Below are 72,089 nucleotides of genomic sequence, written 5' to 3'. Positions count from 1 at the left end.
TGATATTCATCCAAGGAGGTCGCCAGAAGGGACCTCATTTTTCAACATTGGTTACAAGGAATCGCCTGATGGGATTCTAAGATCTTTTGTTAAAGGAGATTGCCAGAAGGGATCTCGTATTTCGATATTGGTTAAAGGAGGTCGCCAGACGGGACCTTATTTTTCATGTTGGTTAAATGGAATCGCTAGATGGGATTCCAAGTTGAGATTGCTATAAAAGACAAGTATCAGATCAATCAAGCTTCAACCAGATCAGTTCCGGGAGTTTTATTTTGGGTTTATCTTTATAAAACTTACTGCGCAAAACCCCTGCTCCGTAAGCATTATAAAGAGGGGGCATCTGTTGTAACCCTTTTTTGGGTCCCCCACAAAATATATATATAAAAAATATATATATAGCCAAGGGAGGTTAGAAAAAAATAACAGGAGGCAAAAGCGCTCAGAAAATGGTTGGAAAATTGGTCAATGAGGTTAAAAATACAAAGATTGGATTTTTGACAGTATATTCTTGAAGGAGGAGAGAGCCCTGTTGAGAAGGAAAATTTGAAATTTGAGGAGAAAAGCCCAAATTTGGATGTTTATGGACTTAATTGGATTTTTAAATGAATTTATAGGGGATTTGATTGCAAGAAAAATTGATTTTTAAGTCAATTTGGGCTTTAATTAGAAGAAATTTAAGTTCTGGGCCAAAATATATTTTTTTGGAATTTATTAGGTCAAATCAGGGGCTTAATTGCATAAATATTGAAGTTTAAGGGCCAATTAGGGACTTAATTGAAGAAATCCAAAACCAGGGACCAAATTTGAAGAGGCGCGTAAATGGAGGGGCTGCAATTAATAGATTCAGGGACCTAATTGAAGAAATTGGAAGTTTATTGATCAATTAAGGGCTCAATTGCATAAATCAGAGGCCAAGGACTAAAGTGAAAAACGCGGCCAACAAGAGGGGCAGAGACCGAAATTGGCAGGGATGCAATTGAAGAAAAAAAAATGATTAAGGGCTGTTTCGAAACTTGGCGCGTTTTGGCGCCACTTTTAAATGAAAAGGCGCGTTTTATCCAAAACGACGCCGTTTCATATTTTTAAAAAAAAAAGAAGAAGAAGGGGAGGAACCAGGCGACGCGTCGCCCGGTACTGTTCATTTTCTTCCCCACCAAGCTGCCCGAGTGGCCGACTTTCAGGCGTATTTTCTGCCTCGTTTGGCCCCCAAATCCGACAAAGCATGCACCAACATGTCCACCTGGAACCCCTTTATCCCGGGGAGTGGTCCGGTCGGGTCAAAAAGGTTTGGAACGGCTCCGTTTATCTGGCCAAATCGTTCACCTCGGGCAGTCTGCAAATTTGGCAATTCGAGGTGCACACTTTGAATCAACGGTTTGGATTACTCGAGTCGAATCAAGGGCTGAGACATTTTCCCCATTGAAGACAAGATTACCCTCTTTCCAGCCCTATAAATAGGAGAAATTTTCATGGTCAAATGGTTGGTGGAGGGGAGCTTGAAATCGGCACAAAATAAGCTTTTCTTGCCCGGTTTTCCTGCAACCAGCCTTCTCTTTCTCTTTCTTTTCTCTCCGCCGTGGCCTCCAGCCGCCACCACTGATCTCGCCACCATCCTTCCCACGAAACACCACATCCCTTCCTCAGTCACACCAACAGCTCCAGCCGAGAGTTTTCCTTCTCCTCTGCAGGAATCCGCTCCTTCTTCCAGCCGGAACCAGCCTCCACCGCAGCACCACCAGCCTCCCAGCAACGCACCGCCTCCTCCACGCCAGGTCACTCTTCGGCCCCCCCTTTTTCCGGTGTTAAAATTTTGTTTTCAGAAGAAAACATAGGGGCAAGACCTTAAACATCACTAAATATTAAATCAAGTGAGGCAGTAGTTTTGTGACCCGTAAGTCGCAACGATAGACACAACAACTTGCCTAAAGGACAAGCTTGGCACTGAGCAAAAGAACGTTTAGAAGTACATATGATTTTATTGCTGGAAACTAGTAAATCTAAAATGCGAGGGGTTGGATGACCCAAACGACGATGCCACATGTCGGCAGTCACGAAGATGCAAGGAGACCAAATAGCTTGAGGAACTGACGTGGCAAAAGACTCTGAGAGGACATAAAGACCATCATTACTCTGACTGGAAAGGAGAACTTCCTTGGTGATGATATCCTTGACATAAAATAGAGAATCATAAAATTCAAAATAAACATGATTATCACGGCAGAATTTCTGAACAGATAACAGTGGTTTGGTGATATAAGGCACATGAAGAACATTAGATAATGTAAAGATGCGTTTTGGGGAATGTAACATTGTATTTTCAATATGTGATATGTTAAGGCCTTACCGTCACTAACATGCAAATGATCATTATCAAGATAGGTTGTAGAATCGATCAGAGTTGCAAGACCAGGTGTTACGTGTTGATTCATGCCGGTGTTGGGGAACCAAGTTGCAGCAGAGACATTCCCAATAGAAATGTGAGTAGAAGGTTGTTGAGAACTGCTGCGAAACTGGGGACAATATGAAGCTATATGATCGAAGTTGGAGCATAGTTGGCAGCGGACATGTTGCGATCTCTTGTATCGTGATTGTATCCAATATATCATAAAACATGATTTTTTGCTTGATTCATAGAGATAGGACCACATTTTGAAAGCTAAATCTTTCATCAAAATCAAAAGGATGGCTGCTGGTATTGGGAGGAGGTTAATTGAGTGAGCATGTTTGACACGAAATCTATAGCGAATTCTAAGAGTTAAAGCCTGATTTCTCTTTTATTCAGACCTCAATTATAACTTAAAAATTTTCAAACGTATTTTTGCTTGTGATATTTAAATATTGGTCCAATTGCAACCATAGCTACATCGATTTATATATGTTTTCATGTTTTTAATATTTCTTGAACACAAAAATTAAATAAAAATAACAAAACAGATAAATTTATTGATTAATATATTTTTTACACTTGTGAATAGCTTGTGAATTTTATTCTTTTATATTTTTATTAATCATCATAATCATTTCAATTATTATTATTATTATTATTATTATTATCTCGTTAAAAGATTGCTTGAAAATCTCATTAATTTGATGATGTTATCGAGGGATTAATATATTTCAGCATTCAGTTACATAATTTATTTCTTTCGGTCAATGTCTATAGAGATATTAAGCATGGTCCGTGCACAAGGTGTGGGTCACCGGGAAATTGAATTCTAAACCAATGCCAAGTATTTATGAAAAAATATATTAAATGAGTTGTGATCCCACGCTACATTTGCCCACGACATAGAAATTGAAAATTTCACGTGTATATATTGTTTTTATAGTTATGGTTTGAAAATATAATTTTTTTAAAAAATATAACTATATTATAGTTTTTTTATTAATTAAATTTATAAGAGAATTTTCAGTATGATTTATGTAAAATTATAGTATTTATTGATTAATTAAACACTTTAAAAATTATAATTGAAACAAAATACAGTTTTTAAATCTAGCAAAATAACTGATCAAAGACTCCCATACGCAGCGTTAATGCCCAAACACCTCATGAAATGCTGACAAAGAGGCCAAGAAATTGAGCTAGCTAGGAACGGCAACGCTTCAAGTAATATTGTGCCTGGGATATATTGCTGCACAATTTTTGACCTATATTTTTAATAAATTTTCAGAAAAAATTAAAAAAGGCAAAAAATAATGAAAACCCTAAAATTTATATTTTTGATATATTTGCATCATTTTTAGCATTTTCAACATCATCTCAGAAAAATTTAAATTTTCAAAGGTATTTGGAACGCATTTAACTTTTAACGCGATAATTTTACAATTACTGATTTTTCTTGTTGAGTCAACGTTGATATTGCTCGTTTTAAAAAAATATAAAAAAATATATCAAAATTGAAATTTACAAAAAAAAGAAAGAAAAGGAAAGAAAAAAAAATTGAAGGATTAGTTTGAAAATACGGCAACATTTTGCCTATAAATATTAGTCTACAGTAACATATTCGGGGGGAGAAAAATTTATTCAGGGGGGGGCGGGGAAAATTAACGGGGCCACCAGCTAAACATAAAAAACCCTAAAACCCAAGGTCTTCATATTTTTTCAGAGGGGGCCGCCGTTCCCCTGGTCTCCTGGTTCTCTCCCAAACCAAAGGGAGCCTTCCTTTTTTTGCCCTGCTGGAGCCGCTGCAAACCCTCCCCTTTGGCCTGTGATTTTGGCTGCTGAAACAGCCCTCTTTGCCTTGACAAAGCAAGGCAGGCAGCCGCCCCTTTCCCCCCATCTTCCTCCCTACTGAACCGAAAGCCCTCACTCTGGCCGTTGCTCTCCCCTCAGCCCCGGCCAGCAGACCTCGCTCACAGCATCTCCTTCATTTCTGGCCGCCACCCTGCCATTGGGATTTTTGGCTCCCAAAACCAGAAGCCACACAGGGGTCAATTCCAGTTCAACAGCACAGGATGTTGTGAAGATTGCTGAAAGAATTGAACAAGCTATGAATAAGGGAAATATTGAAGTTTCTGTCATGGATTCCAGAACAATGATGAGAGATGAGTCAAGAGATGACTTTGAAGGTGGGAAACCATAGTTATGTTGCCTAGTCAAGTCTCGTTGTAGCATCAACTACTCAAGTGTCTTTGCCAAGATTGACATCCTTCTACCACCTAAGTTGGCCTTCCAGCATTTGTCAAATTCCAAAGTTTTTGCCTGACTCCGACAAATCCCATGCAACCACCATTTTTTAGGTGGTATAATCCAGACCAGATGTGAATATCATGGTGGGTTCCTAGGCCATTTTAGTTGAACAGATGCAAGAGTTTCAAGAATCGAGCTAAGTTTGTGAAAGATGATGTCATCGATCATGTTGTCGCCAGAACATCCTCAGAATGACGAGTGATCGGAATTGCTTGGCGGAACACAGATATGGCCAGAGTAGCTGATCCAAGAATTGTGCTAAATTGTCAATCATTTTGTTATGGATTTTTTTGCCATTTTTGCATTTTGTTTTGGGATCACATCTCATCCTTCAACGAAACATTTCTTTTCTTTGTCTTTTTGTTGTTTTGAAAGCATGAGATGTTTCTTTCAAAAGTTTATTTTGACAAAATATGTTGATCAAGCTCCAACATGCAATTAAGGTTAATCAATCCTGAAGATTAAAAGTATTTTGATTGTAGAAATAACTCGATGCTTGAAAATGACATGAGGTGACCAAACAATTTTGAGCTCACACATGAAATTGAACCACACATCATATAGCTAAGTTTTAACAGTATGCATAATGACATGTAGTGGATTCAGTAGTTATGGACTCGTAAATCATGTCTCTTACAAGTCCAAATCATTACACTAGACGAGGTCAAAATTTATCGGTTCTAATCGACCTTGCTTGAAATGAGAAAAGACCATCTTTGTTATCCTGTCACATTTCTTGAAATATTATCCCTTGCAGTCCCATTTTGAGCCTGGTAAAATATTTTCTTTTAAAAAGAAACCCTGACTAGGATCACACCCTACACTGGGGGCAAATGAGAGATATTTTGAAGACACTAATAGGATTAATGGATAAAAGAAAGGCTTGGAACAAAAGTCCAATGATTAAGAAAGGGCTAGAAGAAAAAAAGCCATAGATTGAGGGTCATCCAAGAAATCTTTGAGATAGGCAATGTAAAACCAAAAAAAAAAGAAAAAGAAGAAGAAAAAAGAAAAAGAGTGGAATGGAAGGAGAATGCCTATCAATTCTAAGAGGGGCAAAAAGATGTTTCAATTGAAGAAAGACACAGCAAATGCCAAAAGTCAACACCAAAAAAATCAAGTTTCATGTCTTTTGGTGTGTCTAAGATAAAGCCTTTAGTGTCTTAAAAAATTTATTGATTATTCATCAAAGAAAAAGTTGGGTTTGCATTATAACCTATGTTAAGAGAATTCTGATCTCTAAAATTAACAAGGTTGTATGTCACTTTCTCTATAAAGACAACAAGAGAAAGAAAGTTGATGAATAGTTGATATTGATCCTAGGTCTTTGAAACCCTCAAACACCTTTTGAGCCTGTGAATTTCCTTTTTTTCATAAGCTATGAACCATAGCCTGCATTACATGCTTTTAAAAGCCCTTTTTGATCAAGTAAGCAATTTGAACCGATAAATGGCGCTCTCAAAACTTGAAGAGCCTTTCCATAAGAGTAGTGGCTTCATGGATTAAGCTACTGATCATTATGCATGCTGATAAAATTGGTGCTAAAAAAAGAAAACAATCTTTCTTGATGAATCCTCAAGTTTTGACTTGAGCCTTTTGTTTCTTGTAATTCACAGAAGGTCACCTCATCGTAGACCATCGAAAGATATACCCAAGATCAAAGATTAAAACTGACACAAAAAACCATGAAAAAGTCATTTTAATTTTATAACAGGTCATTTCTGTTTTCAAAATACAAGGCAATCAAAGGACTACATTAAATAGTGTGTGTTGGATCTTTGATCGAAGAAGCTTGGTTTTCAAAAGATCTTTTCCAAAACTAACATCTCTCTGATTTCATTTCAACAATTAGACTTGAATAGACATGATCTTTGAAAGATGAGATTTGATTCCAGAACATTGACCGAATTTGCAAAATCCCTGATAGAAATGACATCAACTCTTCTCGACACTCCTTGAAAAGTTGACCATCTGGGGGCAATACAGTGGACCCTGAAAAGGAAGACAAACAACATTCAAATCAGCTAGGGGGCAGTTGAAGATGATTAAATGATGAATAAGTGAGTTGAGGGCAATGGAGTTCAAAGAAAGATAATCAATGAATGAGCACATTTAGATCATACTGGGGGCAATATTGTTCAAAGACAATCCATGGTTTAGTGAACTTCAGCAGCAATCGATGAGCAACGCTGCACTTGAAGGATATTTTCATATCTTCATCTTGGTTTATCATCTCCAACATAGCTATGACTTTTGAACGATGTATTCGCATAATTGCATTTGAATGAATGTTGGAAGGACGCACCCACCAAGACTGACTGTGGGACCATCTGTTTTGAAGCTCAAATGCACACTTCACCGCATGAATATGGGTGATGAACATCATTGATGATGCCAAATCATTTCTTTTTATAAGCTGATTTGACAAGCCAAGAGGAATCCATTGAGAAGAGCATCGGGAATGCAACAAAGAGCCTATTACGGCAAGTTATGAGAGGCATGTCTGGATGACTTAGCAGTTCCTTGAAGGCTGATGATAACATACTTGAAGGGTATGTTTCAACTGGAGGCAAGTCCATGACTGATTGACAATCTTGATGGGTGTTGGCATGATGCACACAACCAATCAGAGGATAATTCTCAGAAGAATCCAGGAGAGAAAATCCTTCATGATGAATCAAGCAACACCACAGTTGGGGGCATAGTCAAGCTTGACGAACAACGAGAGCAGTAATCGTCGAAGACACCCTAAGATAGGCACTGCACTTACATCTGAGTGATGGCTATTGTTGTAACCCATTTTTAGGTCCCCACAAATATAATAATAATAATAAAAAAAACTGAACAGTGTCGTTTTGACACTGTTCCTCTTCCCGCCTGCTGCTCCCAAAACTTAGAGCCCCACGCCCCTTTAAATAAGAAATAATGACTGCATGCTGCTCCCAAAACTTAAAGCCCCGCGCCCACTAGCCGACCAACCGCCGCGTGCCCTGCTCCCCATGCGCAATGATGCCTTCCCCGCTCCCCCTTCGCCTATAAATACTGCTCTTAGCAGCTGTATTAAGGGGGGGATTTTTTGGATGGGAGAGGGCTCTTTTGAAACTGAAAAGGGGGGAAGGGAGAAAGACACAGGGGGAGAGATTTTTTTAAACTGATAGAGGAAGAAGTTTGAAACGAGGAGAGTGACGGTGAGAGGTTAAGAAGAGAGGAAACGAAGCAGCAAAACACTGCTCGCCACCGAGGACAACTCACCATCTTCTTCCCACCCGCAGCAACACCACCAGGAACAGAGCACTTCATCATCACCACCAGCTGCCACTGTCTTCCCCGCCGGCAACACCACCGTGAGAAACAGAAGGAAGAAAGGGAAGCAGGGGAGAACAGAGCTGAAGAAAAGACACATAGGAGAAAAGGAAAAAAAGGCCGCCACCACCAGTGCCTCCACGAAGCAGCAGCAGAGAGGGAAGAACATCGCTGGCAGTAGAGAACCCCCGAGAATCAACAAAGAAGGAGCTGACAGAAGCAAATAGGGAAGCAAACCAGAGGCTGGCGCCTCTGCACGGGGAAGAAGAAGAGAAAATAGCTGTTGTCACCGGGCTCCACAGCCACTGACCACCATCCAGCCATCTCTGATTAGCCGCCACCAGCATAACCATCGCCTTCTTTTTTCAAGAACACAGGAAATAACAGAGGAAGCCACCATCACCATCAGCTTCACCTTCTTCAGAACCAGGGAACCAGCAGAGAAAGTCAGCAGCACCATAGACTTTTCCTTCTCCAGAATCAGCTCCCCAGACCGCCACCTCCTGCACCTCCATGAAGCTGCTGTAAAGAGGGAAGAACAACGTTGACAGAGGGAACAAAGGAAACCAAGAGAAGGAGCAACGCCTCTGCAGAGGGGAAGAGAAAACAACTGCTTTCCCCGGCTTCCACAGCCATCGACCACCATCCAAGCCACCCCTGGTCGGCCACCATCAGCACCACCGCGAGTGTACGCCATTGCCATCGTCTTCAATCACCGTTTCCGCCACCAGGTTTGCTCCCCACGTCCCTGTGCATGCACCATTTCCTTGCATTTCACTGTTCAAGTGAAATATAATTCACTTGAACAGTGAAATGCTATTTCACTGTTCGTGAAATATAATTCACTAGTTACTGTGTATATGCACAGTAACCAGTCTATGTTTGTTTTGGGCTGGAACCCCAGCCCTGCCCATGCTGCTGGGCTGAGTCCAGCCCTGTAGAAGCCAGGCCCCAATTTATTTTGGGCTGATTTCGGCCCAGTTTTCTTTTGGGCCGGGTCTGGCCTGTTCGAACAAAAATTCTTCAAAAATTATTTCAAAAAATATGTGATTTTCTGTAATTTTATTACTGTATTTTGACCAATATTGGTTTGTATTTTTATACTGTAAAGATACAAATCCGGTATTAAAATACCCGGTTTTTGTCAAGTTTTCAAAAAAAAATGTTTTGTTTTCATGCATACAACCTAGTCTCTCCAATATATATATATAAATATTATAACATCATATTTTCACACAACAAAGGAAATTTCAAAACAATATATTTATTAGCATGCATTTTGGCTTTAATAACCAGTTTATTCAAGCCATGAGAACTAGGCCAATATTTCAAAAATTCTAAAAAAAAAATCTTTTTGTCTTCTTTTAATATCTGGGATTACGAATTTATACGTAAAACGTATTCTTGATATTAAAAATACGGTTTTTATATAGACGTTAGAGCGGTTAGGTTTTTTACCAGATAAGATAAGGACCTCCTTATTGAGGAGGACTTTTCTTGAGCTATACCAACAACTAGGAAACACAGCGAGACCTTGGATTTTATCAGACAAATAAACAATGCAGCTTACCTTAGGTAGGGCGTATTTGGGGTGCTAATACATTTTCTTTACGCAACCAGTCCCTGTGCCCGATCTCTAAGACCAGTTAGGGTTCCTAGTGACCAAAATACTAGGTGACGACTCCCATTCCATTTTCCACCAACAAAAGACAATATTTTCTTGTCTCCCCATATTTGCCAGATAGATACCATACACACCTCCTAGATTTAAAGTGGAATACTTCGCCGCGACGCCGCGCACCCGCGACAGCTATCACATGAATGAGCCAATGCATTGAATGAACAAAGAAAGCTTTGGAATGCAAACAAAGGCACCCTAGGACGATGAATCATCAAAGAGGGGGGGACCTATATTTCAAATCAGGTAAGGATACATGCATATCAATCATAATGCATTGCTTTTATCATTGTCAGATCGGTGATACATATCACTTCTCAGGTAGTGTGTTTTCCAACCCTACCTCATTCCGAGTGCGCCTTTGAGCCACCATTCTCTTAGGTAGTGCGTTTTCTAGCCCTACCTCATTTTGAGTGCGCCTTTGAGCCCTCACTTCTCAAGTAGCGCGTTTTCTAACCCTACCTCATTTCGAGTGCGCCTTTGAGCCACCATCCTTAGGTAGTGCGTTTTCTAACCCTACCTAATATCAAGTGCATCTTTGAGCCACCATCTTCCATTTGGGTAGGTCACCCACAACAATGAGACCAATTCATATTTTGATCATCCTTTTCTGGGTAGGTCACCCATTACAATGAGACCATTCTCCATGTTTTCGTTTGGGTAGGTCGCCCATTATAATGAGACCACTTTTCATCTTTCATCTAGGGTAGGTCACCCATTATAATGAGACCGCTTTTTGTTTTTCATCTGGGTAAGTCACCCATCATAATGAGACCATCATTTTTTTTTCTGGGTAGGTCACCCATCATAATGAGACCACCATCTTTCATCTGGGTAGGTCACCCATTACAATGAGACCATCATGTTTTTTCTGGGTAGGTCACCCATTACAATGAGACCGCTTTTCATCTTTCATTTGGGTAGGTCGCCCATTATAATGAGACCACCTTTCATCATTCTCCTGGGTAGGTCACCCATAACAATGAGACCACTTTTCTTTTCATTTGGGTAGGTCACCTATAACAATGAGACCACTTCACATTTTTACCATCACCTTCTATCTGGGTAGGTCACCCATCATAATGAGACCATCATCTTTCGTTTGGTTAGGTCACCCATTACAATGAGACCGCTTTTCATCTTTCATTTGGGTAGGTCACCCATTATAATGAGACCGCCTTTTGTCTTGCATCTGGGTAGGTCACCTATCACAATGAGACCATCATGTTTCCTGGATAGGTCACCCATCATAATGAGACCATCATTTTTCTTCCATCTGGGTAGGTCACCCATCATAATGAGACCATCATCTTGCATTTGGGTAGGTCACCCATCACAATGAGACCATCATTTTTTCTAGGTAGGTCACCCATAACAATGAGACCACTTTCATCTTCCATTTGGGTAGGTCACCCATCATAATGAGACCATCATCTTTCATCTGGGTCGGTCACCCGTTATAATGAGACCACACACACATCTTTGTATTGGTTATGGTTAAAGGAGATCGTTAGATGGGATCTCAGGTTAGCTCAACCACACACAGGGTTTAGCTTTGGTTAAAGGGAATCGCCAGATGGGATTTCAGGTTGACTGAGCTATACACCAACTTTTGGTTCTGGTTAAAGGAGATCGCCAGATGGGATCTCAGGTTAACCCAATCAAAAGGGTAGGTCACCCGTGAAAATAGACCAGCGTGAGTGTATGTGGGTAGGTCGCCCTTGAAAATAGACCACAATGAGTATGTGTGGGCAGGTCGCCCGTGAAAATAGACCAGTGTGAGTGTGTGGGCAGGTTGCCCTTGAAAATAGACCACTTTTCTTCAAAATGGGCAGGTCACCCAAGATAATGAGACCACTTTCTTTTGAAAAGCAAAGTCCTTGGCTGAGTAGATCACTCAGTAAGCCAGGAAGACCTTTTGTTTTCTTTACAAGCTTACTATGCAAAACATTGAGGAATTTTTGCATTGTAAAGAGGGGGCATCTGTTGCTACCCAATTTTGACCCATATTTTTGATAAATTTTTAGAAAAAATCAAAAAAAGGTAAAAAATAATGAAAATCCCAAAATTTGCATTTTTGATATATTTGCATCATTTTTAGCATTTTCAACATCATCTCAGAAGAATTTAAATTTTCAAAGGTATTTGGAACGCGTTCAACTTTTAACGCGATAATTTTACAGTCACTGATTTTTCTTGTTGAGTCAACGTTGATATTGCTCGATTCAAAAAAATACAAAAAAATATATCAAAATTGAAATTTACAAAAAAAAAGAAAGAAAAGGAAAGAAAAAGAAAAATTTAAGGATTAGTTTGAAAATACGGCAACATTTTGCCTATAAATACTAGTCTATAGTAACATATTCAGGGGGAGAAAAATTTATTCAGGGGGGGCGGAGAAAATTAACAGGGCCACCAGCTAAACACAAAAAACCCTAAAACCCAAGGTCTTCATCTTTTTTCAGAGGGGGCCGCCGTTCCCCTGGTCTCCTGGTTCTCTCCCAAACCAAAGGGAGCCTTCCTTTTTTGCCCTGCTGGAGCCGCCGCAAACCCTCCTCTTTGGCCTGTGATTTTGGCTCCTGAAACAGCCCTCTTTGCCTTGACGAAGCAAGCCAGGCAGCCGCCCCTTTCCCCCCATCTTCCTCCCTACTGAACCGAAAGCCCTCACTCTGGCCGTTGCTCTCCCCCTCAGCCCCGGCCAGCAGACCCCACTCACAGCATCTCCTTCATTTCTGGCCGCCACCCTGCCATTGGGATTTTTGGCTCCCAAAACCAGAAGCCACACAGGGGTCCCTTGTTCCCTGTTGAAGCCGCCTCCCTTCCCTTGGCAAAGAAACCAGAGACCCTCTCTCGGCCACCCACACAGCCGACAGACCCAGCTGTCTCTCCTTCAACCGACTACAAGCAGCACCACAGAACTACCTCATCTCCCCCGACCAGAGAACGGGCAGAGCCGTTCCCCATCTCCTCAGACCCATGGCTCCCGCTTCAGCCAGCGGGTCTTTCCTTCCTCAGCGGCCTAACAGCCTCCAGCGGCCTAACAGCCTCTAGCGGCAGCAACAACCTAGCAGCGCCCACAGACCGGCAGTCCTTGGTCATGCCACCAGCCACCTGAAACAGAAGAAGAGGAAACAAAAAACTTGCAGAGATGCAGCAGATATGAGAAGGAGAAGGGGGAGAAGCAGATCCGAAAAACAAATGAAAGAAAAATCAACTGTTGTTGCGTTTGTGGTTGTTTTTGCAGGTCGCCACCGGAAGGAAGGTGAAGAGGGGAGGAAGCCATTACGGATCTTCCCATGTAGTCTGGATTTCGCGGCGGCGCGTGGAGGAGACGCGCCGCCAGTGCTCCACAGTTCCTGAGGGCCTCCTCTACAGTTCCTGAGGGCCTCCTCTACAGTTCCTGGACTCTTTAGGGACCTTTTTGTAATTTTCACATGTTTGAATATGTATTTAAATTTCTGTTAAATGTTTTTAGTTTATGTTATGTTGTAAAAATTGTAACAGAAAAACATAGTAAAAAAGTGATGTGGAAGTGTGTGTTTGTATTTTTATTTATTTATGTTATTGAATTATAAAAATAAAAAAGGCAAAAAAGAATTAAGTATTTAATTTGAATATGGTTAAATATCTAAGGACAAATAAAATCATGTTATATTTTCCATGAAAATGTAAGAACATGTTTCTGTATATATTCTGGGATTTAATAACTGATTTATTAAAACCTTAGAATTTAATTAATATTTTAAATTTTTAAATCACATCAAATCGTAAAGCAGCTTACCTTAGGTAGGGTGTGTTAGGGGTGCTAATACCTTCCCTAGCCACAACCAGTCCCTTGCTTTTGAATCTCTGACAATGACCAGTAAATTAGGGTTTCCTAGTAACCCTCAATGAAATATTAGGTGGCGACTTCAAAGAACCAATCCAGCAAAACTTAACGAAAAATCACCGAATCGCCGCGCGGGTGACGTGCGACAGGATAAAGTGATCATTCTTTATCTTAATTAATGTGAGGAATCTCCCAAATGAGGAGTAAATTTTAATTTATCATGAATATTATGCTCTTAGTTTAAATAATAAGAATAGTAAAGACGTAGAGAGACTCAACGTCTGAAATTTTATTTAAAAGTAATAATGGATTTCAAAATCTCATAAAAGTAGTTTAAATCATTCGTCATAGCCAAATAAAGAAAAGATAATTAAGAAATCTATTTTTTTTTTAACTATGAGCAAAAGTAAATACTCAAATGTTCAAAACATATAAATAATAATAATAATATAAATAACCTAAAAGTAAATATTCAAAGTGAACTATAATAATAATAATAATAATAATAATAATATAAATAATTTACTGCTACCATGTCTGTAGCATTGCACTCCTCTTCCAACCCTATATAATCCCAACGTTTTCATCAGGCTGTGTTACCATTGATTCCTTTGTTCTCCTCGCAGTTTTCAAACTCCATTGCTTCAAATACTTCTCAACAGCTCCCACCTTAATTTCCTGCAAATTGATTAGAAATGGCAGACAAGATCAAAGTATGGTGCTTCCTACTTTTCCTATTGAAGCTGGTGTCGAATTTGCAAAATTGTGCTCATGCCGCTCCACAGGTGCCTTGTTTTTTCATATTTGGAGACTCCTTGGCGGATAGTGGAATTGACTTATGTTTTTTCTTTATCACAGATAATTTTTCTTTATAATAGAAAAAAACATTAGCAAAATTAAAAAAAAAAATTTACATCAAGTTTTTTGTATAAAACCCACAGCATAACACGAGTCCATTATCTGAGTAATTTCCCAAAGAATCTGAAGGGGTAGAAATATAAAATTCATCAATGGGATTCATCCATTTGATGGAAACAAATGTTCCAAAAAGAGAATTTTCTGTTAAATTAGAGCATGGTCTCGAGCTAGAAAGATAATCAGCAACTTCAGAAATTGTTGAGCATGAAAGTGAAATCCTTTCCTAATCGTAATACAGACTATTTTATTACATGGGGGGTATTGTTTTAATGGCATTTCCATTCCATGGTAAGGCATCAAAGTACAAGAAGGCCAAGGGAGATTCTTTTCCAGATTAAATAAACATCAGTTACGGCTGCTAAGGCCAATTACCGCCCATATGGAATTGACTTCCCTAATGGAACCACCGGAAGGTTTACTAATGGCCAAACCATAGTGGCTATGATTGGTGATCCCTTCTCATCTCCTTGCACGTTACGATCCTTCTGTGCTCGGTAAGTCATCCAACTTGTTGGTGGAGGATGTTACAATTTATTAATACGAGGAATTGCTCAGTATATAAGGAGTATGATTCACAGTATACCTAATAATTTCTTGTTTTAATGATTACTATTTGGCTCTAAGCAATGGAAATTGTCTGTTATGTGCATAACAGGGTTTAGGGTTGTAAACGTTGGATGTTGTCCAGCACGTAGTGATGTCAATGCATTCAAGACTCAACCCCATGCCAAAATAGGACTGAATATGTGTTTTGGGATGCAATTCATCCTACCGAAGCTTTGAACCAATTCACTGCAAGAAGATCGTACAATGCCTTTCTTCCATCTGATGCTTATCCAAACGATATCAGTCATTTAATCAGTTAACATGCAGATCTAAGTCAAGGAAGATAATATTCCATAAATAATTTATAGAAATAATGTGGTCTTGGTCACTTTGTTACGATGATAAAATTATGTAAAACACCAGTCTAATAATATGATTTCTTGACATATCTCAAAGATCATTTATTTTAGTATCACATAAAGCAACCATCACAGAAAATTCTAGCTGATAAAGTTAAGTCCAAGATTTTCAGTTTGATACACATACACTCAAGCATTAAGAAGCAAAATAAAATTGGAAATTCAAAAACTTTACATAGAAATTATAAAAAGATATCAGTGTACAAAAATGTTTGAACCAGCTGGTTCTGCAGATCGATTTCTCCTAGACTAAACTGGAATTTGTAAAGAAAAAGACTACACAATTGCCTTGGCAACGTATGTTGCTATTGAAGTAATCTTGCCTTCCTCTTGCTTTCCTCTTGCTTTCCTTGAATGTGTTTCTACCCCTTACTCTCTGCCTGTCTCTCTTTCTTAGATCCTTTTTTTTTCTCTCACTAGTGTCACCCTTTTCATGAGTTTTTTTTTTGTCCTCTCCTCCTTGTCATTTTTTCTGCCATTTTATAGGTGAGTGAAAGGAAACAATCACCGATTTTCATCCCAAATCAAATCCTCGAACATCATCCTATAATTATTGTCACATATAATATCACGACAATATTAAAAAATTCAATATTAAAGAATTGATTCTGACATCTTATTCTTTGATATGAAAAGATCTGGCTTAAAGAGTCGTTACCTAGTATTATAGTAATTAAAAACCCTAACTGGTCAAGAGAAATTCTATGATACGCGACTGGTTACGTAAAAGAAAAGATATTATCACCACTTAAACGTCCTGTCTGAGATAGGCTACATTGGTAATTTTTATCTTAAATTGCTAATTTTTTTTTTATTTATGTATGATGGTTTGCTTGTAATATTCCTGACTTTGACGTTAGTGTATATTCAACAACGAATACTTTCAACGTTGATGTTGGTAAATATTACGTAGTAAAAAAAACATATAGTATTCACTACCAGAAAACCGGAGAAAACCAACGGAATTACCGATGGAATTTTTCCGTCGGTAATATATATCGACGGAAATAATTCCATCTCAAAATCTGTAGATATATACTGACGGAATAAATCCGTCGGTAATTCCATTGGTATATACCGATGGAATATTTCTGTCGGTATATACCGATGGTTTCGCCGACAGGGTATACAGCTCGTCTGGAAATATGCAACGGCGTAGTGACGTTAGGCGATTTTACCGACGGACATTACCGAGGGATTCAAACTGAGATAGCCGTACAGTGACCTGTCACTTTTTCCGACGGAATCACCGACGGAAGTAATCCGTCGGTGATTCCGTCGGAAAAAACCATTATATGCCCACTCGACCGACACTCTCTTCCTCTGTTTCTCCTTCTTCTTCTTTCCCATCCCACCTCTCCCCTCCCAAACTGCAGCCAAACACCCATCCCAAACTCTCCACTATTCTCAACATGAACACTCAAGTTTCTTATATCTTGTACGTGGTCACAATATCCGTTTCTTGTAGATTTTATCGTTTTTTTGTAAGTAAATCTATCCTTTTTAGTTTTAATATTTAATTGTGAATTTTATTATTTTAGTATATGTATTTTGTTAACGTTTGTACTTGTTTAATTGTTATTTGTCAAAGAAACTTGTAGTATGAATGTATAATTTTGTAGTTGTTATAGTTTGTTTTAGATTTTGTCAAATTATATTTGTTTGTAAATTGTTGAAATTTTGTTTGAATTACACCGAATTAAATGTTTTGTGATGAAATAAATAATTAATAGCTTTAGCTTGTTTAACGGGTCTGTTTTAATTGTTATCAATTCTATTATGAAGTTGTGATTTCCGTAAATTTGTATATGTATAAATTTGTTTGTATGAACGTTGATAGTTGATAATTGATAATGAATATTTAACATAGGTGTTGTTTTAGTTTGTTGGATAATGTCGGGGAAAACCAATATTTTTGTTATGTTTTATAGAGGTTCAATAAAGGTCATGGATGATCGTTCATGGATGTATCGGGACTCACCCCAAGGATTGCGGAGGATGGATTATTGTAACGGTGTCCAAGGTTTTATTAATTTCGCAACATCTATTCCGAGGAATTTTACTGATGGCGGTATTAGGTGTCCATGCAGGAAATGTAAAAATTTAAAGTTTCTGCATCAAGATGTTGTAACGATGCATCTTCTAACCAAAGGGTTCATGGAAGATTACCTGTGTTGGTATGCTCACAGAGAACTATTTGTTCCTGATGAGAGCATGGAAGAACAGGTGGTTGGGTCAACTTCTAGTGCTAGCAACATGCATGAAGTTGGAAATGAGAACAGTAATCCTTACAGGAATATGGTTATGGATGCAATGAGAATGAGTGAAGGTAATGTCAGGGAATGTCCAATCGTAGAAGAAGAACCTAATGCAGATGCAGCAAGGTTTTTTGATCTGTTGAGAGATTCTGACGAACCATTATGGGATGGCTGCACGAACCACATTAAATTATCAGCCGTAGCATAGGTGTTCACCATCAAGTCAGATCACGGGTTGAGTGAGGTCGGTTATGACAAGATTATTGAATGGGCGAGAAGCATTTTACCTGAAGGGAACAAGCTAAAAGAGAACTTCTATGCTGCCAAGTCCATGATGAAACCCTTCGGTTTAGGATACCAGAAAATTGATATATGCCCTAACTTCTGCATGTTATACTACCTTGAAAATGCTGAGATGACCGAGTGCATGACATGCGGGCATTCCCGTTACAAACCTAGAACTGGTAGAGGGAAGACTCTCGTGGCATATAAAAAACTTAGATACTTCCCAATCACACCTAGACTGCAGAGGTTATTCATGTCACCAAGGACTGCTGAGCACATGACATGGCACCAATCACACCATGCGGTTGATGGAGTGATGGTTCATCCTTCTGACGGTGAAGCCTGGAAACACTGTAATAGTATGCATCCTCACTTTTCAGCTGAATCAAGGAACGTGCGTCTTGGGTTGTATACAGACGGATTCAACCCATTCGGGTCATTTGCTGCTCCTTATTCTTGTTGGCCGGTCATACTGACGGTTTATAACTTGCCATCGGGGATGTGTATGAGGCCGAAGTTCATGTTTTTATCTATGGTCATACCAGGTCCGAGCAGTCCGGGGCGGAATATAGATGTTTTTCTTCGTCCGTTAATTGATGAGTTAACGTAGTTGTGGTCCTCTGGAGCTTTGACTTATGACATCTCGAGGAAACAAAATTTTGTTATGAGAGCGGCTTTGATGTGGACTATCAATGATTTCCAAGCTTATGGAATGGTTTCTGGTTGGAGCACGCATGGAAAGCTAGCATGTCCATACTGTATGGAGAACAACAAGGCATTCACGCTAACAAACGGGGGTAAAGCTTCTTTTTTTGACTGTCACTGTCGTTTCTTGCCACCTAACCACATGTACAGAAAGAACAGAAAGGATTTCTTTGTTGGCAGAGTTGAAAATGATGTTGCACCCCCCCGTCTTTCCGGTGAAGAATTGTTTAATGTTGTGTCAGAGTACGGTGAAATTGTGTTTGGTCTCCAATCAGGTAAGCAGAAGTTCCCTGGTTTTGGTTTGACCCATAATTGGGTGAAGCGAAGTATATTTTGGGAGCTTCCTTATTGGAAGACCAATCTTCTCCGCCATAACCTTGACGTCATGCACATTGAAAAGAACGTGTTTGAGAACATTTTCAACACCGTCATGGATGTGAAGGGGAAGACAAAGGACAACATCAAGGCTAGATTGGATGTAGCGCTGTTCTGTAACCGTAAAAATATGGAGTTGGTTTGTGATGGGTCACGGGTCGCAAAACCAAGAGCAAGCTTCGTGCTAGAGAAAAACGCACAACTACTAGTCTACAAATGGCTTAAGAGTCTGCGTTTTCCCGATGGAAATGCCTTGAACATATCAAGGCTGGTTAATACGGAGGAATGCAGATTATATGGAATGAAGAGTCATGACTGCCATGTGTTTATGCAAACACTCATCCCATTAGCTTTTCGTGATTTGTTGCCAAAGGGGATATGGGATGCACTAACGGAGATTAGTCATTTCTTCAGAGATATATGCTCCAGCAAGTTGAATGTTGATCACATTGAAAGGCTTGAAAACAATATCGTCGAGACAATATGCAAACTTGAGATGATATTCCCTCCATCATTTTTTGACTCAATGGAGCATCTACCTGTACATTTATCGTTTGAGGTAAAAGTTGGAGGACCGGTCCAGTACAGATGGATGTATCCATTCGAGAGGTTAGATATTACAGTTGCTATGACATTTATAATTAAATGTTTTTATTTTTATTTTAATGTTTTTAATTGATAATGTTTTATTAATATATATATATATATATATATATATATATATATATGCAGGTACTTGTTCAATCTTAAAAAAAAGGTTAAGAACAAGACGCATGTTGAGGCGTCAATATGTGAGGCGTATATTGTTGAGGAGATCTTAACATTTATCTCATACTATTTCGAACCTCATTTGAGAACGAGGATAAACCGTGTTCCACGGCATGATGATGGTGGTGAAGTGCATTCAAGTGGGAACTTGTCAATATTCTCCAATCCTGGACGACCCACACCTAAAAATGTCATGAGGGGAAGATATTTGTCTGAAATAGAGTTAAGACAAGCACACAATTATACACTATTTAACTGTGATGAGCTGAGACCTTTTATTAAGTAAGTAGATGTTCGACTTAAACTTTGTCAAGAGTGTACTATTTATGTTTTGTAATACCATACACTCATATAATTTGGAACAACCTTGCAGGCAACATCGACGATACTTACTGTCCAATAACTCACAGCTGACCGAATCCCAGATCTTTCAATTACAAGATGAACAATTTGCCACATGGTTTAGAACACATGTAAGTCCTATCACAAACTCATTATCTCTTGCAATGTAATTAATTGTAGTCAATGTTACATAATATCTGTTTATTGATTATTGTTGTATTTAATTTACAAGCTAGGTTTATCAAATGGGAGGTAGTGCTGCTATTTCACTGTCTTTACTATGTCTGGGCCCTGAAAGAAAAGTCAAGTGCTATAATGGATATTTTGTCAATGGATATGTCTTTCATACTGAAGAATACGGGCATGGAAGAAAGACATACAACAGTGGTGTTTGTATTAAGGGATCGACTTCTAGTGAGTTTGAAGTTGACTACTACGGTAGATTGGAAGAGGTCATCGAACTGCAATATCACAGCGAGCAAAATAGAGTGTTTTTATTCAAATGCTAATGGTATGACACAACTGACAGAGGAATCAGAGTAGATCCTCACTATGGTCTCGTTGAAATCAACTCAAAAGCTAGACACCACAACGTAAACGACGTCTTTGTTTTCGCAAAGCAATGCCAACAAGTTTATTACACATACACCCCTTCCTTTAGAAAGGACCGATCAAGAGTTGATTGGTTATCCGTTTTAAAAACAAAACCCAAGGGTCGTGTCGAGGTTGTTCAGGATGACAACGAAGACACAAGTGTGATAGATGAAGTGTTTCAAGCTAGTGAGTTGGTTGAACCATACCGAGTTGCTCCGTCGATTGACTTAGAAGAAAATTCGAATTTTCGTGTTTTCAACGATAGTCTTGTTGATGTTGACGCAGAGGAGTTGAATGTTGTTCTGAGCTCTACTAGTGGAAACAAGAATGTTGTTGAAGAAGATGATAACGAAATTGAAGAGTGCGATGAAGCTGATGATAACAATTCAATAAAGGACGAAGATGAAAATTCCGACTAACTAAACATGTTATAAAGCCTTATTTTTATAATGTAATAATTTGAAACAGGAAATATTTATTCTTCTTTAAGGGTTAGCCTTTGTTTTTGTGTTGTGTGTGCTGTAAGATTGCATTTCAAGATTTTTTGACAGGGTTACATAAAAAAAATAAGAAAAATTTAGCTTTTCACCGACGGAATATAACCCGTCGGTATTTCACAGAGAGTTGCAAAAAAATTTATGGGATTTTGCCACATTCACCGACGGATTTCCGACGGCTTTTCCGACATCCAATACTGACGGCATCACCGACGGATCCGTCGCACGCATGTCTGACACGTGTCCATCTGCACGAATACCGACGGCATTGCCGATGTCCAATACCGACGACATCACCAACGGCTAACGCATGTCTGACACGTGTCCGTCTGCACCATTACCGACAGAATTTCCGACGTAAAATGCTAACAGCATCACCGACGGATCACGCATGGCTGACACGTGTCTGTCTGCACGATTACCGACGGTGTTGCCGACGGATTTGCTGATGGATCGAAAAGTTTGGCGGGATTTTTGAACTTTTTTGGTGCGCATTTCAATTAATTTCAGACGGAATTACCAACGGAATTTAATTCCACCGACAACAATTAATTTTCGTCGGTAATTCCGTGGGAAAAATTGCTTTATATACCGCTCCCCCCCCCCACTTTGTTCATTTTTCTCCTCTTCTCCCTTTCTCTTCTCCTCTTCTCCTCTTCTCCCTTTCTCTTCTCCCTTTCTCTTCTTCTCTCATTTATATTTAGCTTTTACAAGGATTTTATTGTTTTGGTGGTAGTTTTAAAAGGTATGTATTTTTTTTTCTTTATCTTTGTATTTTTTTTATTTTAATTATGATTATTGTTTTTGGTGTTCTTTGTTTTGTGTATTGTTTGTAGATAAAATCTTAAATTCAACACATTATTAAGGTAAGCATTTTTTATTCCCAAATTTATTTTGAATTGATATAATGTTTTTTAGTTTTGTGTATTGTTTGTTTTGTGTTTATGTTGTGTGTTGTGTAGTGTTTTTAAGTTTATTAATTTTAGGATATTATTGTTTGTATTGCTATAATTGTTATTGTTGAATTTATATATATAATTGTTATTGTTGATTTATTTATATATATAATTGTTATTGTTGATTTATTTTAAAAATGTTAATTTATATATATAGAATTGCATTTAATTAGTTTATCTTAATTTAGGATATTATTGTTTGTATTGCTATAATTGTTATTGTTGAATTTATGTTAAAAATGTTAATTTATATATATAGAATTGCATTTAATTAGTTTATCTTAATTTAGGATATTATTGTTTGTATTGCTATAATTGTTATTGTTGAATTTATGTTAAAAATGTTAATTTTTATATATAATTGTTATTGTTGATTTATTTTAAAAATGTTAATTTATATATATAGAATTGCATTTAATTAGTTTATCTTAATTTAGGATATTATTGTTTGTATTGCTATAATTGTTATTGTTGAATTTATGTTAAAAATGTTAATTTTTATATATAATTGTTATTGTTGATTTATTTTAAAAATGTTAATTTATATATATAGAATTGCATTTAATTAGTTTATCTTAATTTAGGATATTATTGTTTGTATTGCTATAATTGTTATTGTTGAATTTATGTTAAAAATGTAATATTAATCCGTAAATTTGAATGTATGACTTTAATCTAATGTTTGTAACTCTAAGTACCAATTTAACAATGAATGTTCATAGTTGTAATTCTATATGATGTTATTGAATAAAATGTTGTGTTGATGATGATGAGTTGGGTTGAGATCCAGGATGATTGGATCGGGATGTGAAATAAAATTGGAAGTGTAATATGATTTTGTCGACAACTTGGGACCCCCCAGTACAGGGGAGACTCTGTCGATTTTTTTTTAAATAATCGAAGTTAATTATGTAATTATTCGTATACATTTGTGTAGATGCATAGAATGAAATCTACAACACGTCATCAAAAGACGGTCGCAGCTAGTTCTTCTAGCAGCGAGGAGGACGTATCTTTAGGTGCTGATCACGGCGAGGAATCTACGCCAACTTGTGATGCTGCCTCTTATAGCACGGTTTCACAGCGCAGAAGCGATGTGCCTTCACAGCGGGGTCAATTCACCCGCAAGTACCAGGCACAATGGAAGGATGACCTCTAAATGTAAGTTTGTTTAGATTTTAGTTTTTTTTTATATACTTATAACATAATTTATGAACAACTAATTAATATTACTACTTTTATTTAATTTTAGGTTCACAAACATTGAGGCTGCAAGGACTATAACATTGGCGTTTAAATCGTCGATGGAGATTCCATTATTTCAATGGAGCCAGGTTTCCAAACATCCTGAGTGGAAACCTAATATTGATGCATGGTTTAAGCGATTTCAGGTCGGTGTTAATTTTTAATTTCCAGTTTATTTTTTATAAATGATTTTTATAATTTTATATCTTGTACTATTTTTATTTTATATGAATTATTTATATACACAGAACAAATTTGAGTGGGATAGGGCGGACAACAATGTTGTGAGGAGGGTATGGGAGAATCACGCGGCAACTAGGTAACATCGAAAATAATATTTATTTTTGTTTTATAATTTTATGTTTTAAATTCTAATTTGTTACTATGGAAGTAGGTTGCGTGATTTTTGGTATGACACCCTAAAAAAATCAAGAAGACATGCGAGGGATAACGGTCTTGAAGGATGGAATGAGGTGGCGGTTTGGCAGGAATTCAAACCGCCATTCATCTCGGGGGAAATATGGACGGCATATATTGAGTACGTGATCTCAGAGCGGTTCTCACGGCGCTCACAGTCCGGCGCCGACAACCGGAACCAGTAAATTCAAGGTTCGGTGACCACGCACACTGGCGGATCCGTCCCATTTAGCGCACATGCAAAGCGGATGGTAAGATTAATTTTAATGAAATATATTGTTAATTAATTTGTCGTTCCTTATAATATATTTAACTTTCAACCTATTTTTTCCTTACAGGCTGCGTCTCTTGGACGTGAACCGAGTCCAATGGAGCTGTTTGTAGAGACGCATGTGCGGAGTCAAGACCGCCAAAAGGGGGGGCAGCAGTTCGTAGACAACCGTGCTCAGCACTTCGTGGTATGTTTGTTCGTTAATATCACGACGACCTTAAAAAATTCAATATTAAAGAATTATTTTCTGATATCTTGTTCTTTGATATGAAAAGATCTGACTTAAAGAGTCGTTACCTAGTATTATAGTCATTAGAAATCCTAATTGGTCAAGAGAAATCCTAATTGGTCAAGAGAAATTCTACGGTACGAGACTGGTTACGTAAAAGAAAAGATACTATCACCCCTTAAACGTCATGACTTAAAGAGGCGTTGGTAAATATTACGTTGTAAAAAAAACATATGGTATTCCCGACTCTGACGTTAGTGAATAAACCAATAAAATGATTTTAAAATCAATGCATTCATATTTTTAAAAAAAAGGTGTTATACACTAATTTGTATTTCATAGTAAAAATTCACATATTAGTTATATAATGAAATATCTAAAATAAAATAAAAATATAAGGGACCTGCAAATAAATTCAAAAAACTACATCAATTTTTTAAGCAATTTTCTGATATCACAAAGGGCTCGTTTGGCTAGATATTAAAACAAAAGGGAATAAAATAAAGGGAATTAGTATAAAGATGTGTTTTGTGAAATACGCCCTTGGCCCACAACAAATTAGTCTGGCCTGGTCATAGCTGTTTCTGTTTTTTTTGGGCAACTAGGTCTGACCGAGCCTGTACGGGCTGGGCTGGACCTAGCCAGTCCAGCCTGCTCAGTGACCCTACCAAGTAGCAGGCGTGTGTGAGGAACAAATGAATTATAATTCACTGCTATAGTATCAAGTGAATTATAATTTACTGCTACTGTAGCAAATGAATTATAATGCAGAGGAAAGCGGGGAATGAGAAAGAACTTACCTGATACGGGCAGATGAATTCGAAGACGATGGTGATGGCGTGCTCTAGACATCGCTTCTGTTTTTCTTCTCTGTCTGTCTGCTTGTTCCTGGGTTTTTCTGTTCTCTATAGTTTTCTTGTTTTCTTGTTCGTTCGTTCTTGGTTCTCTGGTTTATCACTCTGTCTCTCTGCGTGTGGCTCTCTTTCCCTCTCTTATTTTGCGTTCGTTCTCGGCTCCTGTGTTGTTCCTATGTTTTTTTCATTTGTCTTTCTCTTTGTGTGTTTTTTAGCCTGTCCTTTTCCCTGTGAGGCCTTTCTCTAGCTTTTATAAAGCCAGGAAGGTCGTGTGTTCATGCCTTCCGTGAGGTATCATAGGCATCGTGGTCCATGATCTGCTGGTTGTGTCCCCTGTTGATCCGATCTTCAGGATGAGGAGATGATAAACAGTGTGCGTTGAGAGCGACACCGATTTCACACGAAATGACTATTTTTAATTTGGCCCCTGAACTTCTAACAGTTAACAATTGGGTCCCTGATTTCATTAATTAAACAATTCTAAGTTCAATTAAATCACCAAACTTTCAATTCTTTCAATTTTTAACCAAATTGACTCCCAAATTATAATTCAATCCTCAAACTTCAAATTTGTATTATTTTAACTCAGTTCTCAAATAGTTTTTACTCATTCATTTTTTATCGTATTATTTTTGTTTTTGAAAATTCAAAAATTAAATTATGACAATTCTGAATTGAAAATCTGCTTAGGATCCGGCCGCCAACCCCTCTTCGCTTGATTTATGGGGAGAGAATCAAAGTTTAAAGGTTGGGTCTTGAACAAGAATGGAAGGGCTGGACTGCTGGTCTTTGAAGAAAGGTGACTGAGAGGGCACGTTTGGCTAAGAATCTGTAGTGGATTCGGAGAGTTAAAACATGATCTCTTGTATCGTGATTGTATCCAATATACCATAAAACATGATTTTTGCTTGATTCATGGAGATATGACCAAATTTTGAAAGCTAAATCTTTCATCAAAATCGAAAGGATGGCTGCTGGTATTGGGAGGAGGTTAATTGAGTGAGCATGTTTGACACGAAATCTATAGCGGATTCTAAGAGTTAAAGCCTGATTTCTTGTATCATTGTAGCTAGCCAACATATTAAAAAACATGCTCTTTACTTGATTCATCGAGATAGGGTTAGATTTTGCAATCTAAATCTCACATCCAAATGGAAAGAACGATAGTTAGTCTTGGAGGGAGGCTGATTTAGCTGATTCTGGAAATTAAACTCTGATTTCGTGCACCAAGATTGTAGCTGATATGTTAGTAGACACATTTCCATCGTTTCTGCACCATAAAGAGACTTAATCAGGACCGAAACTAAGCCCTAAAGTTGCATGAGACCTCACTGATTTTGTCTCTTTCCTGCCCAAAACTCTGCAAATGCCATGAACAAAACGGCGCCGTTATTTTGAAACTCCAACTGTTGCTCTTCCCTTTTCGCTCAAAATGCACTGTTTCATTTAATTTGAAATGACGTCGTTTTGAGTCTTGGTTAGGGTTTCTTCTTTTCTTTGATTTAATTGTGCCAAACTTCATTATAGTCTCTCCATTTCGGCGCATTTTGCTCCTTGGTTCCTAGTTTTTCAATTTCTTAAGCTTGGTTAATTTCCATCTTTTTTCTTAATTTCTTTCAATTCAGTCCCTAACAAAAATAAAATTCACCCTCTAAATTCTCTGCTTTACTCAATCTTATCCTTATTCCTCCAATTCTTTGTTTTTAAGCCAAATTGACTACAAATTTCAAATTTCTCTCTTTCAATCAAGCCCTCAATTGATTTTATAACTTGGCTACTTGTTCCAAACTCATCCTTGAACCTTAATTGCTTTTAATTTTAGCCAAATTAAACCAATTTAAACCCATTTCTTTTTTATTCAGACCTTAATTATGATTTAAAAATTTTCAAACATCATTTTTGCTCGTGATATTTAAATATTGGTCCAATTGCAACCCAAGCTACATCGATTTATATATTGTTTTATGTTTTTAATATTCCTTGCACACAAAAATTAAATAAAAAGAACAAAACAGATAACTTTATTGAAAAAATATATTTTTTAGACTTTTTTTATTTTAAATATATATACAAAAATTATGGTAAAAAATTGAGTTACAACAAAACCCCATCAATTCTCACATCTATGAATAGGTTTAGAAGATTCTCCTTAAATTGTGCAGACTAGTTGCATGCATGATTTAAAAAAAAAGGCCAAATATTGGCTGGTGAAGCTTTTGGTTCCCATACCTTATTAGTGATGGAAGGAAGTAATCGTAAACATCCTGCTGAATTAACTTATATTTACCAATTTATGTGATATAGCTTGTAATTAATGCAATAATATATATATATATATTGAATAAAATTTAATAGATCATCCGGCAATAAAATGGGAACTTCAAATAATAATTAATGATAGTAATTCTCTTATCGATAACATCTACATGAAGAAAGAAAAATACAATTTAAAATATTTAATAAACATTCATATTATGTTAACAAATCAATCTCCCAACTAAAAACATTTCAAAATTAGTTTAAAACACAAAATTAAATTAGAGTAAAAATTACCTATTAACCTTGATCTACTTTTTCATAAAAAATAAAAAATAAAAAAACATCTCAATAAAACTTCTCTCATGAAATGAAACCTATTAATATTAAGAATGATTTTTTTAATAGTTATAATTTAGCCAACCGTCAACTTTTATTTTTTTTCATTGTTTTCTTGTTGTTTTCTTTTTTATATCTCAAATTAATAAACTTAAAAATAAATAAAATGAACTTTTAGATGAAAATAAAAATTATAAAAACTATAATCCATCATGTGTTTTTTTTTTGTAATTTACATTATGATCCTCTTTTTAATTTTGTTTTTGTATATAATTTAAAACTATATTTCAATAGAATTAGACTATAAAAAAAAATATAAAACAAAACATGGATGAAAAAAAAAAACAAAACAAATAATTATAAAGAAAGTACTGAAGCACCTCTCCGACGCCAGAAATTAGGTAATTCTTCTGATTTTTAAGGATTAGTTGTCTAGTCTTCCCAATTTAAAACAAAACGGTGACTTCAGCTTTTTAAATTACAGTCGATATGAAATTAAGAACTCTAAAATACGTGTAGAGGCCACCAAATTAGCCGCCAAATCAGCCGTCAATATTGATCACTAACCGAAAAAATCACCTATTGAGATGTAGCCTCCATTTCATATAAAAACTTTTTTTTTGAAGTTCCATCTTCTACTGCTTTCTTTCCATGCTCTTTTTTTTTCATTAAAGTTTTGCTTTCAATTTTGTTTTATATTTTATTAATTTAGAATTAATCATCTTAATCATCTCCTTCATTCGAATTGTATATTATTATTATTATTATTATTATGATCTCGTTCGAAGATTGCTTGCAAATCTCATTTGATGATGTTATCGAGGGATTAATTTCAGCATTCAGTTACATAATTTATTTCTTTCGGTCAATGTCTATAGAGATATTAAGCATGGTCCGTGCACAAGGTGTGGGTCGCCGGGAAATTGAATTCTAAATTAATGCCAAGTACATATGAAAAAATATATTAAATGAGTTGTGATCCCACGCCTCAAGAGTGATAGTTGCAAATTTCATGTGTGTTTGTTGTTTTTATAATTATGGTTTGAAAATATACGCTTTTTAAAAATATAACTATATTATAGTTTTTTTTTTTGTTAATCAAAGTTCTAAGAGGATTTTCAGTAGAATCCATTTAAAATTATAATATTTATTAATTAATTAAATACATTAAAAATTATGTAATTGAGATAAAATACAGTTTCAATTATATTTTATCACGTTGCAAAACGGACCAAACATTCTTTTTAAATCTAGCAATGGTCCGTATACACCTATAATTGGATTTTAAAAAAATCTAATATGCTTTATAATAATCAAGATGTTTTTTATAATAATTGAGTAAGGTGTTTTATATATTATTCCAAGTATATGATAAATTTGTATCATATATCCTCAAATTTGTATACATGAACTAAAAAGATAAACGATGATAAATAAACTTAAATATTGTATTCTAAATTTGTATAATATCCTCAAATTTTCCACAAAATCAAATGCTCCCATACGCAGCGTTAATGCCCAACCACCTCATGAAATGCTGACAAAGAGGCCAAGAAAGTGAGTTAGCAAGGAACGGCAACGTTTCAAGTAATATTGTGCTTGGGATAAAGTGATCATTCTTTATCTTAATTAATGTGAGGATTAATCTCCCTTTCCCAAATGAAGAATAAATTTTAATTTATCATGAATATTATGCTCTTAGTTTAAATTATAAGAATAAAAAACGTTAGTTCTATCTGTTATAGTTTAAATTATAAGAAAAAAAACGTTTAATTTTAATTTTAATTTAGTATCCCCAGTATTTAATTTAAAAGGGAAATATAAAAAATCATTCCAATTTTTTTTATCATTTTTTTAATACATACAATTTATATTATCACCTATCTGTTATAGTTTATTAAAAAATCGTTATTTTTCCATTTTTTTCTGGAAATAAAATAAATTTACCTTGGGGAGTAAACATGTCTATTTTGAATAAATGCTATAAAACTTTTTAGTTTTCATTATTGATGCAATGTATGATGGAAACTAGATAATTTCTAGAAATAATAAGAATAGAAATGTCTGAAATTTTATTTAAAAGTAATAATTGATTTCAAAATCTCATAATAGTTTAAATCATTCGTCATAGCCAAATAAAGAAAAGATAATTAAGAAAGCTATTTTTTTTTTTTAATTATGAGCAAAAGCAAATATTCAAAACATATAAATAATAATATAAATAACCTAAAAGTAAATATTCAAAGTGAACTATAATAATAATAATAAATAATTTACTGCTACCATGTCTGTAGCATTGCACTCCTCTTCCAACCCTATATAATCCCAACGTTTTCATCAGGCTGTGTTACCATTGATTCCTTTGTTCTCCTCGCAGTTTTCAAACTCCATTGCTTCAAATACTTCTCAACAGCTCCCACCTTAATTTCCTGAAAATTGATTAGAAATGGCAGACAAGATCAAAGTATGGTGCTTCCTACTTTTCCTATTGATGCTGGTGTCGAATTTGCAAAATTGTGCTCATGCCGCTCCACAGGTGCCTTGTTTTTTCATATTTGGAGACTCGTTGGCGGATAGTGGCAACAACAACAACCTTGTCACAGCTGCTAAGGCCAATTACCGCCCATATGGAATTGACTTCCCTAATGGAACCACCGGAAGGTTTACTAATGGCCGAACCGTAGTGGATATCATTGGTGCTCCCTTCTCATCTCCTTGCACGTTATCACTTTCACATTAGTTTCGAAATGCAAAATAATTTGTCTCATAAATACCAAATTATATCAGTTTACGTCTTGTTTATCACGTAGTATAGCGTAATTAATATCAAAATAACATGGATATGAAATTATTTCCACATAAAGTTTCATCATATATTATATATTGTTTAAGAATATATTATATATTGTATAGTTCAGGTATTTAGTCAAAAGTTGTGAATTGATAGAACAACCTGCATACAAAAACTGTACAGTAATAATTACAGTACATGAGAGAGGAGAAAAAATCATATAGATGTTCAAAATGATAATAATGTCTTTCTTCTTCTTAAAAAATTATTTCTTAGTTTTTTTTTCTCTTTCTTTTCTTGTGTCTATCTCTTTCACCATAGAATTTACATGTCAAAATCCCCTTAACCGTGATCATAGCAGAACAATTTATTTGCACATACGGATACGGTTCAGATGGTGAATAGACATTACATTTGGGCATTTGCAGGTGAACTTCTGGGCTTTAACCAATTTATTCCACCATTTGCAACTGCTAGAGGCAGAGACATATTGGTTGGTGTTAACTATGCATCTGGGGCTGCAGGGATTCGTGATGAGACTGGAAGGCAACTGGTACCAAATAATTTACGTTGTAGTAATTTTTTGCCCGTGAGTATTTTTACAACGTCCTATGATTTAACTTCTATCTTTTCTTTTTTTTTCCTATTTCTGTTGTGATAGAATCAGCCTAAATGAGCAATTGCAAAATCATGCTGCTACATTCAATCGCTCGATTCAATTACTAGGGACCAAGCAGGCAGCAGAAAATTACCTTAATAAGTGCTTATATTATGTCAGCTTGGGCAGTAATGACTACTTAAACAACTACTTCATGCCTAGCAATTATACAACAAGCCGATTATACACCCCAGATCAATATGCCAAGGTTTTAATTGACCAGTACAGTCAGCAAATAAAGGTTGGTATTACTATCCGTTTCGCGAGAAATTTTATGATGCTCAAAATATAAACATTGATACTTGGATACAAGAAGAAAGAGAGAGAAATATAAGAAATACTTATCATTTTTTATGGGACTAGATGTGATTTTTTCTCTTATTCTTGTATCCATCTATTTTATTGAATGAGGATTCGTAGTTAGAGCTTGAACACTATAATTTATTTTTAAAAATTGTATTTGTACCTTAATTTATGCATTATATTCCATATATATATTTTAATTGATCTTTTTTGTGAATTTATGTCTTTTGTTTCTATTTTTCTTCAGCTTCTGTACCACCTAGGAGCCAGGAAAATTGCCTTGCCTGGACTTGGACCAATGGGCAGCCTTCCTTACGCATCTTCTACTCTATGCCCCAACAATCTCTCTTGTGTGACCGATATAAACAACGCAGTCCTCCCTTTTAACGCAGGACTCGTATCACTTGTTGGTCATCTGAATAGAGAGTTGAATGACGCACGCTTTATATACTTGAATTCTACTGGGATATTGTCATCTGCCGATCCTTCTGTGCTCGGTAAGTCATCCAACCTGTTGGTGGAGGATGTTACAATTTATTAATACGAGGAATTACTCAGTATAAAAGGAGTACGTCACAGTATACCTAATAATTTCTTGTTTTAATGATTACTATATATTTGGCTCTAAGCAATGGAAATTGTCTGTTTTATTTGTGCATAACAGGGTTTAGGGTTACAAACGTTGGATGTTGTCCAGCACGTAGTGATGGCCAATGCATTCAAGACACATGCCAAAATAGGACTGAATATGCGTTTTGGGATGAAATTCATCCTACCGAAGCTTTGAACCAATTCACTGCAAGAAGATCGTACAATGCCATTCTTCCATCTGATGCTTATCCAACCGATATCAGTCATTTAATCAGTTAACATGCAGATCTAAGTCAAGGAAGATAATATTCCATAAATAATTTATAGAAAATAAGGTGGTCTTGGTTACTTTGTTACGATGATAAAATTATGCAAAACAGCAGTCTAATAATATGACTTCTTGTAAACGAAAAAAAAAAAAAAACAGTCTGACAATATGCTGTAACATGCATGTACTTGTACCTCAAGAATGATATATAAGATCGTTTTCTTACGAAATATGTGGATAAACTATCTTTTTCGTGCATATAGATTATCAACTTTCCAGTTCTACTCTTCTAGTTTAAATTTTGCTCTTCATTATTAAAAACTAACAGAAGGTTAATTTTATCACATTTTTGTTTTATTTTTATGATTTTTCTCTCATCTTTCCCTCTCAAATCAACATCTATGTTATCACATGCATTTAGAAACCTAGAAAACTCAAAAAGCAAATTTAAAAAATTGTTTAGTTGATGGTTGGGAGTGGCATTGAAACGTTTAGAAAACCACAACGGTAGCATTGAGAGATTTTAAGGTATAGAAGCAAATATTGATGAATTTAGAGGGACCAAATTAAATTTTAACCAATTTTTTTTTTCTTTTGGACTTTTTAATTTTACTTTTTTTTTAGTAGGATCAATTGATTTTACTTACTTAAATTTATACTTGCTAGAGTATAATATTATAGTTGATAATATTGGACTTAATTAGGAAAAAAGAATTAATTTGTTTTGGGTTTCTGATAGAAGTATAATTATGAATGTATTTGAGCACTAAATGCTTCAAAATTATGAAAAAATCTCTTTCTTACCCTATTTTTTACCTTTTATTTCAACATATATTTTAAGAAACCAAAAAAAAACTAAGAAATCAAAATTAATAATAATAATAAGAGGGAGTGAAACGGCATGCATGCGAAGAAATAAAGGCCATAATAAATATATAGCTATGAGAGATAAGGAGATGAGAATATAAGATTCGAAAGTCAAAGTTTTTTATCCTCTATTATGATTTTATCAGGGAATAATGTTTGTGGATTGTGTTCTATGTGTAAATGTAGAACAATTAGTAAAACTATTAGACTATGGCACTGATACTGCTTAATTAATCATTTAATCTAAAATATCTTGATGCTTTGATTCTTTGGTTAATTAGAGGATTGTGGAATGAAGATTGTCACCCAAAACCTCAAACATCATTGCAACCAGCTTTAATACTTCATCAAAGCACTAAATCCAATAGAAATTCAAATCAAATTATAAATTTTAAACCTTGTATCCAAAGATATGTCAGCAAGATGTGGTGGTTGTGATCAAAAGCTTTGAAACAATGATCTCATGGATTGCTGTTGGCTAAAACAATTTGAGTGGTTAGTGGTTAATTGACGCAGTGTATAACGATAAATAGAAAGCTAAAGCTACTTTGAGTAGTCTGAACATCCTGCGTCATCAATAATTGAACAACTACCACTGTTTTTTCTTCGAAGTTAACTGGGATAGGTGGCTGCAGCAACATCTTTTCTCAAATGAATGTTATAGTGATCAGATTCGGAGGTTCATTCCAATTTTCTGGGTTGGAATTTCTGGATGTATTGGTAGAGCATTTGAATATGCCGAGCTTTCTACATGACCGATCTTATTATTCTTGAGGTACAAGTACACGTTACAGCATTTATTATTGCACTGCTGCTTTACATAATTTTATCATCAGTTTATTATATAATCTCTGGAATATTATCTTTCTTGACTTAGATCTGCATGCTAACTAAATGGCTGATGTCGTATGGATAAGCATCAGATGGAAGAAAAGCAGAATACGATCTTCTAGCAGTGAATTGGTTCGAAGATTCGGTGGGATGAATTGCATCCCAGAAAACATATTCAGTCCTGTTTACGCATGGGGTTGAATCTAGAATACATGCACTACCAAGTACAGGACAACATCCAACGTTTGCAACCCTAGACCCTGTTACGTACAAAAAAACTTTCATTACCAAGAACAAAATAGTAGTTAATATATAGCAATAAAAGCATTCCGAGAAATTGTAAGGTAAATAGGTATACCGGTAGTTGATTCCCCCTCCCGCATAAATATGAAACCCAAAAAATTATTCATGAATCCAATCTTAATGTTATAGTATATAGTACAACTCCAGACATATTGAATAATTTCTTATATTAATATAATCCAATCGACTTTCATACAAAAAAGAAACGCAGATAAGTTACTGCAAGAAACAAATTTCTGATAAATACACCAATAATAATATGATTAATTTGCTTAAAATCTGATCAGAACTAAATTCAATCTTGATATATAAAAATTTGTAAGAAAATTGACATCATTAAAATGAAATTTAAATGAATATATTACTTCGATTGACATGTTGTTATGTAAAATAATAATCCAAACCAAAAAAAAATAAAATTGTAACCACTACTAAAAAATATAGTAATTAGCAACTGACTGATCCATTGCAAATAAAACTAAAATCCGTTGCTAAAAAATTTTAGCATCGGAATCAGCAACGGAAAATATCGGATGCAGATCCGTCGTTGCTGATTTTTTAGCAACGGATTTTCCGTTGCTGATTGTAAATAATTCATCAATCAGCAACGGATTTTCCGTTGCTCATATATCAGCAACGGATAATCCGTTGCAAATATGCAACGGATTATCCGTTGCTAATATATCAGCAACGGATTTTCCGTTGCTGATTGTAAATAATTCATCAATCAGCAACGGATTTTCCGTTGCTCATATATGAGCAACGGAAAATCCGTTGCTGATTGATGAATTATTTACAATCAGCAACGGAAAATCTGTTGCTGACTATATTATTTTTATTAAATTTATTTATTTATTTTTATCCAAATGACTTTTAATTTTTTTAATTAATTATTTATGGATATTTTAAAAGTTATAGAATATATATATAAACAACATAAATTAATATGGAAAATGACTTTATCACCAATAATAAATGGAATAAAAATAAAATTCATAGCATAAAAATTTAGTTAAACTAGCATTAATGCAAATAAGTCAAAATACAATAAAAAGATACAATCAAAAGATACAATCATGGTATTGTGGATCGACGTAAGATGAATCAGGTTTATAGTGGTTGAGGTTCAGGTCAATAAATTGGTGGAGATGTGGGACCCATAGATGTCATTATCTGGGGAGCCATAGGCGGCGGCATTGATGGGGACATGGGTGCTAGCATACCTTGATCAATATTTGATGTCCCACCATGATATCCAAGATTGTTCATAAGATATTCTTTCATGGAATCCATCTGCCGTTTCATTTCAAAAATAAAATCATCTTTTTTCTTTATCTCCTCTTCTTTTTTCTTTATCTCCTTTTGAAATGATTTGGATGAAGTGGACCTATCACTCCTAGAATCTAATATGGATCCTCGTCGAGGCATGCTACAAACCAGAAAAAATATATGCATTATCATTAATAATTATTGAGTTGAGAAAATATAAAATCAACCAAACTCCACAATTATATCAAAGAAGGAATGCAAAATTGTTTCCTTTGTTCTTGATACATGTACATATATATCATGGAAGAAGCAGGCATGGATAGAAGCTAAGCATAAAAATAAAAACAGCATGAAGGCATAAAAATAAAAACAGCATGAAGTAATCATGTCTTTCTACCTGGAATGGGACTCTTGCTGGAATGTAAAAAGAACCTTCAATACTCTACTGGAAACAAACACCAGTTAATTCTAGGAGAAATAGGAATACAATAGTTGCCGGCTTGTATTCCTTGCTTGATAAAATTTGGAACGTTAAAAAGCAGAGGTATTCAAATGACATTTAACTTGATGGCAAACAGCATAGTAGAGTTCTATTTGTATACCTTTACTGACACTGTGTCCCAGGTTGTTGTTTATACGCAAAGGATCAATAACATTGAAGTGTTTGGATAAAAAGGGTTGCCTTTGATTATCTTGTCCAGCAGGTAAAACAGCATATATTGCACTACAAGCCTCAAGAAATAATTTGCTAAGTCCAGAAGATGGTTTTGATTTAGGTTGCTTAATGAATAGGGCATGGCAGGATTAGTGATTTTCTAATAACAGACTAATAATTTGGGAAAGCAGAAGTGTCCGGAAAAAGGATCATAATATTTGGACAAAAGGAGTAGACAATTTCTAGGATAAAGCACTAACCTTTTCAAGGAAACAAAGGGTGAACAGTCCACCTAGTTGGTTAAATAAAATATCTACCACAACGTTTTCCACTAGACACTTTATTATCTTCACCTGTATATATGTATTCAAACAAAAAAAGAAAGTTAAATCTATCATCAAGAATCACTTATTAAGGAATCTTTTATTGAGATTTTTATGGTACACCTATTAGACAAAGATTCCAGCAGGAAAACCTTCTTCAAAAAACAAATAAAAAAATGATAAAAGAAATATGTAAAAATTTGAAAATGAAAATAAATAAATCCACACTCAACAAAATTTAGAAATGTATTGAAAAGCTTGCTCCAGTGTCCACCATTGCCTCAGAATTAAAGGTATGACAAAATGCATATGTCTAGCAAACAACCCACTTGTCAAACAAACCACATAACCTTGAAATATTCCACAAAGATTACGGGTCCTCTGTGGTGGAAGTAAAGTTGTAGATGGACTATCACTGCTTCAACAATTTTGAAGTCAACATCACTAACTAGATATATTCAAGCTAAACATAAATAAACACACCCTTAGCTGAATATAAGCAAGCTTAAAATAAATTGAAGAAACAGAGAGAATAAAAGATGAATAAACAGAATGTACAAAAATAAGAACTTAAAGAATTTAAAAGGGACCTACCTCTGCTTGAATGTACTCAACCTCCTTCACTCGGAATTCAGCATTTTCATTCTTCTCCTCATTCTACAGCATATCACGAACCTGACGAGCCCATGTGTCTTTCAAATTTGGATTCTCACTGAAGGTTGTTAAGTCAATATCCCCACAGAAAGAAACAAAGGCAGCATTTTCATTCTTCTCCTCATTCTCCAGCATATCACGAATCTGGAAGAAGAACGAACCTGGACTTCAAGTTTATTAGAAATGGTTCCAAAGGTCAATGAAAATCATTCAATTACTATTTTTATACAAACTCGCATTGAATAAGGAAAGAAAAAAGACAGTCATATGCTCAGAAAAGTTATTTTCAAACAATTTATGAACCGTAACCCTACAAATTAAATTGGGGGTTTTGATAAATTTTCAATTAAAAATGCATAATTAGGTTATAGATCATGGTAAAAACATTTCATAAACCCTTATTTTATCAAATGAATAGCCTAAAACCATTATTCAAAGTATCGATAAAAAAAATTTGTTACCTGAATTATTGAAGAAAAGAGTGCAAAACCCAACCCGTATACAAAGAGAGGGGGTAAATCAGGATGTTCGATTGTGATAATGATGGATCTAGTGGGATGTTGCCATGGGTCTGTGTTTTTGGTGGTTTATAGAAAAAGATTGAATTTGTTAAGATGAAGGAGAAGAAGATGAAGATAAAATTAATTTTCGGCTGTTTGTTTCTTTGCTCCTGTTTACGTTTCTGTTGGGTGAGGGGGGGTGCAGGTTTGGAATTAATTAACTAGTAGAGATAGGGGGGGTGTGCAGGTTTAAAATTAAGGGGGGTGCAGGTTTAGAATTAATTAACACTGGAGATAAACGGTTGAGATTTTATAATGTAAAAATTAATCAACGATCTGTAAAATTTTAGTTTTATATTAAAATTTAAATAATTATTTTTTTAATTAGCAACAGATATTCCGTTGCAAATTTTATCTTGTTTTTAGTTACTAAATTTAGCAACGGAATTATCCGTTGCTAAAATCTGATGCTAATAGCCTTATTTTGTAGTAGTGAACGTCCACCAACACCATTGGTTTTTAAGTCAATTATTCAAATTGACCAAATACGATAAATCAAATATCTCAAAGAACATTATAATCTAAAGAATAAAAGAAGATGTATCAATCGGAAATGATTTCTATAAAATCCGTGTATATGATAATTTCACCACATTGTTGACGACTTACCGGGCACAGAAGGATCGCTAGATGACATTCCAGAAATATTCAAATATATAAAGCGTGCGTCATTCAACTCTTGATTCAGTTGTTGAACAAGTGAAAAGAGTCCTGCGTTAAAAGGTAGGACTGCGTTGTTTATATTGGCCACACAAGAGAGATTCTTGAGGCATAGAGTAGAAGATGCGTAAGGAATGCTGCCTAATGGTATAAGTCCAGGCAAGGCAATTTTCCTGGCTCCGAAGAGGTACAAACGCTGATGAAAAATAGAAACAAAAAGATATAAAAATCACAAACAGAATGAAATATATGTGGGCTATCATGCATAAACAAATGTACATAACACAATTATTAAAAAAAAATTATAATGTTCCAGGAGAGAAAAACGAAAAAAAGAATTTTGAATAGCTGAAAATATTCTTACACTTCTTTTTTATAAGATGAGATGTGATTTTTTCTCATGTTTATTTTTTCTTATCACCAATGACATATTCACGGACGCGACTCACAGGTCCTAAAAGCCAAGCAATGGAACAGAGTTCGTCAACTCCATATCCTTAATTGATCGCTCACTTACATGTAGATCAAAAAATACAAGTAGTAGGATTCAAACCAATGATGTCTCTTTTCCTAATTCATTTCTTACCACTTTACTATTACTAGTTGAACTACTAGATTACTTGTTTTTCCAATATATCTATGAGAAAGTATTAATAGTTGTATAATTGGAGCATCATAAAATTTCTCTAATAATTATTCGAATCAAACTAGAAAGTGAAATGGACTGTAATACCAACCTTTATTTGCTGACTATACTGGTCAATTAAAACCTTGGCATATTGATCTTGGGTATATAAACGACTTGTTTCATAATTACCAGGCACGAAGTAGTTGTTTATGTAATCATTAGTGCCCAAGCTGACATAATATAAGCACTTATTAAGGTAATTTGTTGCTGCCTGTTCAGTCCCTAGTAATTGAATCGAGCGATTGAATGTAGCAGCATGATTTTGCAATTGCTCATTCAGGCTGATTCTATCACCCTGGAACATGTCAACAGAAATAGGAAAAGAAGAAGAAGAAGAGAGAAGTTAAATCATAGGACGCTGTAAAAATATTCAGAGGCAAAAAATAACTACAATGTAAATTATTGGGTACCAATTCCCTTCCACTCTCATCACGAATCCCTGCTGCCCCAGATGCATAGTTAACACCAACCAATATGTCTCTGCCTCTAGCAGTTACAAATGGCGGAATAAATTGGTCAAACCCCAAAAGTTCACCTGCAAATGCCAGAGTGTTATATGTGAAAAAAATTCAATTTCTAAACTAATATGTGAGGAATAATGCGCAAGCAGAGATGAGAAGAGAGCACCAATTATATCCACTGTGGTTCGGCCATTGGTAAACCTTCCGGTGGTTCCATTAGGGAAGTCAATTCCATATGGGCGGTAATTGGCTTTAGAAGTTGTTACAAGGTGGTTGTTGTTGCCACTATCCGCCAACGAGTCTCCAAATATGAAAAAACAAGGCACCTGTGGAGCGGCATGAGCACAATTTTGCAAATTCGACACCAGCTTCAATAGGAAAAGTAGGAAGCACCATACTTTGATCTTGTATGCCATTTCTAATCAATTTGCAGGAAGTTAAGGTGGGAGCTGTTGAGAAGTATTTGAAGCAATGGAGTTTTGAAAACTGTGAGGAGAACAAAGGAATCAATGGTAACACAGCCTAATGAAAACGTGGGGATTATATAGGGTAAGTTGAGAATAATTAGGAGGTTTAACCTATTGGTTAGCCAACCCTTTCTATATATATATGTGTAGGGTAATATACAATAATAATGGTGGAGGTTACCACACAAGAGTATAACTACAAAATTTTCTATATAAGTACATTCTATAATATGCCCCCTCAAGCTGAGGGTGGAGGATCAACCAGAAGCTTGAAACGAAAAGCAGTAAACGAAGCGGTAGGAAGTGGTTTAGTAAAAACATCTGCAAGTTGATCCTAAGAAGAAATAAAACGAATTTGAATCTCCTTCTTCGCAACTCTATCTCGGACAAAATGATAATCATATCTTGGAGCATCACCTAACAGCTTAAACTTTTGGGTTGAGATCACAAGATATGATTTATATTATTCTCTAACACACCCCCTCAAGTGAAAGCCGAGAAAATCAAATATATGATCTCGTAAAGGTTTGATATTTAAGAGCACCCACAATTTGACGAAAGCGTGTAGAATCAGAAAATAGAGGATCTGGTAGTATGGTAGTTTTTGGATGTAGATATAAAGTATCAACAAGTTTGCAAGATAACATACCAGCCCGAGTGAGGATGTCAAGTGTATATTTATGATGTCGAAGCATAAGACCCATACCAGTAGGCTAAACTTCAATACCCAAAAAATAATGAATAGTATCCAAGTCGCGAAGCTTAAATTCTGAGCTTAGTAGCTATGAGCTGTTGAAGCAGAAAAGAGTTGCTACCTATAAGCAGAATATCATCAACATAGACCATAAGATATCAAATATAAACACTAATAGAGAAGATAAACAATAAGGAATCCACCTTAGAGGCACAAAAACCAATAGATAGCAGGAAATCATTCAGATGAGTGTACTAAGCCCGCGAAGCCTGTTTTAAACCATATAGAGACTTATGCAATCGACACACATGAGAGGGGAGAGCTGAATCAACAAAACCTGGAGGTTGTTTCATGTAGACCTCCTCATAAAGAACGACATTGAGGAAGGCATTATGGATATCAAGTTGATGAATTTTCCAATCACACGAAACGACAATGAAGAAGACTAATCTGACAGTCGCCTGTTTAAGAACATGATTAAAGGTTTTAGAGTAATCAATACCTTCTTGCTGAGTGAAACCTCTAGCAACTAAACACGCCTTATATCTCTCAATGCTGCCATCAGATCTGCGTTTAATCTTGTACACCCACTGACTACCAACAACATTCATCAAAGGGTGAAACGGCACTAAGGTCCAAGTTATGTTAGCGTGTAAGGCCTGAATTTCCTTTATGCCATGCCTCATACCTATTAGCATCATTAAAAACAAGTGGCTAATGAGTAGGAAGAGAAACTACCTGGCTGAAGGAGGCAACAGAGGCGATGGTAGTTGTTGTGGATAGTGTTGTCCTGGGTTATTGAGGACAGAGAACCATGGGATGTTGGTGAGCAGCTGGGCGTGGAGAAGGAGAGACAATACCTAGAAGTTGCTGGAGAGGATATGAGAAAAGGTCAACACAAAGCTGCAGGTCGGCTGGAGAGGCAGTGGAGGGACTAGACTAGGCAGACACCAGTGAGCTGCTATAGAACTGGGCTATTCTACAGCGTCAGAGCTGAAGGCAAGGGCATCTGGCGATGGGGAACCTGTTCCTGCATAATGATCATTTAAAAAACAAGCAGCTGGTGACAATATGGTAGGGCTGGGTGGGGGTGAAGCGGAGGCAGAGGCTGTGGGCAAGTGAGGGGTCCGTTGGGGTGCGACAGAGGGGAGAACAGAGGTGTTGTTTGGGCTGGTTGGTAAAGTGGTAGGCTGAAAGAATTGGAGGACGCAAGGATGGAAGGTGTTGTAACCCTTTTTTGGGTCCCCCACAAAATATATATATAGCCAAGGGAGGTTAGAAAAAAATAACAGGAGGCAAAAGCGCTTAGAAAATGGTTGGAAAATTGATCAATGAGGTTAAAAATACAAAGATTGGATTTTTGACAGTATATTCTTAAAGGAGGAGAGCCCTGTTGAGAAGGAAAATTTGAAATTTGAGGAGAAAAGCCCAAATTTGGATGTTTATGGACTTAATTGGATTTTTAAATGAATTTATAGGGGATTTGATTGCAAGAAAAATTGATTTTTAAGTCAATTTGGGCTTTAATTAGAAGAAATTTAAGTTCTGGGGCCAAAATATATTTTTTAGGAATTTATTAGGTCAAATCAGGGGCTTAATTGCATAAATATTGAAGTTTAAGGGCCAATTAGGGACTTAATTGAAGAAATCCAAAACCAGGGACCAAATTTGAAGAGGCGCGTAAATGGAGGGGCTGCAATTAATAGATTCAGGGACCTAATTGAAGAAATTGGAAGTTTATTGATCAATTAAAGGCTCAATTGCATAAATCAGAGGCCAAGGACTAAAGTGAAAAACACGGCCAACAAGAGGGGCAGAGATCGAAATTGGCAGGGATGCAATTGAAGAAAAAAAAATGATTAAGGGCTGTTTCGAAACTTGGCGCGTTCTGGCGCCACTTTTAAATGAAACGGCGTGTTTTATCCAAAACGACGCCGTTTCATATTTAAAAAAAAAAAAAGAAGGGGAGGAACCAGGCGACGCGTCGCCCGGTACTATTCATTTTCTTCCCCACCAAGCTGCCCGAGTGGCCGACTTCTAGGCGTGTTTTCTGCCTCGTTTGGCCCCCAAATCCGACAAAGCATGCACCAACATGTCCACCTGGAACCCCTTTATCCCGGGGAGTGGTCCGGTCGGGTCAAAAAGGTTTGGAACGGCTCCGTTTATCGGGTCAAATCGTGCACCGCAGGCAGTCTGCAAATTTGGCAGTTCGAGGTGCACACTTTGAACCAACGGTTTGGATTACTCGAGTCGAATCAAGGGCTGAGACATTTTCCCCATTGAAGACAAGATTACCCTCTTTCCAGCCCTATAAATAGGAGAAATTTTCATGGTCAAATGGTTGGTGGAGGGGAGCTTGAAATCGGCACAAAATAAGCTTTTCTTGCCCGGTTTTCCTGCAACCAGCCTTCTCTTTCTCTTTCTTTTCTCTCCGCCGTGGCCTCCAGCCGCCACCACTGATCTCGCCACCATCCTTCCCACGAAACACCACATCCCTTCCTCAGTCACACCAACAGCTCCAGCCGAGAGTTTTCCTTCTCCTCTGCAGGAATCCGCTCCTTCTTCCAGCCGGGACCAGCCTCCACCGCAGCACCACCAGCCTCCCAGCAACGCACCGCCTCCTCCACGCCAGGTCACTCTTCGGCCCCCCCTTTTCCCGGTGTTAAAATTTTGTTTTCTCTTCTCTACATGCAGAACAAATAACGTTCTGCATGGAGGGGTGGGGGGGGAAATAATTCCCCCCCGCCCGTTTTGGTCTGGGCCAGGCGAATCCTGGCCCAGCCCTGTATTCTGGGCCGGGTCTAGCCCAGAAGAGAGTAATAGTATTTTGGGCCGAAATCGGCCCAATACATTTTGGGCCGAGATCGGCCCAACACCTTTGGGGCTGAGTCCGGCCCAGCCCAGTTGGGTGGGCCGGACCAGCCCAGCCCATTTAATATTATATATTATATATTATATTGTTTTGTATTATTTATATATAGATATATATATATATATATATATATATATATATATAAAATTTAAAGAAAATTCTGCAAAAATTATTTCTAAAATATTTGATTTTCTGTAATTTTATTATTGTATTTTGATCAATATCGGTTTGTATTTTTATACTGTAAAGATACAAATCCGGTATTAAAATACCCGGTTTCCATCAAAATGTCAAAAATTTTCAAAATAAAAAAATGTCTTTTGCTTTCAAAAATTTCTAAATATCTTTAAAAATATTGTTGATTTTTCTGCATTTTTTATTAAAGTGGATTAATATTTGGTTGTATTTTTATACCGTAAGGATACCAACCCAGTATTAAAATACCCGATTTGCGTCAAAACAAAAAATATATATACATAATTAAAAAATGTTTTGTTTTAAAATACAGCCTAGTCTCTCAAATATATATATATATATATATATATATATATATATATATATATATTATAGCATCATATTTTTACACAACAAAAGAAATTTCAAAACGATATATGTATTAGCATGCATTTTGGCTTTAATAACCAGTTTATTCAAGCCATGAGAACTAGGCCAATATTTCAAAAATTCTAAAAAAATCTTTTTGTCTTCTTTTAGTATTTGGGATTACGAATTTATACGTAAAATGTATTCCTGATTAAATATGATTTTTTACATAGACGTTAGAACGGTTAGGTTTTACCTGATAAGATAAGGATCTTCTTATTGAGGAGGACTCTTCTTGAACCATAGACGGACCAACAATTAGGAAACACAATGAGACCTTGAATTTTATCAGACAAATAAACAATGCAGCTTACCTTAGGTAGGGCGTATTTGGGGTGCTAATACCTTCCCTTTACGCAACCAGTCCCCGTACCCAATCTCTGAGACCAGTTAGGGTTCCTAGTGACCAAAATACTAGGTGGCGACTCCCATTCCATTTTCTACCAACAAAAGATAATATTTTCTTGTCTCCCCACATTTGCCAAATAGATACCATACACATTTCCTAGTTTTTTAAAGTGGAATACTCGCCGCGACGCCGCGCACCCGCAACAGAATGGCGACTCCGCTGGGGACCTTGTGGACTAAGTTTTGTTTTTGTCTGATTTATTTGTGTTTTCATGTGTTTATTGTTAATTTGCCTTTCCTTTGGTTATCTGCTTATATGCTTTAAATATTTTTACGCAATATTGTTCATGCATTTGTATAGAACTGTCACATGCATCACATACTTTGATTTTGAGAAGCACACACAAGCTTTAAGTTAGGTGGGGGAGTAGCGATCTGCCCTATGACTATTGGTCAGGGTTCAGATGCGTGAAACACCCAACTCATATCTGAGTGTCTGCTCGGTAATGGTGGGTATACTTACCTTAACTATTTCTTGCAACGCCCTCATACTGTCTTTACGAAGAACGTCACTGGGCAGATATGAGACCCTTCGAGACCAGATAGAAAACCTACCCGCTCTCACCTAATACATAGAACTTGTCCTTAGGATATCTATCTTACGTTCATTTGCATCATGATTAATAATGTTAAATTCATCAATCCAGGTTTTGAGCCGAAATCATGACTAAGTACCTATCTTTCCAAGAGTTTGGGCAAGAATCTGAGTTGACTCAAGTAGCTGAAGGAAAATGCCCAAGAATCGATGCTAGTAGGTTGCCTTGCATTACCAAGATAAATCACATGGTAAATGACTTGGGGAAGTTAGTGTCTATTATGGAATTTATTGATGAGACTATTTTCGAAAGGCGATATGGGAGAATTGCACAACTAATGAGGTTACCCGTATAAGCAGCAGCAATCAAAGCCCTACTGAATTTTTGGGATCCTAGTTATCGGAGTTTTACCTTTGGGAACATTGATATGACACCGACTTTGGAGGAATATGAAAGGATTCTAGATTTTCCAAACAACAGCCACAGGATCTACCTAAGGCGAAGATTTGAAGACACAGCTTCAGAGGTAGTCAGTTTATTAGGCTTGGGAAAGATCAGCCAATGTAGAGTCGCCGAAGGGGGTTTCAAATGGAAGGTCATTGAAGCCCGAATGAAGAAAAATGCTGAAGAAGGCAAGTTGGGAGAGGAACGGTACAGGTTGGTGGCCTTCGCCATTTTTGGGCTAGTATTGTTCCCTTCCGAGATCGGAGTCATCAGTTTGGAAGCAGCAAGTGTCTTCATAGAATATGAGCATGACCGGATCAATCCCTCGTCAGCCATTTTGGGAGAAACCATGTTATCACTCAACCACTGCAGAATGCATGGAAAAGGAGCCATGAGATGTTGCACCCCTATGTTGTATTTATGGATTATCAGTCATATCGAAACACCAAGGGACATCTTTAACAACTTTTGGTGGTTTGACTTGAGACCGTTAAAAATTACCATGGATGAGACTTGGAAGAATTGGGATGAGAAAGCATGGATAGATAAATATGCAGCATTGCCAAGAAGCAACTTCAAATGGAAAGCACAATGGATGAACAACGCCATCTGCACAATGAGCTGTGGAAACAAGATATGGGTTCCTTTGATTGGTGTAATCGGGTACATCAGTTATGCGCCCGCCCTAGTAACAAGGCAGTTGGGTGGAATGCAGTATGCACCAAGAACTCTGGGTTTAGCTGATTTTGTCGGTTTATTCAAGCACCAAGCTTTCCTCGAGGAGATGGAACTTATCCGACAAGATTGGGAAAGACCCCTGATGGTAAAAAGGCAAGAAGGGAGCACATTTGAAACATCATTCAGCCAGAACTATGCAGTTTGGAGGAACGAAGAGCTTTCTGAAGTGAAGGATTTCTCAATACCAAAACATCCAGCATCCACAATAGAGCAACAAAAAAGGAAAAGGACTGATATTGAGGAAGAGTTGAGAAAGCAGCTAGAACAATGTAGAATGGATCTCAGCAAAAGCAAAGGGCAGCAACGACTGTTAGAAAATCAATTAGAAGAAGAAAACACGATGAGGGTTTACTTGAACCAGCAGTTGGAAAAACAGGATAAGCAATTAACGTCCTTAAAGGAGTGGCAGAAAAAGGCCGAGGTAGCTGAAGAAATAGCAAAAGCAGTTCAGGCTGAGTTAAGGAATTGAATAAATGAGTATGATGAGCTGTCTAACAAAAACGGGCTCATACAAAAAGAGTTGGCTAAGGTTAAGAGATCAACCAAAGGCAAGATGAGTGTCGATAAAGAGATGATGGATTCCTTGAAAAAGGGAAGGAGCCTGCTTTTAAAGAAGGTAGAAGTTGAAAAAGAGAAAAATTGGCTAGCCCATCTCGACATAGAAGAGGAAAGAAGGATCAGAGCTCAATATATGATGCAATTGGAGGAAGAGAGAAGTTCAAGAAAGGCGGCAGAGTCTGATATGAGAGATTACCAGAAGAGAGCCGAGTCTTCGAAAGGAAGGATGATGGCTTTACAATCGAAGATTGAGATACGAGAAGAAGAGTTAAAAGAGATGAGAAGCCACTACTTCGAGATGGAAGAGGAGCTCAGTAAGGCTAAGCAAGAGTGTCAAGAATGTCAAGACTACATGGATAGCTTTACAGTTCAAATTAACTCCAAAATAGCCAAGCTGGATATCGAAAAGGAAGAACTACAGAGGGTAAGGGATAAGTTGGCCCGGTCAGAGGATATGGTCCGAGTGTTGGAAAGAAGTAATAAAGCCCTAGGAGCCAGCAACGAAGTGATAATTGCAGATAACACCGTGTTCCATGATAAGATAAGGCACATAACGAAGCAGGTCGAGCAAGCAGCCCGCTATGCAGAACGATTGCAACAACAAGCTACCCAAGTTGGAAATGACGCTTCAAAGTACCGAGAATATATGGCGGCCATCACTTGTTTTATTGGGGACTTAGCTAATAGAGGAAATGCCTTTTAAGGGTAGCAGTGTATAACGCCCTGTTTTGTAATCATTGTATGAACGACTTCTATTTATAAGAAGGCCATGACCTATCTTTCTTTCTAATGTGTTTGGTAAGCTACTATGATAAGAACTTGGCAAACCCTCCTTTACAGTAATCGGGTCAACTCAGAAATCTTGCCTAAAGGATTACGAAAGTCATGAGTCGACTCTAAAATATACATTGCACGAGCATCATATTTTCATCAAGCATTCATTTTTAATACATCATATGCATGCCAGATCGTGAAACATAGGTCCCACATCCAAAATCCACAACACCCGGTCTAGATCGAGGATGGAGAACGAAGAAAGAGCTCACTTAGAGTCACATTATCAAACCAAGTTGGAGTCCGTGAAAAATGAAGTTTCTCGGCTGATCGATTTACTTGAACAGCTTCTGAGAGCTAAGAACGGGGAGGGAACATCAGCACAACAGCCTAAAGGAGTGCCAACAGCTTACATCCCTCAAACATCTCAAAACCAAGGGGCAAACTCGGCCAATGAACAACATTTTGTGCCTATCACCCCTATCCAGCCAACTCACGCTCCAATCACTGTGGACTTAACAACGGAGGGAGTCCCGGATAATAGGTCTCCCAGTGTGATGGACCAAGACAAGCTATTTGCTCTAGAAGAAAGATTAAGGGCAGTTGAGGGTAATGACTGGTTTGACCCTATGCGAGCAGCCGAAGTATGTTTGGTACCAAACATCGTGGTGCCAAAAGATTTTCGAATACCAGAGTTCATTAAGTATACCGGTTTGGAATGCCCAAACACTCACCTTCGATCCTACTGCAATAAAATGGCGGAAGTAATCTGTGATGATAAATTGCTAATCTATTTCTTTCAAGATAGCCTAGCAGGATCCGCTTTAAGCTGGTATATGAGGTTAGACAGCATCAGGATCAAGAGCTGGAGAGACTTGGTGGAGGCTTTCCTCAAACAGTACAAGTTTAACATGGAAATCGCTCCTGATCGAGCAAGTCTAATGGCAATGGAGAAAAAGAGCCAGGAGTCGGTAAGGGCTTATGCACAAAGATGGAGGGATGAGGCAATGCATGTCCAACCCCCTTTGATAGAAACGGAGATGGTGAGCTTGTTTGCCAATACCTTCAAAGCACCTTACTATGAGCACCTAATGGGTAGCTCCTCTCAACATTTCTATGATGCGGTACGCATAGCTGAGAGGATAGAACAAGGGATTAAAGCTGGGCGAATAGCAATGCCAGTGGAAAAGAAGGGTTTTATTGGAAGAAAGAGAGAAGACGATGTTAACAATCTGGAAGGTGGGTATAAGGACAAGAGAGTAGATTTCCATAATCCTCAAGTACCTACCTCTCAATTCTCACGCATGAACTTTAACCAACCATTTTCCCCTAATCGAACAAATAACCAGTCAAACAACCAAAATCACTACCAAAGACCCTATATAAGATACCCTTCAGAACAACTACCGCCACTACCCATGCCTTTGAAGGACATGTACGCCAAACTATTGAGCATTGGGCACATCGCTCCTATCCCTACATTACCATTACAACCACCATTCCCAATTTGGTACAAGCCCGAGTTGACTTGTGAGTACCATGCGGGTAATCCCGGGCATGGGATTGAAACTTGTTACACTTTCAAGAAGAGGTTATTGGAGCTTATTAAGATGGGATGGGTATCCTTTGAAGACAAGCCCAATGTTAATTCAAACCCATTGCCTAAGCATGCCCCAAGTAGTAGTGGAATAGGTATGATCGAAGTGGGAAATCAATGCAAGGTGTTGAAGGTGTCCATGAAGAAGTTGTACGACATGTTAGTACGATCAGGCTTTCTAGAGGCAAATGTGGAAAGCCATTCGGAGGGATATGATTACTGTGAATTCCATGGAAGAGATGGACATCATATTGAGGATTGCATCGAGTTTTGCGAAAAGATTGCAAAAATGCTAAAAATGGGGGAGTTGAGAATTGAACCCATGGAGAGCAAGGGTGAGGTGAGCATGATGGAAGGTCAAGATGAGATGACAGGAGTATGCAGGATCCAACAAACGACTAATGGGCCCCCAAGGCTAATCTTGGTTAAACCATCCTACATAAAAAGGAATCACAATGCCATGCCTTATAATTATGGTTATACCTCCAACGTTCGAGCTCCTCTTCCTTTGTTCCAAACTGAGATAAGTGGTTTGACCAGGAGTGGTCGTTGCTTTACGCCCGAGGAGTTGAGGAAGGCAAAGGGCAAAGAAGTGGTAGATCTGGACAAAGCACTAGAAGTTAATAAGCCGGTAACAGAAGAAGAGTCGAATGAATTCTTGAAGTTGATCAAGCATAGCGAATATTGCATAGTAGATCAACTAAAGAAGACTCCTGCTAGGATCTCCCTTATGTCCTTGATACTCAGCTCTGAGCCACATCGAAACGCCTTGCAAAAGGTATTGAATGAGGCATATGTACCCCAAGACATTGAACATAAAACCATGGAGCATCTAGTGGGAAGGATCCATGCAACTAATTACCTGTACTTCACGGCTGATGAGCTTGATGCTGAAGGTACCAGACATAACAAGCCCTTATACATTACGGTTAGGTGCAAGGACTGCCTCATAGGAAAAGTACTCATTGATAATGGCTCAGCCTTTAACGTGTTGCCAAAGCACATGCTGGAAGAAATGTCGATCGATGAATCCCATATAAAGCCGAGTACTATGATGGCCAGAGCGTATGATGGCTCACCTAGGCCAATAATTAGGACTTTAGAAGTTGAGCTATATATGGGACCACAAATGTTCCTAGTAACACTTCAGGTTATGGATATCCACCCTTCCTATAGTATGTTGTTAGGAAGACCTTGGATTCATGCAGCTGGGGCAGTAGCTTCGTTAGTGCACCAATGCCTGAAGTATATCATGAATGGGATGTTGGTAATTGTCAAGGCCGAGGAGACAGTATCCATGATAAAGAATGTGGGTGTGCCTTTTATAGAGGCAGATGATTGCAAAGATAACAATATCCATGCTTTTGAGATTGTGAACACTGACTGGGTGCCGGAGAACACAGTGCTAAGAAGGCCAAGGATCTCAGAAGCAGCAAGGATGGCGAGTCTATGCTTCTTGGACCGCGGGATCCCATTTCAGTATAACCTTATTATCGGGATACTAGAAGGGGTTAATCCGGCAAGGATGAAAAGTGCTGCTCAAAGATTTGGGTTAGGGTATCAACCTAGCCAAGAGGATTATCGGTGGGCTGCTGGTCGGAGAAGGGCAAGAAGGATGGCTAGAATTAAAGGAAGAGAGCCTGAAGAAGAAAAGCTAGAAATCCCTCCCCTTAGCGTGTCATTCCCAAAAGCTGCATACATAATGCAACATGATAAAGAAGCCGAAAGCCTTTATCAAGAGCTGTCAAACATGAGCATAAATACCTTGGGGGAAAACAAGATGAAAGAAGATGACATGAAGACAGTAGCAAGAAAAGGAGATGAAGCACTCCCATAACTGACGGTCTACACCATAGAAGAAGGCTCCGCCAAGACCTTTGTGCGTAAGTTGGCTCGAGACGAGAAGTTTCAGAACTAGGTGACCCAAGAAGCTCCAGTAGTTTTCAAAATATAAACCAACTTTGTTTGCCTTAACATGCTTTTGTCATTGCTTATGTTTGCTTTTATTTCCTCTAGTTGACAATCAAGGCTCATGATGTCAGCTAGATTTTATGTTTGTCATGGAGCCCACCTTTTCTTTAAATAAATTGTGAGATCATACACTTTTCACAAATTGCCTTCTTTTTTTTATGCATTTACACCAAACACTTCCCGCCTTCAGGAATCCTGAAAGCGGATCTCCTACAACATTACATACATTCAACATCAAGAATAAATGGCCAAACTTGAATGAACATGTGATAACTATGGAAGAAGAAGAGTGGGATGAAAGCAATATCAGTGAATTCACCAGGCTAGTAGAACAACAGGAACAGACTTGGAAACCTGCCGCAGAGGAACTCGAAACCATCAATATAGGTAGTGATCAGTTCAAGAAGGAGTTGAAAATAGGTACCCTAATTACTTCTGAACAAAGGATAAAAATGATCACCCTATTACAAGAATATTCAGATGTCTTTGCTTGGTCCTAGGAAGATATGCCTAGGTTGGATACAAATATTGTAGTACACAAGATACCATTGGAAGAAGGTTGTAAGCCAGTCAAGCAGAAGCTGAGGAGGGCCCACCCGGATATTTGGATCAAGGTTAAGGTAGAACTCGAGAAGCAATGAGATGCTGGCTTTCTAGAAGTAGTTAGATATCCACAATGGGTATCTAACATTGTTGTGGTGCCTAAGAATGAAGGGAAGATTAGAGTGTGCGTAAAGTTAGCCCCAAGGATGATTTTCCCCTATCACACATAGATGTTTTAGTGGACAACGCTGCCCGGAGTTCCACATATTCCTTTATGGATGGTCTTTTAGAATACAACCAGATAAAAATGGCTCCGGAGGATAAGGCAAAAACAACTTTTGTCACTACCTGGAGACGATCAAAGCAAATGGGCACCGAATTACGAGGGTCCTTACATAGTAAAGAAAGCATTCTCAGGAGGAGCGCTGAAGTTGGCTAGAATGGATGGAGAAGACCTAGCTCGACCCGTGAATTCTGACTCTGTAAAAAGATATTATGCTTGATGTAGGCTCCTAAATCAATAAAGCAAAGTTTGGCCATTGACTTTTTCCTCTTTTGCATTGATCTCACAACAATCATTTTTTGCATTAATCCCAACAGTGCATGTCTTGTTGTTATCGCACCTAAAAAGTTTAGCATCGGCTGAACGAATTTCTTCTCTATACAAAAGCCTAGACTAAAATCACACCCCTACACTGGGGGCAATAAGAGATGTTTTCATGAAAGTTTTACGGAAGCCTATAGATTTGAAAACCAAGCTAAAGCATTTGACAAAAGCATGACAAAGAGGCAATGACAAGTCATACATTTTGGGAAAAGGACCACTTGAAGAGAGTCAGAGACAACATGAGAGATGAATCCAGCATACGACTTCAAAAGCAAGCTCAAGCAAGAGAGAGCTTCATGAACTAGAAGAGGAGGATGGGGCCTATGTTTCAAAACCAGGTACGAATGCATGCATGGCATCTAATCATAAATCATTGCATATATGCTTTCTGGATCATTACAGGAGGAGTTCTTAATGCATTCTAGCAAGATTGGAGACGAAGAAAGAATCATAGTGGGTGATAGTAAAGAATCACGGTTTTGAACCCTAGTGGATTTTGAAACAACAAGAAGAACAAGGAAAAGAGAGAACATGAAAAGTTTTGAACCCTGCCATCAGGAAGAACGACATCGATATCAGCTTTGGTAATAAGGAATCGCCAGATGGGATTCCAAGTTGTTTGAGATCACCAGAAGGGATCTCGTATTTCGATATTGGAGGTCGCCAGAAGGGACCTCGTATTTTGTTTGAATAAAAGGAATCGCCAGATGGGATTCCAAGTTGAAGGAGATCGCCAGAAGGGATCTCGTGTTTCGCTATTTGGAGGTCGCCAGATGGGACCTCGTTTTTTCATGTTGGTTATAAAAGGAATCGCCAGATGGGATTCCAAGATTGAAGGAGATCGCCAGAAGGGATCTCGTGTTTTGCTATTTGGAGGTCGCCAGATAGGACCTCGTATTTCGTTTGAATAAAAGGAATCGCCAGATGGGATTCCAAGTTAAAGGAGATCGCTAGAAGGGATCTCGTGTTTCGCTATTCGGAGGTCACCAGATGGGACCCCGTATTACATATTGAATAAAAGGAATCGCCAGATGGGATTCCAAGTTGATTAAAGGAGATTGCCAGAAGGGATCTCGTGTTTCCCTATTCGGAGGTCGCCAGATGGGACCCCGTATTACATGTTGAATAAAAGGAATCGCCAGATAGGATTCCAAGATTGAAGGAGATCGCCAGAAGGGATCTCGTGTTTTGCTATTTGGAGGTCGCCAGATGGGACCTCATATTTCATTTGAATAAAAGGAATCGCCAGATGGGATTCCAAGATTGAAGGAGATCGCCAGAAGGGATCTTGTGTTTTGCTATTTGGAGGTCGCCAGATGGGACCTTGTATTTCGTTTGAATAAAAGGAATCGCCAGATGGGATTCCAAGTTGAAGGAGATCGCCAGAAGGGATCTCGTGTTTCGCTATTTGGAGGTCGTCAGATGGGACCTCGTTTTTTCATGTTGGTTATAAAAGGAATCGCCAGATGGGATTCCAAGATTGAAGGAGATCGCCAGAAGGGATCTCGTGTTTTGCTATTTGGAGGTCGCCAGATGGGACCTCATATTTCGTTTGAATAAAAGGAATCGCCAGATGGGATTCCAAGTTAAAGGAGATCGCCAGAAGGGATCTCGTGTTTTGCTATTTGGAGGTCGTCAGATGGGACCTCATATTTCATTTGAATAAAAGGAATCGCCAGATGGGATTCCAAGATTGAAGGAGATCGCTAGAAGGGATCTCGTGTTTTGCTATTTGGAGGTCGCCAGATGGGACCTCGTATTTCGTTTGAATAAAAGGAATCGCGAGATGGGATTCCAAGTTGAAGGAGATCGCTAGAAGGGATCTCGTGTTTCGCTATTTGGAGGTCGTCAGATGGGACCTCGTTTTTTCATGTTGGTTATAAAAGGAATCGCCAGATGGGATTCCAAGATTGAAGGAGATCGCCAGAAGGGATCTCGTGTTTTGCTATTTGGAGGTCGCCAGATGGGACCTCGTATTTCGTTTGAATAAAAGGAATCGCCAGATGGGATTCCAAGTTGATTAAAAGAGATCACCAGAAGGGATCTCGTGTTTCGCTATTTGAAGGTCGTCAGATGGGACCTCATTTTTCATTTGAATAAAAGGAATCGCCAGATGGGATTCCAAGTTAAAGGAGATCGCCAGAAGGGATCTCGTGTTTCTCTATTTGGAGGTCGCCAGATGGGACCTTGTATTTTCATGTTGGTTTTAAAAAAAAAAACAAAACAAAAAAGAGAAGATAAATAAAGGAATCGCCATATGGGATTCCAAGTTGATTAAAGGAGATCGCCAGAAGGGATCTCGTATTTTGATATTCATCCAAGGAGGTCGCCAGAAGGGACCTCATTTTTCAACATTGGTTACAAGGAATCGCCTGATGGGATTCTAAGATCTTTTGTTAAAGGAGATTGCCAGAAGGGATCTCGTATTTCGATATTGGTTAAAGGAGGTCGCCAGACGGGACCTTATTTTTCATGTTGGTTAAATGGAATCGCTAGATGGGATTCCAAGTTGAGATTGCTATAAAAGACAAGTATCAGATCAATCAAGCTTCAACCATATCAGTTCCGGGAGTTTTATTTTGGGTTTATCTTTATAAAACTTACTGCGCAAAACCCCTGCTCCGTAAGCATTATAAAGAGGGGGCATCTGTTGTAACCCTTTTTTGGGTCCCCCACAAAATATATATATAAAAAATATATATATAGCCAAGGGAGGTTAGAAAAAAATAACAGGAGGCAAAAGCGCTCAGAAAATGGTTGGAAAATTGGTCAATGAGGTTAAAAATACAAAGATTGGATTTTTGACAGTATATTCTTGAAGGAGGAGAGAGCCCTGTTGAGAAGGAAAATTTGAAATTTGAGGAGAAAAGCCCAAATTTGGATGTTTATGGACTTAATTGGATTTTTTAAATTAATTTATAGGGGATTTGATTGCAAGAAAAATTGATTTTTAAGTCAATTTGGGCTTTAATTAGAAGAAATTTAAGTTCTGGGCCAAAATATATTTTTTAGGAATTTATTAGGTCAAATCAGGGGCTTAATTGCATAAATATTGAAGTTTAAGGGCCAATTAGGGACTTAATTGAAGAAATCCAAAACCAGGGACCAAATTTGAAGAGGCGCGTAAATGGAGGGGCTGCAATTAATAGATTCAGGGACCTAATTGAAGAAATTGGAAGTTTATTGATCAATTAAGGGCTCAATTGCATAAATCAGAGGCCAAGGACTAAAGTGAAAAACGCGGCCAACAAGAGGGGCAGAGACCGAAATTGGCAGGGATGCAATTGAAGAAAAAAAAATGATTAAGGGCTGTTTCGAAACTTGGCGCGTTTTGGCGCCACTTTTAAATGAAAAGGCGCGTTTTATCCAAAACGACGCCGTTTCATATTTTTAAAAAAAAAAAGAAGAAGGGGAGGAACCAGGCGACGCGTCGCCCGGTACTGTTCATTTTCTTCCCCACCAAGCTGCCCGAGTGGCCGACTTTCAGGCGTATTTTCTGCCTCGTTTGGCCCCCAAATCCGACAAAGCATGCACCAACATGTCCACCTGGAACCCCTTTATCCCGGGGAGTGGTCCGGTCGGGTCAAAAAGGTTTGGAACGGCTCCGTTTATCTGGCCAAATCGTGCACCTCGGGCAGTCTGCAAATTTGGCAGTTCGAGGTGCACACTTTGAACCAACGGTTTGGATTACTCGAGTCGAATCAAGGGCTGAGACATTTTCCCCATTGAAGACAAGATTACCCTCTTTCCAGCCTTATAAATAGGAGAAATTTTCATGGTCAAATGGTTGGTGGAGGGGAGCTTGAAATCGGCACAAAATAAGCTTTTCTTGCCCGGTTTTCCTGCAACCAGCCTTCTCTTTCTCTTTCTTTTCTCTCCGCCGTGGCCTCCAGCCGCCACCACTGATCTCGCCACCATCCTTCCCACGAAACACCACATCCCTTCCTCAGTCACACCAACAGCTCCAGCCGAGAGTTTTCCTTCTCCTCTGGAGGAATCCGCTCCTTCTTCCAGCCGGAACCAGCCTCCACCGCAGCACCACCAGCCTCCCAGCAACGCACCGCCTCCTCCACGCCAGGTCACTCTTCGGCCCCCCCTTTTCCCGGTGTTAAAATTTTGTTTTCAGAAGAAAACATAGGGGCAAGACCTTAAACATCACTAAATATTAAATCAAGTGAGGCAGTAGTTTTGTGACCCGTAAGTCGCAACGATAGACACAACAACTTGCCTAAAGGACAAGCTTGGCACTGAGCAAAAGAACGTTTAGAAGTACATATGATTTTATTGCTGGAAACTAGCAAATCTAAAATGCGAGGGGTTGGATGACCCAAACGACGATGCCACATGTCGGCAGTCACGAAGATGCAAGGAGACCAAATAGCTTGAGGAACTGACGTGGCAAAAGACTCTGAGAGGACATAAAGACCATCATTACTCTGACTGGAAAGGAGAACCAATGCCAAGTATTTATGAAAAAATATATTAAATGAGTTGTGATCCCACGCTACATTTGCCCACGACATAGAAATTGAAAATTTCACGTGTATATATTGTTTTTATAGTTATGGTTTGAAAATATAATTTTTTAAAAAATATAACTATATTATAGTTTTTTTATTAATTAAATTTATAAGAGAATTTTCAGTATGATTTATGTAAAATTATAGTATTTATTGATTAATTAAATACTTTAAAAATTATAATTGAAACAAAATACAGTTTTTAAATCTAGCAAAATAACTGATCAAAGACTCCCATACGCAGCGTTAATGCCCAAACACCTCATGAAATGCTGACAAAGAGGCCAAGAAATTGAGCTAGCTAGGAACGGCAACGCTTCAAGTAATATTGTGCCTGGGATATATTGCTGCACAATTTTTGACCTATATTTTTAATAAATTTTCAGAAAAAATTAAAAAAAGGCAAAAAATAATGAAAACCCTAAAATTTATATTTTTGATATATTTGCATCATTTTTAGCATTTTCAACATCATCTCAGAAAAATTTAAATTTTCAAAGGTATTTGGAACGCATTCAACTTTTAACGCGATAATTTTACAATTACTGATTTTTCTTGTTGAGTCAACGTTGATATTGCTCGTTTTAAAAAAATATAAAAAAATATATCAAAATTGAAATTTACAAAAAAAAGAAAGAAAAGGAAAGAAAAAGAAAAATTGAAGGATTAGTTTGAAAATACGGCAACATTTTGCCTATAAATACTAGTCTACAGTAACATATTCAGGGGGAGAAAAATTTATTCAGGGGGGGCGGGGAAAATTAACGGGGCCACCAGCTAAACATAAAAAACCCTAAAACCCAAGGTCTTCATCTTTTTTCAGAGGGGGCCGCCGTTCCCCTGGTCTCCTGGTTCTCTCCCAAACCAAAGGGAGCCTTCCTTTTTTTGCCCTGCTGGAGCCGCCGCAAACCCTCCCCTTTGGCCTGTGATTTTGGCTCCTGATTAAGAAAGGGCTAGAAGAAAAAAAGCCAGAGATTGAGGGTCATCCAAGAAATCTTTGAGATAGGCTATGTAAAACCAAAAAAAAAAAGAAAAAGAAGAAGAAAAAAGAAAAAGAGTGGAATGGAAGGAGAATGCCTATCAATTCTAAGAGGGGCAAAAAGATGTTTCAATTAAAGAAAGACACAGCAAATGCCAAAAGTCAACACCAAAAAAATCAAGTTTCATGTCTTTTGGTGTGTCTAAGATAAAGCCTTTAGTGTCTTCAAAAATTTATTGATTATTCATCAAAGAAAAAGTTGGGTTTGTATTATAACCTATGTTAAGAGAATTCTGATCTCTAAAATTAACAAGGTTGTATGTCACTTTCTCTACAAAGACAACAAGAGAAAGAAAGTTGATGAATAGTTGATATTGATCCTAGGTCTTTGAAACCCTCAAACACCTTTTGAGCCTGTGAATTTCCTTTTTTTCATAAGCTATGAACCATAGCCTGCATTACATGCTTTTAAAAGCCCTTTTTGATCAAGTAAGCAATTTGAACCGATAAATGGCGCTCTCAAAACTTGAAGAGCCTTTCCATAAGAGTAGTGGCTTCATGGATTAAGCTACTGATCATTATGCATGCTGATAAAATTGGTGCTAAAAAAAGAAAACAATCTTTCTTGATGAATCCTCAAGTTTTGACTTGAGCCTTTTGTTTCTTGTAATTCACAGAAGGTCACCTCATCGTAGACCATCGAAAGATATACCCAAGATCAAAGATTAAAACTGACACAAAAAACCATGAAAAAGTCATTTTAATCTTATAACAGGTCATTTTTGTTTTCAAAATACAAGGCAATCAAAGGACTACATTAAATAGTGTGTGTTGGATCTTTGATCGAAGAAGCTTGGTTTTCAAAAGATCTTTTCCAAAACTAACATCTCTCTGATTTCATTTCAACAATTAGACTTGAATAGACATGATATTTGAAAGATGAGATTTGATTCCAGAACATTGACCGAATTTGCAAAATCCCTGATAGAAATGACATCAACTCTTCTCGACACTCCTTGAAAAGTTGACCATCTGGGGGCAATACAGTGGACCCTGAAAAGGAAGACAAACAACATTCAGATCAGCTAGGGGGCAGTTGAAGATGATTAAATGATGAATAAGTGAGCTGAGGGCAATGGTGTTCAAAGAAAGATAATCAATGAATGAGCACATGCAGATCATACTGGGGGCAATATTGTTCAAAGACAATCCATGGTTTAGTGAACTTCAGTAGCGATCGATGAGCAACGCTGCACTTGAAGGATATTTTCATATCTTCATCTTGGTTTATCATCTCCAACATAGCTATGACTTTTGAACGATGTATTTGCATAATTGCATTTGAATGAATGTTGGAAGGACGCACCCACCAAGACTGACTGTGGGACCATCTGTTTTGAAGCTCAAATGCACACTTCACCACATGAATATGGGTGATGAACATCATTGATGATGCCAAATCATTTCTTTTTATAAGCTGATTTGACAAGCCAAGAGGAATCCATTGAGAAGAGCATCGAGAATGCAACAAAGAGCCTTTTACGGCAAGTTATGAGAGGCATGTCTGGATGACTTGGCAGTTCCTTGAAAGCTGATGATAACATACTTGAAGGGTATGTTTCAACTGGAGGCAAGTCCATGACTGATTGACAATCTTGATGGGTGTTGGCATGATGCACACAACCAATCAGAGGATAATTCTCAGAAGAATCCAGGAGAGAAAATCCTTCATGATGAATCAAGCAACACCACAGTTGGGGGCATAGTCAAGCTTGACGAACAACGAGAGCAGTAATCGTCGAAGACAGCCTAAGATAGGCACTGCACTTACATCTTAGTGATGGCTATTGTTGTAACCCATTTTTAGGTCCCCACAAATATAATAATAATTAAAAAAAAAAAAACTGAACAGTGTCGTTTTGACACTGTTCCTCTTCCTGCCTGCTGCTCCCAAAACTTAGAGCCCCACGCCCCTTTAAATAAGAAATAATGACTGCATGCTGCTCCCAAAACTTAAAGCCCCGCGCCCACTAGCCGACTAACCGCCGCGTGCCCTGCTCCCCATGCGCAATGATGCCTTCCCCGCTCCCCCTTCGCCTATAAATACTGCTCTTAGCAGCTGTATTAAGGGGGGGATTTTTTGGATGGGAGAGGGCTCTTTTGAAACTGAAAAGGGGGGAAGGGAGAAAGACACAGGGGGAGAGATTTTTTTAAACTGATAGAGGAAGAAGTTTGAAACGACGAGAGTGACGGTGAGAGGTTAAGAAGAGAGGAAACGAAGCAGCAAAACACTGCTCGCCACCGAGGACAGCTCACCATCTTCTTCCCACCCGCAGCAACACCACCAGGAACAGAGCACTTCATCATCACCACCAGCTGCCACTGTCTTCCCCGCCGGCAACACCACCGTGAGAAACAGAAGGAAGAAAGGGAAGCAGGGGAGAACAGAGCTGAAGAAAAGACACATAGGAGAAAAGGAAAAAAGGCTGCCACCACCAGTGCCTTCACGAAGCAGCGGCAGAGAGGGAAGAACATCGCTGGCAGCAGAGAACACCCGAGAATCAACAAAGAAGGAGCTGACAGAAGCAAACAGGGAAGCAAACCAGAGGCTGGCGTCTCTGCACGGGGAAGAAGAAGAGAAAATAGTTGTTGTCACCGGGCTCCACAGCCACTGACCACCATCCAACCATCTCTGATCAGTCGCCACCAGCATAACCATCGGCTTCTTTTCTCAAGAACACAGGAAATAACAGAGGAAGCCACCATCACCATCAGCTTCACCTTCTTCAGAACCAGGGAACCAGTAGAGAAAGTTAGCAGCACCATAGACTTTTCCTTCTCGAGAATCAGCTCCCCAGACCGCCACCTCCTGCACCTCCATGAAGCTGCTGTAAAGAGGGAAGAACAGCGTTGACAGAGGGAACAAAGGAAACCAAGAGAAGGAGCAACGCCTTTGCAGAGGGGAAGAGAAAACAACTGCTTTCCCCGGCTTTCACAGCCACCGACCACCATCCAAGCCACCCCTGGTCGGCCACCATCAGCACCACCGCGAGTGTACGCCATTGCCATCGTCTTCAATCACCGTTTCCGCCACCAGGTTTGCTCCCCACGTCCCTGTGCATGCACCATTTCCTTGCATTTCACTGTTCAAGTGAAATATAATTCACTTGAACAGTGAAATGCTATTTCACTGTTCGTGAAATATAATTCACTAGTTACTGTGTATATGCACAGTAACCAGTCTATGTTTGTTTTGGGCTGGAACCCCAGCCCTGCCCATGCTGCTGGGCTGAGTCCAGCCCTGTAGAAGCCAGGCCCCAATTTATTTTGGGCTGATTTCGGCCCAGTTTCCTTTTGGGCCGGATCTGGCTCGTTCGAACAAAAATTCTTCAAAAATTATTTCAAAAAATATGTGATTTTCTGTAATTTTATTACTGTATTTTGATCAATATTGGTTTGTATTTTTATACTGTAAAGATACAAATCCGGTATTAAAATACCCGGTTTTTGTCAAGTTTTCAAAAAAAAAAGTTTTGTTTTCATGCATACGGCCTAGTCTCTCCAATATATATATATAAATATTATAACATCATATTTTCACACAACAAAGGAAATTTCAAAACAATATATGTATTAGCATGCATTTTGGCTTTAATAACTAGTTTATTCAAGCCATGAGAACTAGGCCAATATTTCAAAAATTCTAAAAAAAAAATCTTTTTGTCTTCTTTTAATATCTGGGATTACGAATTTATACGTAAAACGTATTCTTGATATTAAAAATACGGTTTTTATATAGACGTTAGAACGGTTAGGTTTTTTACCAGATAAGATAAGGACCTCCTTATTGAGGAGGACTTTTCTTGAGCTATACCAACAACTAGGAAACACAGCGAGACCTTGGATTTTATCAGACAAATAAACAATGCAGCTTACCTTAGATAGGGCGTATTTGGGGTGCTAATACCTTCCCTTTACGCAACCAGTCCCCGTGCCCGATCTCTAAGACCAGTTAGGGTTCCTAGTGACCAAAATACTAGGTGGCGACTTCCATTCCATTTTCCACCAACAAAAGACAATATTTTCTTGTCTCCCCATATTTGCCAGATAGATACCATACACACCTCCTAGATTTAAAGTGGAATACTTCGTCGCGACGCCGCGCACCCGCGACAGCTATCACATGAATGAGCCAATGCATCGAATGAACAAAGAAAGCTTTGGAATGCAAACAAAGGCACCCTAGGACGATGAATCATCAAAGAGGGGGGGACCTATATTTCAAAATCAGGTAAGGATACATGCATATCAATCATAATGCATTGCTTTTATCATTGTCAGATCGGTGATACATATCACTTCTCAGGTAGTGTGTTTTCCAACCCTACCTCATTCCGAGTGCGCCTTTGAGCCACCATTCTCTTAGGTAGTGCATTTTCTAGCCCTACCTCATTTTGAGTGCGCCTTTGAGCCCTCACTTCTCAAGTAGCGCGTTTTCTAACCCTACCTCATTTCGAGTGCGCCTTTGAGCCACCATCTCTTAGGTAGTGCGTTTTCTAACCCTACCTAATTTCAAGTGCGTCTTTGAGCTACCATCTTCCATTTGGGTAGGTCACCCATAACAATGAGACCAATTCATATTTTGATCATTCTTTTCTGGGTAGGTCACCCATTACAATGAGACCATTCTCCATGTTTTCATTTGGGTAGGTCGCCCATTATAATGAGACCACTTTTCATCTTTCATCTAGGGTAGGTCACCCATTATAATGAGACCGCTTTTTGTTTTTCATCTGGGTAAGTCACCCATCATAATGAGACCATCATTTTTTTTTCTGGGTAGGTCACCCATCATAATGAGACCACCATCTTTCATCTGGGTAGGTCACCCATTACAATGAGACCATCATGTTTTTTCTGGGTAGGTCACCCATTACAATGAGACCGCTTTTCATCTTTCATTTGGGTAGTCGCCCATTATAATGAGACCACCTTTCATCATTCTCCTGGGTAGGTCACCCATAACAATGAGACCACTTTTCTTTTCATTTGGGTAGGTCACCTATAACAATGAGACCACTTCACATTTTTACCATCACCTTCTATCTGGGTAGGTCACCCATCATAATGAGACCATCATCTTTCGTTTGGTTAGGTCACCCATTACAATGAGACCGCTTTTCATCTTTCATTTGGGTAGGTCACCCATTATAATGAGACCGCCTTTTGTCTTGCATCTGGGTAGGTCACCCATCACAATGAGACCATCACGTTTCCTGGGTAGGTCACCCATCATAATGAGACCATCATTTTTCTTCCATCTGGGTAGGTCACCCATCATAATGAGACCATCATCTTGCATTTGGGTAGGTCACCCATCACAATGAGACCATCATTTTTTCTAGGTAGGTCACCCATAACAATGAGACCAATTTCATCTTCCATTTGGGTAGGTCACCCATCATAATGAGACCATCATCTTTCATCTGGGTCGGTCACCCGTTATAATGAGACCACACACACATCTTTGTATTGGTTATGGTTAAAGGAGATCATCAGATGGGATCTTAGGTTAGCTCAACCACACACAGGGTTTAGCTTTGGTTAAAGGGAATCGCCAGATGAGATTTCAGGTTGACTGAGCTATACACCAACTTTTGGTTCTGGTTAAAGGAGATCGTCAGATGGGATCTCAGGTTAACCCAATCAAAAGGGCAGGTCGCCCGTGAAAATAGACCAACGTGAGTGTGTGTGGGTAGGTCGCCCTTGAAAATAGACCACAATGAGTATGTGTGGGCAGGTCGCCCGTGAAAATAGACCAGTGTGAGTGTGTGGGCAGGTTGCCCTTGAAAATAGACCACTTTTCTTCAAAATGGGCAGGTCACCCAAGATAATGAGACCACTTTCTTTTGAAAAGCAAAGTCTTTGGCTGAGTAGATCACTCAGTAAGCCAGGAAGACCTTTTGTTTTCTTTACAAGCTTACTATGCAAAACATTGAGGAATTTTTGCTTCGTAAGCATTGTAAAGAGGGGGCATCTGTTGCTACCCAATTTTTGACCCATATTTTTGATAAATTTTCTGAAAAAATCAAAAAAAGGCAAAAAATAATGAAAACCCCAAAATTTGCATTTTTGATATATATGCATCATTTTTAGCATTTTCAACATCATCTCAGAAGAATTTAAATTTTCAAAGGTATTTGGAACGCGTTCAACTTTTAACGCGATAATTTTACAATCACTGATTTTTCTTGTTGAGTCAACGTTGATATTGCTCGTTTCAAAAAAATACAAAAAAATATATCAAAATTAAAATTTACAAAAAAAAAGAAAGAAAAGGAAAGAAAAAGAAAAATTGAAGGATTAGTTTGAAAATACAGCAACATTTTGCCTATAAATACTAGTCTACAGTAACATATTCAGGGGGAGAAAAATTTATTCAGGGGGGGCGGAGAAAATTAACAGGGCCACCAGCTAAACACAAAAAACCCTAAAACCCAAGGTCTTCATCTTTTTTCAGAGGGGGCCGCCGTTCCCCTGGTCTCCTGGTTCTCTCTCAAACCAAAGGGAGCCTTCCTTTTTTTGCCCTGCTGGAGCCGCCGCAAACCCTCCTCTTTGGCCTGTGATTTTGGCTCCTGAAACAGCCCTCTTTGCCTTGACAAAGCAAGCCAGGCAGCCGCCCCTTTCCCCCCATCTTCCTCCCTACTGAACCGAAAGCCCTCACTCTGGCCGTTGCTCTCCCCCTCAGCCCCGGCCAGCAAACCCCGCTCACCGCATCTCCTTCATTTCTGGCCGCCACCCTGCCATTGGGATTTTTGGCTCCCAAAACCAGAAGCCACACAGGGGTCCCTTGTTCCCTGTTGAAGCCGCCTCCCTTCCCTTGGCAAAGAAACCAGAGACCCTCTCTCGGCCACCCACACAGCCGACAGACCCAGCTGTCTCTCCTTCAACTGACTACAAGCAGCACCATAGAACAACCTCATCTCCCCCGACCAGAGAACGGGTAGAGCCGTTCCCCATCTCCTCAGACCCATGGCTCCCGCTTCAGCCAGCGGGTCTTTCCTTCCTCAGCGGCAGTCCTTGGTCATGCCACCAGCCACCTGAAACAGAAGAAGAGGAAACAAAAAACTTGCAGAGATGCAGCAGATATGAGAAGGAGAAGGGGGAGAAGCATATCCGAAAAACAAATGAAAGACAAATCAACTGTTGTTGCGTTTGTGGTTGTTTTTGCAGGTCGCCACCGGAAGGAAGGTGAAGAGGGGAGGAAGCCATTACGGATCTTCCCATGTAGTCTGGATTTCGCGGCGGCGCGTGGAGGAGACGCGCCGCCAGTGCTCCACAGTTCCTGCGGGCCTCCTCTACAGTTCCTGGACTCTTTAGGGACCTTTTTGTAATTTTCACATGTTTGAATATGTATTTAAATTTCTGTTAAATGTTTTTAGTTTATGTTATGTTGTAAAAATTGTAACAGAAAAACATAGTAAAAAAGTGATGTGGAAGTGTGTGTTTGTATTTTTATTTATTTATGTTATTGAATTATAAAAATAAAAAAGGCAAAAAAGAATTAAGTATTTAATTTTAATATGGTTAAATATTTAAGGACAAATAAAATCATGTTATATTTTCCATGAAAATGTAAGAACATGTTTCTGTATATATTTTGGGATTTAATAACTGATTTATTAAAACCTTAGAATTTAATTAATATTTTAAATTTTTAAATCACATCAAATCGTAAAGTAGCTTACCTCAGGTAGGGTGTGTTAGGGGTGCTAATATCTTCCCTAGTCACAACCAGTCCCTTGCTTTTGAATCTCTGACAATGACCAGTAAATTAGGGTTTCCTAGTAACCTTCAATGAAATACTAGGTGGCGACTTCAAAGAACCAATCCAGCAAAACTTAACGAAAAATCACCGAATCGCCGCACGGGTGACGTGCGACAGGATAAAGTGATCATTCTTTATCTTAATTAATGTGAGGAATCTCCCAAATGAAGAGTAAATTTTAATTTATCATGAATATTATGCTCTTAGTTTAAATAATAAGAATAGTAAAGACGTAGAGAGACTCAACGTCTGAAATTTTATTTAAAAGTAATAATGGATTTCAAAATCTCATAAAAGTAGTTTAAATCATTCGTCATAGCCAAATAAAGAAAAGATAATTAAGAAAGCTATTTTTTTTTAACTATGAGCAAAAGTAAATACTCAAATATTCAAAACATATAAATAATAATAATAATATAAATAACCTAAAAGTAAATATTCAAAGTGAACTATAATAATAATAATAAATAATTTACTGCTACCATGTCTGTAGCATTGCACTCCTCTTCCAACCCTATATAATCCCAACGTTTTCATCAGGCTGTGTTACCATTGATTCCTTTGTTCTCCTCGCAGTTTTCAAACTCCATTGCTTCAAATACTTCTCAACAGCTCCCACCTTAATTTCCTGCAAATTGATTAGAAATGGCAGACAAGATCAAAGTATGGTGCTTCCTACTTTTCCTATTGAAGCTGGTGTCGAATTTGCAAAATTGTGCTCATGCCGCTCCACAGGTGCCTTGTTTTTTCATATTTGGAGACTCCTTGGCGGATAGGGAATTGACTTATGTTTTTTCTTTATCACAGATAATTTTTCTTTATAATAGAAAAAAACATTAGCAAAATTAAAAAAAAAATTTTACATCAAGTTTTTTGTATAAAACCCACAGCATAACACGAGTCCATTATCTGAGTAATTTCCCAAAGAATCTGAAGGGGTAGAAATATAAAATTCATCAATGGGATTCATCCATTTGATGGAAACAAATGTTCCAAAAAGAGAATTTTCTATTAAATTAGAGCATGGTCTCGAGCTAGGTTTATCAAATGGGAGGTAGTGCTGCTATTTCACCGTCTTTACTATGTCTGGGCCCTGAAAGAAAAGTCAAGTGCTATAATGGATATTTTGTCAATGGATATGTCTTTCATACTGAAGAATACGGGCATGGAAGAAAGACATACAACAGCGGTGTTTGTATTAAGGGATCGACTTCTAGTGAGTTTGAAGTTGACTACTACGGTAGATTGGAAGAGGTCATCGAACTGCAATATCACAGCGAGCAAAATAGAGTGTTTTTATTCAAATGCTATTGGTATGACACAACTGACAGAGGAATCAGAGTAGATCCTCACTATGGTCTCGTTGAAATCAACTCAAAAGCTAGACACCACAACGTAAACGACGTCTTTGTTTTCGCAAAGCAATGCCAACAAGTTTATTACACATACACCCCTTTCTTTAGAAAGGACCGATCAAGAGTTGATTGGTTATCCGTTTTAAAAACAAAACCCAAGGGTCGTGTCGAGGTTGTTCAGGATGACAACGAAGACACAAGTGTGATAGATGAAGTCTTTCAAGCTAGTGAGTTGGTTGAACCATACCGAGTTGCTCCGTCGATTGACTTAGAAGAAAATTTGAATTTTCATGTTTTCAACGATAGTCTTGTTGATGTTGACGCAGAGGAGTTGAATGTTGTTCTGAGCTCTACTAGTGGAAACAAGAAAGTTGTTGAAGAAGATAACGAAATTGAAGAGTGTGATGAAGCTGATGATAACAATTCAATAGAGGACGAAGATGAAAATTCCGACTAACTAAACATGTTATAAAGCCTTATTTTTATAATGTAATAATTTGAAACATGAAATATTTATTCTTCTTTAAGGGTCAGCCTTTGTTTTTGTGTTGTGTGTGCTGTAAGATTGCATTTCAAGATTTTTTGACAGGGTTACATAAAAAAAATAAGAAAAATTTAGCTTTTCACCGACGGAATATAACCCGTCGGTATTTCACAGAGAGTTGCAAAAAAATTTACGGGATTTTGCCACATTCACCGACGGATTTCCGACGGCTTTTCCGACATCCAATACTGACGGCATCACCGACGGATCCGTCGCACGCATGTCTGACACTTGTCCATCTGCACGAATACCGACGGCATTGCCGATGTCCAATACCGACGACATCACCAACGGCTAACGCATGTATGACACGTGTCCGTCTGCACCATTACCGACAGAATTTCCGACGTAAAATGCCGACGGCATCTCCGACGGATCACACATGGCTGACACGTGTCCGTCTGCACGATTACCGATGGTATTGCCGACGGATTTGCCGATGGATCGAAAAGTTTGGCGGGATTTTTGAACTTTTTTGGTGCGCATTTCAATTAATTTCCGACGGAATTACCAACGGAATTTAATTCCACCGACAGCAATTAATTTTCGTCGGTAATTCCGTCGGAAAAATTGCTTTATATACCGCTCCCCCCCCCCACTTTGTTCATTTTTCTCCTCTTCTCCCTTTCTCTTCTCCTCTTCTCCTCTTCTCCCTTTCTCTTCTTCTCTCATTTATATTTAGCTTTTAGAAGGATTTTATTGTTTTGGTGGTAGTTTTAAAAGGTATGTATTTTTTTTCTTTATCTTTGTATTTTTTTATTTTAATTATGATTATTTTTTTTGGTGTTCTTTGTTTTGTGTATTGTTTGTAGATAAAATCTTAAATTCAACACATTATTAAGGTAAGCATTTTTTATTCCCAAATTTATTTTGAATTGATATAATGTTTTTTAGTTTTGTGTATTGTTTGTTTTGTGTTTATGTTGTGTGTTGTGTAGTGTTTTTAAGTTTATTAATTTTAGGATATTATTGTTTGTATTGCTATAATTGTTATTGTTGAATTTATATATATAATTGTTATTGTTGATTTATTTATATATATATATATAATTGTTATTGTTGATTTATTTATATATATAATTGTTATTGTTGATTTATTTTAAAAATGTTAATTTATATATATAGAATTGCATTTAATTAGTTTATCTTAATTTAGGATATTATTGTTTGTATTGCTATAATTGTTATTGTTGAATTTATGTTAAAAATGTTAATTTATATATATAGAATTGCATTTAATTAGTTTATCTTAATTTAGGATATTATTGTTTGTATTGCTATAATTGTTATTGTTGAATTTATGTTAAAAATGTTAATTTTTATATATAATTGTTATTGTTGATTTATTTTAAAAATGTTAATTTATATATATAGAATTGCATTTAATTAGTTTATCTTAATTTAGGATATTATTGTTTGTATTGCTATAATTGTTATTGTTGAATTTATGTTAAAAATGTAATATTAATCCGTAAATTTGAATGTATGACTTTAATCTAATGTTTGTAACTCTAAGTACCAATTTAACAATGAATGTTCATAGTTGTAATTCTATATGATGTTATTGAATAAAATGTAGTGTTGATGATGATGAGTTGGGTTGAGATCCAGGATGATTGGATCGGGATGTGAAATAAAATTGGAAGTGTAATATGATTTTGTCGACAACTTGGGACCCCCCAGTACAGAGGAGACTTTGTCGATTTTTTTTTAAATAATCGAAGTTAATTATGTAATTATTCGTATACATTTGTGTAGATGCATAGAATGAAATCTACAACACGTCATCAAAAGACGGTCGCAGCTAGTTCTTCTAGCAGCGAGGAGGACGTATCCTTAGGTGCTAATCACGGCGAGGAATCTACGCCAACTTGTGATGCTGCCTCTTCTAGCATGGTTTCACAGCGCAGAAGCGATGTGCCTTCACAGCGGGGTCAATTCACCCGCAAGTACCAGGCACAATGGAAGGATGACCTCTCAATGTAAGTTTGTTTAGATTTTAGTTTTTTTTTTATATACTTATAACATAATTTATGAACAACTAATTAATATTACTACTTTTATTTAATTTCAGGTTCACAAACATTGAGGCTGCAAGGACTATAACATTGGCGTTTAAATCGTCGATGGAGATTCCATTATTTCAATGGAGCCAGGTTTCCAAACATCCTGAGTGGAAACCTAATATTGATGCATGGTTTAAGCGATTTCAGGTCGGTGTTAATTTTTAATTTCTAGTTTATTTTTTATAAATGATTTTTATAATTTTATATCTTGTACTATTTTTATTTTATATGAATTATTTATATACACAGAACAAATTTGAGTGGGATAGGGCGGACAACAATGTTGTGAGGAAGGTATGGGAGAATCACGCGGCAACTAGGTAACATTGAAAATAATATTTATTTTTGTTTTATAATTTTATGTTTTAAATTCTAATTTGTTACTATGGAAGTAGGTTGCGTGATTTTTGGTATGACACCCAAAAAAAATCAAGAAGACATGCGAGGGATAACGGTCTTGAAGGATGGAATGAGGTGGCGGTTTGGCAGGAATTCAAACCGCCATTCATCTCGGGGGAAATATGGACGACATATATTGAGCACGTGATCTCAGAGCGGTTCTCACGGCGCTCACAGTCCGCCGCCGACAACCGGAACTAGCAAATTCATGGTTCGGTGACCACGCACACTGGCGGATCCGTCCCATTTAGCGCACATGCAAAGCGGATGGTAAGATTAATTTTAATGAAATATATTGTTAATTAATTTGTCGTTCCTTATAATATATTTAACTTTCAACCTATTTTTTCCTTACAGGCTGCGTCTCTTGGACGTGAACCGAGTCCAATGGAGCTGTTTCTAGAGACGCATGTGCGGAGTCAAGACCGCCAAAAGGGGGGGCAGCAGTTCGTGGACAACCGTGCTCAGCACTTCGTGGTATGTTCGTTCATTCATTTTATTTTGTAAGTTATTATTTTCTTGAATTGCATCTTGAATTGCATTTGATGATTTTTTTACCAATGGAATTTTCAGGAGACCTATAATAGCCGGTTGAGGGAGAGATATGGGGACAATCCGTCGACCCATCCAGATTTCGATCCAGATTTGTAGATGGAGGCGGGATCGTCTGGTGGACCCGATAAAAATAGGGTCTACGGGCTCTCCAACACTACGGCTGAAAACTTGCGTTCGACTCGTAGTGTCTCAACTGTTGGAAGCTCTCCATCAGTATCGAACACCTAGTCTGAGGAGTTCATTGCATTGAAACAACAATATCAACAACTCTCAACGCATTATGATGAGCTCCGTCAAATAGTCATGGAGATGAGATCAAAGATGGGTGACGATACTTGTGCAGCTTCTTTTTGGCCGTACGGTCCCGGGAACAACCAGCCTCCTCCTCCTCCTCCGCCTCCTCCTCCAGCTCCGCTGCTATTCTAGTTTAATTTTGTTTTTTAAACACAGTGGGAATTTGTAATGAATATTATTTAACATTACTTTTACATTTTTAATGTTTAATGCATTTTTATTTGTTTATTAAGGTTTTTTACAATTAATAAATTATTTTTTATATATATTTTAAATACCTACCGACGGATATACCTACGGATATTATCCGTCGGTATTTTACAAAGAGTTGTCGAACAATTACCATCCATGCCATCATTACCGACGGCATCACCGACGGATAATAATCCTTCGGTGATTTAATGCCGACAGCATTACCGACGGATAATATCCGTCGGTATTACACAGAGAGTTGTAACAAAATTACCAGCCATGCCATCATTACCGACGGACTTCCCGTCGGTAATGCCGTCGGTAATTACCGTTGAAATTTCAGACGGATTTATTCTGTCGGTAATGTTCCCGCGGGAAACATTTTTTTTGGCGCGCGCGTGTTCGTCTGTAAGACCGTCGGTGAGTATTTTTTTTATTTGCGACAGACTTAGTGATGAAAATGGGATTTACTGACGACTGTTATACCGACGGACGTGTTCCGTTGGTGAGTCCGTCAGTATTGTTTTCACCGACGGATTGCATTGCTGTCACCGACGGAATGAGTCCGTCGGTAAAACTGGATAATGTTGTAGTGATTCCCGACTCTGGCGTTAGTGAATAAACCAATAAAATGATTTTAAAATCAATGCATTCATATTTTTTAAAAAAGTATTATACAGTAATTTGAATTTCATAGTAAAAATTCACAGATCAGTTATATAGTGAAATATCTAAAATAAAAACAAATATGAGGGACCTGCAAATAAATTCAAAAAAGTCCATGAATTTTTTAAGCAATTTTCTGATATCACAAAGGGCCTCGTTTAGCCAGATATTAAAACAAAGGGGAATAAAATAAAGGGAATTGACATAAAGGTGTGTTTTG

The 72,089-nt window shown here is 37.7% G+C and overlaps 2 protein-coding genes and 1 long non-coding RNA gene across 3 annotated transcripts; 1 reads left to right on the top strand and 2 right to left on the bottom strand.

The window, feature by feature from the left end:
- The first annotated feature begins 30,143 nt into the window (after positions 1–30,143).
- Positions 30,144–32,625, top strand: LOC133668225 (GDSL esterase/lipase At1g29670-like). The gene is made up of 5 exons (XM_062087996.1): positions 30,144–30,473; positions 30,997–31,122; positions 31,223–31,467; positions 31,777–32,026; positions 32,194–32,625. The coding sequence occupies exons 1-5, from the start codon at positions 30,224–30,226 to the stop codon at positions 32,397–32,399; spliced, it is 1,077 nt and encodes a 358-aa protein (XP_061943980.1). The 5' UTR covers positions 30,144–30,223; the 3' UTR covers positions 32,400–32,625.
- A 1,503-nt stretch (positions 32,626–34,128) lies between these two features.
- On the bottom strand, positions 34,129–40,085 carry LOC133668124 (GDSL esterase/lipase At1g29670-like). The gene is made up of 5 exons (XM_062087864.1): positions 39,826–40,085; positions 39,609–39,733; positions 39,248–39,493; positions 38,460–38,706; positions 34,129–34,346 (listed from the first exon to the last, which is right to left on the bottom strand). The coding sequence occupies exons 1-5, from the start codon at positions 40,073–40,075 to the stop codon at positions 34,129–34,131; spliced, it is 1,086 nt and encodes a 361-aa protein (XP_061943848.1). The 5' UTR covers positions 40,076–40,085.
- Positions 35,382–37,963, bottom strand: LOC133668227 (uncharacterized). Its single transcript, XR_009833655.1, has 3 exons — positions 37,752–37,963; positions 37,231–37,451; positions 35,382–36,666 (listed from the first exon to the last, which is right to left on the bottom strand). It is a non-coding gene; the product is annotated as an uncharacterized LOC133668227 (long non-coding RNA).
- Positions 40,086–72,089: the final 32,004 nt, after the last annotated feature.

This window comes from Populus nigra, chromosome 11, assembly GCF_951802175.1.
Source record: "Populus nigra chromosome 11, ddPopNigr1.1, whole genome shotgun sequence".
Classification (NCBI taxonomy): domain Eukaryota; kingdom Viridiplantae; phylum Streptophyta; class Magnoliopsida; order Malpighiales; family Salicaceae; genus Populus; species Populus nigra.
This window is presented reverse-complemented; position numbering and strand designations above follow the sequence as displayed.

Coding starts and splice junctions, on each gene's coding strand:
- LOC133668225 (XM_062087996.1), top strand. CDS start 30,224: ATGGCAGACAAGATCAAAGTATGGTGCTTCCTACTTTTCCTATTGATG. Junction 30,474..30,996: donor AACCGTAGTGGATATCATTG/GTGCTCCCTTCT, acceptor GGGCATTTGCAG/GTGAACTTCTGGGCTTTAAC. Junction 32,027..32,193: donor TGCCGATCCTTCTGTGCTCG/GTAAGTCATCCA, acceptor TGTGCATAACAG/GGTTTAGGGTTACAAACGTT.
- LOC133668124 (XM_062087864.1), bottom strand. CDS start 40,075: ATGGCATACAAGATCAAAGTATGGTGCTTCCTACTTTTCCTATTGAAG. Junction 39,494..39,608: donor ATGAGAGTGGAAGGGAATTG/GTACCCAATAAT, acceptor GACATGTTCCAG/GGTGATAGAATCAGCCTGAA. Junction 38,707..39,247: donor AGTATAGTCAGCAAATAAAG/GTTGGTATTACA, acceptor ATTTTTCATCAG/CGTTTGTACCTCTTCGGAGC.